Source organism: Lactuca virosa, chromosome 4, assembly GCF_052849685.1.
Source record: "Lactuca virosa cultivar CGN04683 chromosome 4, Lactuca_virosa_CGN04683_v6, whole genome shotgun sequence".
NCBI lineage: Eukaryota > Viridiplantae > Streptophyta > Magnoliopsida > Asterales > Asteraceae > Lactuca > Lactuca virosa.
The window spans coordinates 19,469,898-19,541,140 of record NC_136429.1 but is presented as its reverse complement, the minus strand read 5'-3'; the positions used below and the strand labels follow the sequence as shown (position 1 = coordinate 19,541,140).

Genomic DNA, 71,243 nt, shown 5'->3' with positions numbered 1-71,243 from the left:
GTTGGCTAGAACAAGTGCCACGATGTGGTGATTTGATCACCACGACGTGGTGATAGGCAGTCTTGCGACTGTTTTTTCGTGAGGCTACCCTGACGTGGCCTATGCTTGGCCATAATGTGGTGTCTGATGGGGTTGACTTTGATCGTTGACTTTGACCATTGAATTTTTGACCAATTTGACTTTTGGTGAACCTGAGGGTTTTTAGGCTATAGATTGAGGATGTGTCTCTAATTATTATATAGGTGGCTCGTAGCACCAATATTTGTTTTGTGTGAGCTGTGTTGATTGCCTACTGGCCTGAACGGTGAGTTTTCTCACTACACTTTGTACTGTAGTATGTATCCTTGTGTGTAGGATGTTGTTATGTTGTAATGATTTGTTAGTCTAATAGTTTTGTTATGATTACCTGTGTATGCTGGTTATTTTGTGTGTTTGCATATATCGACATATTGTGGAGTGGATTGAGGCGGTCATGCTCTGTGTTGTAGGCCAAGATACCCAGGCCGTCCAATTGATATTGTAGGCCCAAAGAGAGTGGTCCATCCCCGTGTTGTAGGCTCAAGAGAGCGGTCCAACTATATCTTGTAGCTTAAGAGAGCGTTCCAGGTGTATTGTAGGCCTTGCGAGGTAGTCTAGTCAGACTGAAGGCTCATGTGTGCATGCATTGTATGTGTATTGTTGTGTGAGATATTTTGGGGAACCCGCTAATCTTTAGCTTACAGTTGTGGATTTAAATGTTTCAGGTACTTCAGAGGATCGGAGGAAGGCAAAGGCCTGACTGTACACCCCATCTAGTGGTTGATATGTTTTTTTAGAGATAATATGTTTGATACTCTGATTTATAATATGGATGTGAAACAGTATTTTGATGGCTTATGTTTTATGGAAGAAGTGGTTTATTTTCTTTTATAAGTGAAAAATTTTTTAATATGGTTTTTGGGATGTTACAAATTTGGAAGAGTAGTTACCGGGAGAATATAAAGAACTGATCATTTGATTGATATTGCAACAAAATTAAAAATATAGTGACTTAATTGAGAGAAAAAAAATACGGTGTCAAAATTGAAATTTCCGGTTAACTTATAGACCTTATTGCAATTTTGAAATCACCCAATACCGTCCTTAAGTTTGCATTTCATTATGGATACGGTCGAGGCCAACCCAAACATATTGTAGGCTCTGTTAAAAAGAAGTTGGGATTGATTTATATATAAAAATAAAAAAAACTATATCAACTAGAATGAAATATTTTGTTTATAAATTGAATCAAATTCATATATGTACATTATATGAAATTATTTAAAAAACAAAAACTTTGAAATATGTGCAAATGGCTAATCGGTTAAAAGGCAAACAATTACCTATTTGTTTTTTTAAAAGTACAAAGAGGAATTCGAACCTTAGAGGTTTAGACAATACAACAAGCTCTTTAACTATTTATACTAAATCAGTTTTTACAATTGTGTGGAACAATTTCAATATATATATATATATATATATATATATATATATATATATATATATATATATATATATATAATCATTTTCAAGGTAAATATGCCAGGTATCACGCCCTTAGCTTTTACACGGTTGTGTGTCATCACACCCCTTTGGCCCAACATGGATATGGTCACTGTGTCTTACATGAAATTGTAAGCTTAGTCCAAATTTGAGATCGTTTGATATAAGATAGGTACCATATCCATATCAAATGCAAAAAAAAAAAAGACAACATTGAGATGATATGAAAGATATACAAAACTTAGAGTAAATTAAAGATTTGGTCCAAGTGGTATACACTTTTTGAAGGTTTGGTCCTAGTAGTTTGGAAATTTGATTATCCTCATGGTTGACAAATGTAACATCCATAAAATTCAAGTCAATTTAAAACTTTTCTAAAACATTTAAAACCATTAAATTATTACAATTTGTTTTCAAAATAGTTTAAACATCAGAGTATCCCCAGAACCAAATCATGAAAATATAAGGAGGTGCACGATCACGCATTTGCCTCCCCGCGATCATCAGAAATACCTGAAACATAATCAACAACTGTAAGTCCGAAGCTTAGTGAGTTCCCCCAAAATACCAACGTCATACAATCATAATCGTAACATATAAACAACAACATGCATAATGAGTCATCAGCCTGACTGGACCGCCTCACAGCCATCAGTCTATCTGGACCGCTCTCCAAGCCATGGACACGTCTGGATCGCCTCGCGGGCCTTCAGCCTATCCGGACCGCTCGTCGGGCCTTCGGTCTGACTAGTATGTCCTCTCGGGTCTGTAGTCTATCCGGTCCGCCCCGAGTATGTTGGCCTAAGCACAAAGCATGTCCGCCTCAACCCAACCCCCAATCAAACAAACATGTGCACATAAATATCATACGCTAGCTAGCATGTACATATAGTTATACAGATTTAACAGATCACTAACATGACAACCATCTTATAACCATGATACATATCTAACCGATCAATAACATAGCAACCATCCTATAACCAGGATACCGATCTAGCAGATCACTAACATAGCATACCATCTTATAACCAGGATACAAATCAATAAGCATATCATGCAATATACCTGGATACAAATCCGAAAAGGGCCGGCATTGGTGCCTTAGACCCTGTTGATATAGTGAGAAGAACTCACCTCACAAGTAGCTCGGAATGATAATGTCAAACTTCTCCCAATACAACTCCAACTCCAACACCTACATCCACCAATGATCCCCTTCCATAAATTCCCAAATTACTAAAATACCCCCAGAAGTCAAACTGGTCAACCCTTGGTCAAAGTCAAAGTCAACGGTCAAGGTCAACAGTCCATGTTGACCCAACTCGTCGAATATAGCTAGCAACTCGTCGAGTTCTTTAAGAACTCAGGAAATCATAAAACCCTAATTGACTCGCCGAGTTTCCAGACAACTCGCCGAGTCCATGCGGGATCCAAATGTCGAGAAAAACCCTAACTAACTCGTCGAGTCTTCTTACTGACTTGCCGAGTTCATGCTGGACCAAAACAGGCAATCTTCATCCGACTCGTCGAGTCGGCCAATCAACTCGTCGAGTCAGTAAGGACCAAAATTGATGGATTTGACAACCATTAGATTATCGGTATAAACATGAAGAATCAACCTTATATTTTGCTAAGTTAGGGCTTAGGGTCCCCAATTCTAAAAGGCCCCACATTCTCCAAACATTAACCAATATTAATATATCTCAAATCTCAATTAGTCCATTACTAATTGTCCAACATGCCACATCACAGTGAACGATCTTGATTCTTGAAGACAAACGCATGTGGCACATCAGTTAGATCTTGAAAATTGAAACACAACATTTATCTTTTGTTCTTCTATCACGATTATCAATTGTTCAAATCCTCGACGCCAAACGGTATGTGTTTTACTTATTTTCTAGTTTTCCATTATTTATTAGGGTTAATTATTTTCAATTATGCTTTGATTACAGAATATACATTTTCAATTGTCAAGTCTTGAATACTTATGTGTGGATTTTGCCTTTGGGACTTCCAAATTTAGGTTGGAACAAACTCAAGGAAGCAGTCAACGAGTCAAGGCTGTCAGGTAACAAGTATTTCCATTAATCCATTACTTCCAATATTGTGTTTGTTCATTTGTAGTTGTCTTGGTAATTCACAAAATACATATACATAATAAATAAATAAAAATTAACTCTGCCATTTACAAGTTTTTTAGTTTATTATTGCTGATCTCAAACCTCAATAAAAAAGAAGAGTTTATAAAGTTAAGTATAGTAAATGCCAAAAGGACTCATATTTTTGGTACGTTTAGAACCTCCAAACTGGTTAGTTACCCCTGGGTATAAAACTACGACCGTAGATTCATGTCAAAACCGAGAGGGACCAAAACTATAATTTACTGTTTTTGGTAAAACATAAGGACCATATTTGTAATCCGGTCTAAAATATTTTTAAAAGAAAATCTTATTTTATTGTTGTCATTTATGGGGTAAACTCAAGGTCACCCCTCATAAAAGTTCCAGCCGTTGAAGACAAAACAAATCCCTAACGTCTCGAAAATGCGTTAATGTAGGAACCTTTCAAAAATGAAAAAAAAATCATATCTTTATTTCTATCCATCCATATAAATTCTTTCACCATTTGCTACAAAACAACGCGGTTTTCAGCAAATTGGACATCAGTGTTAATTTGAGAGAGACAGAAAGATTCAGAAAGAAACAAACCCCGCAAATTCTTCATACGCTTCTCAATCTCTGCCATCCTCTCACATTTTCCTTCTTCATTCTCAGGTAATCAATCAATCAATCATTCCTATCTTCTGTGTATTCCCAATTCCATTTCTTGTTATTATTCGATGCAACCCTTGAATCCAGCTTCTAGGGTTTTTTAAACAACGATCGTGGTCAAAATCAGCATTTATTCCCATGGGTTTTGGGGTTTTATGTTCTGATTTTAGGGGAATTGCAATTTGCATTATGATTTTGATTGTATGTAAAAGGTTTTATTGCCAACACGATGAACAATAACGTATATGAAAATAGTTTTTGTTGTGTTATATAATGAGTTGAATCGATGATTGGTTCAGCCTGTGGGCGGAGAAAAGATAACATAAAAAAGGAGCGAGGAGATGGCAGGCCCCTCATCATGCACCGACGCCGGAGATGGTGGTCGTGCAGTGGATGAAAATGGGGCCGTTGATGATGAAGAAGCGCCTCTTTTAACAACAGCAGAGTGTCGTATTTGCCAAGAAGAAGATTCAGTTGATACCTTAGAGACACCATGTGCTTGCAATGGCAGTCTTAAGGTAATCCATCCTTAATCAATCAATCAATCAAAATCCATTTCTCTTCATCTATTTTTTTTTCTTCATATCGATTATGTTTGATGTTTAATTGTTTATGCAGTATGCTCACAGGAAATGCGTTCAACATTGGTGCAATGAAAAGGGTGACATCACATGTGAAATATGCAATCAAGTAAGTAGTCAAGATTAACAAGAAAAAAATCAGATTGCTTTTTAGGGTTTATGATGATGCTGCTGCTGATGATGTTGATGATGATGATGATTTGATATACAATTACAGGCTTACCAACCCGGGTATACAGCTCCGCCTCCCTGCCCTCGTTTGGAAGAGACTACTATAGATATCGGGTAGAATTTAATTAAAGTATTATTTATATAAAATTAATTTATATATAAAAAAAGATTGAGTTTAATCTTTAATGGTTTATTTAATTAATAATGAATAGAGGAGGATGGCAAATATCAGGGACACCTATGGACTTAAATGACCCACGTCTCCTTGCAATTGCTGAAGCTGAACGCCAATATCTTGAAGCTGAATATGAAGATTATAATGCATCAAATGCCAGTGGAGCTGCATTTTGTCGTTCAGCTGTTCTAATTGTAATTTTTTCTAATTTTATTTTCTTATTTAAAAATAAAAAACGAAATCAAAATTCAAAATCATTTTTTTTATTTTAATTTTTTGAAGTTGATGGCTCTTCTGCTACTAAGGCATGCATTCACAGTGCCGGAATCTGAAGGGGATGGAGATGAAGATGCAGCTACTTTCTTGACTGTAAGTAAACTAGTCATATTAATTAATTTTACTAAAAATAAAAATAAAATCATTTTTTTATTTTTAATTTGAAAAAATATGTGATTAATTGATTGGTTTATGGCAGCTTTTCACGCTTCGGGTTGCTGGATTTCTTCTGCCGTGCTACATCATGGCCTGGGCCATTAGCATCTTGCATCGTAGAAGGCAAAGACAGGTTAAATTAATAGTAACAATTAATTTCAGAATAGTTTGTGGCAAAATGGATAAAAAGAATAGTTGAGGGGCTAAAGTTGTTAAAATGCAGGAGGCTGCAGCATTGTCGGCATCACAGTTTGCTTTTGTATGGCAAGCAGGACAAAGGCGGGGCCTACACTTTGCAATTGCCTCAGCGCCACCACCAGCAGCCGCTGCCACTCCCGCTGTGGCTCCACAGGAGGACATTGTTTGATCATTAATTTAATTACTACCAAAAAGCCAATCGGGGGGAAGTAATATACTACTCCAAATAACACATTGTTGTAACAGTTTGTTTTACTACTCTTTTCTGTTTTTTTTTTTTTTTTTTTTGTCTTCTTTCTTGAGTCGTTTCTGTATTTCAAAGGCTATTGTTTCTGTATGTGTATAGAATTGTTTTGTCATCAACTTTTTAGACATCTAAATCTTTCACATCCTGAATGTGTCTTATAAATGACTGTTTTCTTATTATTTTTTCCCTTTGGGAATTGGTTGCTCAAAATAGTCATTTCATAGTGTTTTAATAGTTAGGTCATGTTTGTTTAACTCTTATTTCCTCTTTGCAAAACGTTTGTTTACCTCTTATTTTCACATCTTAAAATGAAAATTACATCTGACCGAATAAGTGTTGGGAGCAAGATAGGTATTTTTTTAGCAAGAACGAACCCAAGTATGGTATCAAATAGAGCAAGTGAGGATAGAACTCATAGAAGTGGTTCTTTCACAAGGACTGATTAGGTTTCAACATGCCATATTCATGGCAAAAGAGAACCTCATTGAAATCCATTAAAGAAGCAAAAAAGGAATACTTTTATGAATAAAATACGCATTAAACTAATTCGTTTCCTTGTGATTTGGCCGGTTTGTTTCAACACTGGTTATGGATTCAGGTGAGAAATTGGGTTTTATTTCACATTCATGAACAGAAGAAGTGTAGGAGGTGTAGATGAGAAGCCAACTACAAGAAGAATCATGTACTAGTTTGAGAGCAACAATGGAACGCATTTGTTAGATTTGATGTTGTTTTGCTTAATATTTGTGCTGTTTTTATGAGTTTTGATGCTATTTTGGTGAAATTGATGGTGTTGAAAAAAATAGTTAAAAGGTAAAATAGTCATTTTTTTATCATTATAGCATTGTACTTCCTATTTCTATCCAATTAGAATGCTAGAATTTGTTAAAGTTTTTAAAATATGACGTCATTAATAAGGAAAGGTTGGAAGTATAATGTTGTAATTGAAAGAAATGACAGAGAATGGTAAAATGTTCATTTTTATTATGCACACAAAAATTCAAAGGTTCCAACCAAACATGTTAAAATTCATATTTTAAAAATCCAAACCCTACCAAATAGCCCCCTTAGACTACTAAGCCAACCAGAATGCCACTTGCCACTTGGTAATACTAAATGTTTTAAAATCTTGTTTTTTTAGTTGACCGGTGATACAGACCCATCCGATACTAGGTCCAACTCACTCCCAAAAGCTAGCTTGTAGGATGAGGGGACACCTAGACTTATAAACCACCAACTTATAGTACTTTCAGCCGATGTGAGATCATAACAATACCCCGCGCTTTGAAGAGCCAATGTCCTCGTTGGTTACGGTTGACACCCCCTTTCGTTCCATGCCACCACTCTAAGTCACTATTGGTCACGGTTGACACTCATCTTTTCGGGTCTAAGCCACCACTTCGTAGGCTACCGCTCCAAGTGTTGGCACCTTGAAAGATAGGGACAACTCTGATACCAATTCATACGGACCCATCCCATACTAGGCCCGTATCATGCCATAAGCCCAAGTGTATAATTCACACCCAAAAGCTAGCTTGTAGGAGGAGGAGCCACCTAGACTTATAAGCCAACAACTTATAATACTTTCAGCCGATGTGGAATTTTCAAGAAAAAGCTAGAATTTGTTAAATCTTGTGAAGCCATGGAATTTTCGATAGAAAACTGGAACTTTCGAACCTCTGTCAAGATTCAAGCGGATGTAGATCGTAGGGACGAACCCATTCAATCTTGTGAAGTCATTCAATTTTCGAAGGATTGAAAGGAGGAGCTTGTGAGAATGTAGAACCTAGGATTCAATTTAAAAAAAGTAATTTCTTTATTTTAGATTTTAGGTTAACTGAGGTTTTTAACTGATCACGGGTCACCCGTTCAACAATTTTATTATTATTATTATTATTATTATTTTTTGATAAACATGGTTAGGTCAATCCAAGTCACAAATACGCAAACATTTGTTCCTAGTTGACTTGGTATCTTCGTCGCTTCCACTAGCAAAATCGGACTAAGTTTTAAAACATTAAAAATACTTATATAAAAGTAAACCAAGGTGTAATCATAAAATCCCCCTTTGATGTTCATTGATCAAGATTAATTCACATGCATCCGGTTTCAACATGTAAAATCTTCTAGAAATATTTATTTGCCAAGTCACTTTGAAAACATGTTTATAAAATGCATTAAAATTTTATAAAACCGTTTTAAGCATCATCCACTTTAATCGGTTGAGAATAAAAATTGATGAAAATACCAACGGATGTTATAAATTAAGAACCAACTCCAACAAACGCTCATATAATTTATCATCACTCACTCAAAATGTTCTACATTCTTTATGAGATATATCAAATGGCAATCTTTAACACAATTCTAATTTGATCAAATGAAGCATCATTTGTCTTGATCACATGATATATAAAGTATAAACTAATCATATAAGAGAAAAACAAAATATCTGCAAGATACAATTTTTCAAGAAGTCTTCTTATCAAGTCATATCTTAGTATAATCACCATTGTTCATTTGTTCACAAGATACACATTTTTAACAACTATACTAATAAACGAATATCCAAGATATTTATAAAATACAACATTTTATACAGATTTAATCAAATTATCTCAACATGTATATAGTCAATTTGGAAAGAAAATAATGAATTATGATTAATTTTATAGAAAAGGTTAATATTTAGCATAATTCAGAATTTGAGATATTATAATGAAAAGGAGGTTGGCCCAAATTGTTATGGGTTTCAGGCCCATTTATTTTAAAAAGCCTAAAGCCTAGGGCATCCTTCACAATTCATATACATCTTATCGTTCCCACACATCGCTTCTCCTCCAGCCTCCCCTCGAAAAGCAGAGAAGAGTAGAGCGCCGCCGGCCGGAAAATGGTTCAACGACTCACATACCGTAAACGGCACAGCTATGCCACCAAGTCGAATCAACATCGGGTTGTTAAAACCCCTGGTAATTTTCGTTATTCATCTCAATCTATTACCATTTTAGTTATTTCATCAATCGGGGTTTATGACTTGCGATGTTTGTAAATTGTTTGATTTGTTTGGGAATTTCTTCAAGCGATGTTACATTTGCGCGTTGTTTGTTCGTATGCGATTGAAATTTTATATGATTGTTTGGTGTTTTTGATAGGTGGTAAGCTAGTATATCAGACTACCAAGAAGAGGGCAAGTGGACCTAAGTGCCCTGTTACTGGGAAGAGAATCCAAGGGGTAAGCAAGTTTGCTCTTGTTTAATGTGGCTTAATAGGAGTTCTATCAGTTTTTTAGCTTAAACTTTTTGTAGCGTTTGTTCCATATTATGTCAAGGGTCATTAGATTTTCATAATTATCAAACTATTCTGTTTCCTACTCATTACATTCTGGTTATATTCTATCACTGTAATTTCTCCAAAATGCATACTTCTTCTAAGTTTAGATAAATCAGGGGGCTTAGCCATTTGATACATGTAGCTGTACTTAAGTACATTGATCTTAGTTGAAGAATATAGGCCTTAGATTATGAACAACTTGTGGTATAAATATGAGTGGTATAAATAGATATGAGAAGATGAAGAAATGATAATATAACGTATCCTTAAATTAAATACTATGGACAGATGGAAGATTTTATTTTGCTAGTTGATTTATTAGTCAGACATGAATCTTTACAAATTATGACTCAATAAAAACAATAGATGATGGCTTACTCTTAGAGTGTGTTAGAAATTGAAGTTTAGTTGTTGGATATTTTCATTTAAATCTGCACTTGTTTTACTTGGTTAATGCAATTCATGCAAAATATGCATTAAAAACTGATCAATCATTTTTGTAAAGTTTTGAAATCTATAATTTGATTTAGTGATTAAAGATATGTGATATTAATGCAGATTCCTCACTTGAGACCTACTGAGTACAAGAGATCAAGATTATCCAGGAACAGAAGAACTGTTAATCGTGCTTATGGTGGTGTGCTTTCTGCAGGTGCTGTAAGAGAAAGGTATGTCTTTTTTTTATTTTTTTATAAAAAAAATTAATTATTCAATGTTAAATGTTGGATAGTTGTTTTGTAGCTGTGCTCAAGTGTGTTATTGTTTTTGTGATTTTAGGATAATTAGGGCTTTTTTGGTTGAAGAACAAAAGATTGTGAAGAAGGTGTTGAAGATCCAAAAGGCAAAAGAAAAGACTGCTGGCAAGAGCTAGAGAGAGTAATTTAATTTTGTGTGAATCTGTAATCGGATCTATGCTTGCTTTGATTACTTTTTTAGTTTTTTCTTCTTCCTGTTTTAATTGTTTTTTGAACTCCATTCTGGTTTGGATATTCTGTTTTTGTTGTTTTTACTTTGAAATTACCTTATAAATTCCATGTTTCAGATATTACTTGCATCCATCATTAGTGCTTTCAAAGTAACAAAACCGTAATAGTCATGCTTTTCACCATTATGCTTGAAAAGCCAAAGAATCTATAATAAAATTCTATGATTCCTGTTAGTGATTGAATGAAACTAGTATTGATCATTAGTGTAATCCGAAAAGTCAAACATTAGCCATTATTAGTGATTGAATGAAACTAGTTTTGATCATTTTAGAAGATGAATTGATATGGATATTTGACTTGCTCTACCAATATATTTTTATGCCTCTATGATAGCATTGAGTTATTCAAGTGTGTGGTTAATAGTAGGGGTAAAATGGCCATTTTATTGCGGTTTTAATGGCAAGAATTAATGGATTTGGTAAGAGGGACAATCTCTGCAACAAAGTTCATATTTAGTGACCATGGTTAGGGAAAAATACTGTTGGACTGGATTTTCAATTTTGAACAACCAAAGAGCATTTCACACTACATGAAATTTGAAAGATTATGATGTCACTGAGTTATGTGTAATTAAGTATGTCACGAAATAAGATCTTGAATTATATAATCTTATAGGATTTGACTTCTAACACGATAATCATTTGAACTAGAGTAAACGTATTGATCTTCAAAACGTGAAAACCAAAAATTAAGAGAACTCAAAGAAGAAAAGTGGATAAAGTATCACTTCTACTTAATGTCAAACCTATGAAAGAATCAACAAACATTTAGTCATATATAAAGTTGTTAGGGTTAGTAAAATCCCATTGATCTTCAAAGTACACAACATCATCAGAACTTTTAAACATCATGTCAACTATATGTTCTTGATTATGATCACCATATTGATTCTTTTCTTGTATTTCTGTAGGTAGGTCAGTAAACAAGAAACAATCATCACTAAAACCTTGTTTGTTTCCATTCGTCTCGTAATCTAAATCTTGTTTATTAAAAGCTCCAAAAATAGACGGAGGCATGTTGAAAAGCAAAGAAGATGCATTAGTGGTGGTATTATAGTTAGGTTCAAGGATTGAAAAGGGATTTTTGGTGTCTTGATCACTTGGTATGAAAGTTGGAGGGGCATTGTTTTTGTTGGCAGTAAGTGTAGGGGGTATTGGGTCAATCTTAAAAGGTTTGTGGTCCAATTGTTGGAAGTGGGAAAACAAGGAAGGGTCTTCTGGTAATACTGGAGATGCCCATGAATGAGAGAAAGGTCTTTGTCCATTTGAACTTGCTTTCTTGAATATTCTACAAATTGCCCATAATTCCTGCAAATTAATACAAAGTTACAAACAATAAGTCGGAAGTCTTTGACTTTTGTTTTACTTTTTCTTTCAAAAAGGAAAATTATAATTTTTTTAAATAACTTGTAAATACCAATCACTTTCAAACATTTCTTTTTGATATACTTTCATTTTCAGTACAAAACAAACCATTTTCTTGAGATTTAAGATCGTAAATTCTAATATCACCCATTTTCAATTAAATGGCATATTTTAAACCATTGTTTTATATCTAGTTCTCATTTGCTATATTTCTTTAAATATTTGATAAATTTCAATAAAAAAAATGAAACATGTTCTTGAAATTCCGGAATTTTTATTGGATTTTGGACTTATTATTAAAGTTTAATAATATTTTTTTAAATCTGAAATAAGGAATATACTTTTTTATCAGAAAAAAATAGTCGGAGAAAAAGATCTTTTTCCAAAACTGATGATTTCAACTAAATGCTCATGTTTGTGAATATCCCTTCAATTTAATGGGTTGATATTGTCAATTTTAAAAAGAAGACATACATTGGGAGGAATGGGTTTTTCAAGAAACCGGTTGGTCGGAGTGGTGTGATCGGCGGCAGAAGGCAGCCGGAACTCGTGCATCATCCAATCGGTTTTGAATCCTTTAGCAGCTCTTCCTTTGTAAAACACAAGGGATTTCTTTAACCCGGCACACCTTGAACCATCGGAGGAGTAGATCGGCCGGTCAGTTCCGGTGGCTTTCCAGAATCCGCCGCCCGTCACACGGTTTGGCCGTGCACTGTTTCTGTATTTCCGGTCTCTCCGGCAATAGAAGTACCATTCTTTCTCTCCGGTCATTGCCAACTCTAGTTAAAACATTCCAACTTAATCGTTAAAAACAATGGTTAATTTCATGGATTAAAACGAAGCTAAAATAAGAATATGGATGAAAGCTCACTTGGAAGATCCCATGGATCATGTTTATAGATATCTAATGGTTTGATGAGTTGAAGGGGGATTGGCTTTTCTTGAATCTTCCTCTTTAAGTAAAACCCTACAAGTTCCTCGTCGGTTGGATGAAACCTAAACCCCGGCAACATCATCTCTTCCGTCTTCTGATCATCATCACGTTTCTCCTCCATTATCATTCCTATATATTCAATCTCTACTTAAACACTCTCTTTCTTCTAAAGAAAACTAAGAACACAATAAACAAGAGTAAGTTTTTTTGTTTTGAAAACCCTAAAAGAAGAAAATGATGATGAAGAAGACGACGACCAAATCCAAGAAAAGAGCGAATCTTGTTTTTCTTGATTTTCTTTTAACCCTAAAACAAAAAACAACGATGAAAAACAAGACCAGTTTAATGAAAAATAAACCTGCTAGTTCTTTTTGCTTTTTTTAAAGAAGAGCAGAAGTGATGATCACTAAATTTGAGGTTCCAGTAAATGCTTCTTGAATAGGATTTTTCCACCGAAGTATGAGCCGTTTTTTCAGGTTGTTAATAATATTAACGCTATTTAAAGATGCACATATCAAGAAAATAAGAGACTATTGGTCAAGAAAACAACTCTATTTATTTATTTATTTTGGAAGATTTAGACACGACTCGTATTTCTCTCCTGTCAATGCAACCTATTTTGGGGTTGTACTTCGAATTAGAAATACAAAAGAAGGAATCTCAAATGCTCACATGCAAATTAATATATATGTTTAATTGTAGTGTATATAAGTTATGTTTATTTTCTATAAAATGAATAAAAATAGACTAGATCACCTTTTTATCCTTACATCTTATGTAATATTTATAACAAAAAAGTTGGATTATAAAAATTATTTGCAATTGTTTTAAGTGTACGAGCAACCTTTTAATTATAATTTTTTAATCATGATAAAGACAAAGAAAAGTTCATACATCTATGCGTGAACGGTTAGGTGGAAGTATGGGTTTTAAATACTTTCATGATTGTCAATTCTCAAACATATAATATTACAACTAACTGATTTTATATTACTACTAAGTTCGTGTTTATATTATTATATATTTAAAAATATAAACTGCATGCTTGGTAAATTACGTACAAATAATACAAAACACTTAATAAGTATAAAGAATTGACTAAATCTCGCAATTAGAATCATATAAAAACTTATTATATTTTTTAAGTAATTATTGTAGTACGACAATTATTATCATTCTTACACGTTTATAATGTAATGTAAATTTAAAAAACAGGATCGGTAATAGTCGAATTAAAACCCAAATAACTGAACTTATAATGTAATATTTGATTTACGAAACAGTTGAGTTAAAACCCAAAATATATCAACTATGCATAGAAAAGTCAAATTTTGAAGATGATTAATGAATTAATGATTTAATTTATTTATACATGATATAATATTCGAATTAAACATATATTGTTTCTATTCCATTCCTTCAAAGTTTCTATTCCATTGACTTGTCAGAGTTTGAATACTTTGATGGTCGAATAGGCTTTTTAAGATTCCCTTATGTGTATTTTTATTGTAAGACTAGTTACAACCCGTGGGAACCACGGGTAAAAGATTTATAAAATATTTATGTTATTAATAAGATTTAAGTTTTTTAATAATTTTTGTATTGATTATTTAAAATTAACATATATATTTATTTGAACATCCGATATACATTATGTATGTGAGTGAAATTTAATATAATTTCAATTTTTAAACCAAAATATAAATTTGAATAGAAGGAAACAAAAATATTTTACATATGAAAATTAAAAAATTATATAATGATATAAATACGTAAAAAGATTTTATTAAAACACAATTCTTTTCCTTAGATGTTACATAAAAATATATTAATAATTATTTTGCACCACAAAAACATACTTTTAAATCTTCCACATCTACCCTCTCATTCTCTACCAAAAGGCCAAAAATACTTCCATAAAAGTTTCTTTTTAACAACTCACACCCCTAAATCAATAAATTTATTAATTTATACAAGTTGAATTAATCAGCAAAGCCATAGTTAAATAGTTTCATCTTCTTTTTCCTCCTGACATAGTTAATCAATTAAAGTGAAAATATGAAATTTCTATGATTATAAGAATTCGTGTATGTATTTATCAATTTCTTTTACTGAAATCTAAAATTGAAGGACATTAAGGGAAAAAGTGTATATCAACACCAAGTTTAGCAGCAAATGTCATCAAATGCCTCATTTTCCAAGACTTGACTAATGTACACCTACCTATATAAATGATTCCATTCTACTCGGCCTCTTCTTAATATCTTTTTTGTAGCGTTCTTAGCTGATAAAACAAACAACTTCAATTTCAAGATCCAAAAGGTAAAAGTAGTTACAATCGTTAGGTAAGGCAACATGGTAAAGTAAAAACAACTACATTGTTATAAACAACAAGTTACACAAAAGCAAACACACACCATATACTATTTTTTTCAGTACATAAATAAAAGTTTCAGAAAGTAGAACGCCATATAAGGATATGATATTTATTTATTGTCGAGTCCATGTTCGAAATCGTCAAAAAAACCATTTTCAAATGTAGAATGCTATAAATGACAGTTTTCAGAAAGTATAATGTTATAAAAGATTTTTTTATTTACCATGATCTGCATATGAGTTCTAATAAACGGCAAAAAATAAAAAACAATTAAACAACTTCTTTAGGTTGAGTCATTGAATGAACATGCACATCAACTCCAACAGTTATCACCAATATGACCAGGTGCTTTAACACTTTGGTTGTTTTAATCCAAATGAACAAAGAGAAAGAAAGACCAAGCCTCAATGCAGCTCCTTACAAGATACAACTACAAAAATTGTTTAATACTTGAAGAATACATCAGACAATGTACCAATTTTTAAAAAATTAAAACAAACATGGAAAGTACCCCTTTGTGCAAAGTAAATGGAGAACCCCAGATACTTCCATCTTTTGTGATTTACATCTTGTAACATGGTCGTACCCAACTAATGAAAGTGTCATACCATATAAATTGCATCATCTCATAGAGTATTATTTTTAGTTCAAAAAGCAAAATGTAAAAGTGGAAATGTGTTTATTCCCAGTTATGCTATTCACCTAAACTTTAATCAATCGATCTACCAGGAAGAAGCTCTAAAACATATTTAAAAAAAATAAGAAACAGAGTACATGATGAAACATCAGAACCTAAAAACCCAAAAAGATCTAGAAACCTCAAACACAAAATCTAGATTAATCGCAAAAAACTGATAAACAAAAAAATACCCTATAAAAATTAAAACCTTAGCCTAATGTTATTTCCAACAGGTCACAAGAATGTAAAACATTATAGTAATTCGAGTCCCTTCCGATTTGAAATAGCTTCATCCCTTAATAGTACATTACAAATTAATGTAAAACAAAAGAAACAAATAAATCAAGAATGGGTAAATCACATCTCAATCACGAATATGCTCGAACCCTTGTTTCGTCTTTTGTGGGTCTGTACACCCATCTTTTAAAAATCCAAAATAGACTTGACTACTAACTTTTTGGGTTAGCCTTCCCCGTCCCTTGTTTCTGGAATTTGGAGCAGATACCGGAGATGTGAGATGTTGACCTGAATATAGCCAATATAACAATTATATGATTCAAAAACAAAATAGAAACATAGTATTTGTCTATGTACTACATTTTAGATACCGGGTATATATAATCAAGTACAAATTTGTATGTATTTATTAGAGGCTAAAAAGCCAAAATCAACTATCACATTCATCTTGAACAGTGTAACATATTAATTTCAAAGCAACTCCATCTGAAAGCCTACACAAATACGGATCTATAAACTTAACATTATCTTCGATTGTCATGCATTTACCAAATTCAAGCAAATACAAAAAAAATGCAACACATGTGTTTGTTTTCATATTAAAAAAATGGGATAGAAAAGAACCTGAAAACACCTACAAATAACTTTCAATTACATCAGAGTCCCGGGGGGGGGGGGGGGGGGAGGGGGGGGGTTGTTGACGATCTAATTGAAGAAACGAACCACGTCCTTTACTTTCTTCCTCAAAAAGAGCAACATTTGAGAGAGGACAGGGACATTGGTGAGGGAAATATATGATTTCAAAACTGAAATTAAATTCTCCATTTTATTGTAATCTATCTTTAATTTCCGGAGAAAAGTAGATGAGAATAGAAAGTTTATTTTAAATTTGAACAGGTATACAGTTTCCAAAGTCAAGAAGGCGAAATCGAAGGAAATGGAAGCGTGATTTAGGGAGTAAACAGGTGAGCCGATAGAGCTTGGGGTTTAAAAGATGAAGGGCATATTAGGTAGTTTACTTTAAAATTTCTTTAGCGTAAGAAGATGACACGTAGGAAAAAATAGTTTCTTTTATTAAGATAGAGGATATTGTACATGTCAACAAAATTTTTAAGTTTTTGACTGTTATTTTCTCTTTCCATTATACCTTATAATTTTAACTTTTTAATTAGCTCTACCTCCTGTCCTCCTTTTCCTTTTAGACTAAGGGGTGTAGGCTACTCTATATTATTTAACTTGGACTTTATTTCTTCTTCAAAACTATAATTTCATATTGCAATAGTGCTTTCTTAAGGTATTTTGGTATTTCTTAATTTTTTATGTGTCTGAAAGAGAAAGAATTTATACCATTGAATAATATCATGTTCTTGGTTAAACCACTAAAAAAAAATCATATTTTAGCCTTCTTTGAGACAACGGATTTAATTGGACACACTAAAAAGCTTCATGCAAGATGTCCTTTTTCCTTGAAGAAAAACTACAATCACAACGAATATAATGGTTGTAATGGGATTGAAAATATTAGAACTCGATGACATTATGATAATGTCGAAGTGGAGATTGATTTCTTGGATGCATAGGAACTGATAGCCTTTTCTTTGGCGATACAGTTTTCTTGTAGTTGTTGTGTGTGGATTATATGGGTGAGTATGGTACGGTTCGATGCAGTTTCTAACCAAAACCAAACCGAAAACCGTAGTAATCGGTTTTTCAATTTTGAAAACCGAAACCGCACCAAACCGATCGGTTGCGGTTTTTCGGTTTTAACCAAATGCGGTTCAGTTTTTTTTAACCCAAACCGCAACTTATGCTGTAAAGCTCAGTTCAACTCAGACGATTTAGAGAAAAACAATTTGCTTAGCCATTAAACACAGTTAAAAAAGGGAAGTTAAAACTTTTAAACTCTAAATAAGTTATTTCAAGCCGAAACTTGTCACACCTCTTAAGCAAGTGAAACTCTTGTGCTTCTCAAAACTACTCCCACCCTTTCATTTTATATTATTCTAATGTCTTCTTTTTCTTTTTTTTTAGGCTGGTAGCACGTGGGACTAAGAAAACAAAGGAAATAACTTATATATTTTTAATTTTTAGAAATTGAAAAGATAATATAACAATGTGCTATCTTTTTTCAACAACCAATAATAGAAGTTGATAAATTAGTCCAACAAATAATGAGTATAACCTGACGTTGATTTATATCTTCAACTTATCATTAAGGAATCAACCCATCAATTATATATATATATATATATATATATATATATATATATATATATATATATATATATATATATTCTTTGCTCCCACATTGAGACAAACATTTTGTGTTTGTTCTCATTTGAGAAAAATATTAGCAAATCTTAGTGATAATAAAAATCTAAACATTTAATCTTTTCCTTTCCCATTTCCTAGTTCAATGTTGTTTTATGTTTCATGTTTTGCTACTAATACAAACATTGTCCAATATAAATAATCCCCAAACACTTGGAAGAACATGTATTCTTACAAACGGTGTGGTTCGGTTCGGTTATTTTGCGGTTTTTTATTTCTTAAAACCGAAACCGAACCGAATATTTCAGTTTTTGAAAAACTAGAAACCAAACCATCGGTTTTAAATTCGGTTTCGGTTTTTCGATCTCGGTTTTTCGGTTTATTTGCAGTTTTTCGGTTTGCGGTTCGGTTTTTACTCACCCCTAGTGGATTACAGCATAAATAAATATATAAAGGATGCAAATGGTGTTTTATTAAACATTAACATAACTTAAATCTGGATCGATACAACATAGTTTAAGATAACTCAACAAGCCCACATAGCCTTTTTATTTATGAAAATAGACTATTTTTATAAGAAAAATTAAATATACTCCTACATTTTGTTTCCACTCATCTTCCTAAACTCATATAAGATTATAACACGTGGAATCCATTAAGTATCTTTTAATATTCTTTCTTTGATTTTGACATTTGTATTAATCTAATAAGTAGGAGGATGAATGAGAACAAAATGTAAGAAAATATTTGATTTCTCTAGCAAATAGTTATCCCGTTACCTTATGATGGTGTTTTGTAAACATTTGAAAAAGGTTGATTACCTTTTATAATATTAGTACTAAACTAGGGCACATTGCGGTGACAGTAATGTATTCGAGAAGTAGTAGAAAGTAAGTTGCTATATTTTGAACAGAAACTTAGAAAGACTTAAGTTGACAAACCACAATAGTGAAGGGTCAAAGTCATGCCAAACAGAGATAATCGTATTATATGCAAAACATATATGAATATAAGTAAGTAAGATTCAAATAATTAAAAAACGTATTACATGTAACCAGACTTATGTGTAGGAAACGTACATAAAAATAAGCACTGGAACGTAAAAAAATTACAAAGAAACATAGACGAACTCGAATTTATACTGAAACATACATAAAAAAACAAATAATTTTTTTAGATTAACGAACTAAAGTTCTAAATTTACGTCGAAACGTTGACCACCTCTAATTTATACCGATGTATACGAAAGGTTAGAAAATTAGATGAGTGATAACCGTAGGTAAATATTACGATGGATAAAACAAAAGTTAAGAAAATAGAATGGGTGAAATTGATATTTTTTAAAGTTTAAGTAAAGGAGTGAATATAACATTTTAAAAAGTAAATGGTTGAAAATGTCATTTAATAAAGTATAAGGATGATAGCAAACTTAGTAGGAGTACTTAAATTGCAAAAAATTAAAAATCGTAAGCGTTGGTGATTAAAGAAAAGAGAAGGGACAATTATAAACAAAAAGTGAAAATGAAAGGGATGAAATGAAGTATAAGAAAAATGTAAGTAAGAAAAATTTAAAAAATGGCCAACGACATTGGTTATTGGTTTTTAGAAGATATATAATGTTATTTTGTTTTCTAGTTCAAGTTTAGAAAAATTGGTTTCAGTGCCATTTGATCCTATTTCTACTTTGGAAAAGCATTTACCTTGGACATTTTAACTACAACAGTACAACTTGTCTTTATTTGTCGTTTCAAAAATATTTATCTTCACCATAACTTAAATTTGGAGTCTTTGAGTTTATTGATGAATTTGAACGCATTCGTAAATTCGCAACTAAATTTTTGTAACTTTTTTTATACTAAATTATATTTTTTGTCGGAATAAATAATTCACAAGCTTTTGTTAGCCATTTAAATAATTATCAAGTAATAATAATAATAATAATAATAATAATAATAATAATAATAATAAAAGTAAGCATATTCGTATAATAACTCTATTATTATGATTATTGTTATTATTTATTATTAACTTTTATAAAACATAAATGTGATATTGAATTGAATATCTTTCTTAATTAATACAAAAGTTGTATAGGGTATTTATACACAGTAAAGAAGTGAATACATCCTACCTATACGCCACTACATAACGGTATATAGAAGACTAGGAATAATAATTGAACTTTTCAAACTTATGTGATTCACGTGGTTATTAGCCCCCGACAAGCTGAAGGTTGGGACAGACTTGAAGCTTGGAACGAAAAAAATGAACTCGATCTCGCGACAATGATTTGGTGAATATATCAGCCAACTGATCAACGGATGAGATATAGTTGATTTTGAGTACTCCGATTTAAACTTGTTCCCGAATAAAATGAAAATCTAAAGCAATATGCTTGGATCGAGTACTGATTATGGGATTTTGTTCATGAATATGGCACCTACGTTGTCGCAAAGAATAATTGGCTATTTGAGAATAGGAGCATCAAGTTATGTAATAAATTGTTTTAGCCATAATAACTTAGTTGTTGTGTATGTTAATGACATGTATTCTGTCTCGGTACTTGAGCGTGCTACAACTCATTGTTTTCTGGATGTCCTGTGAACCATGAAATATTGCATACCCATATTGAGATCGACTATACTCTTGGCTTGAAATCCAACCGGCATCCGAGTAGGCAAGAAGAGAGTCGGCTTTAGTTGGTGAAAAATGGAGACAGTGATGCAAGGTGCCTTTTAAGTACTGAAGAATGCGTTTTGTAGCTTGCTAATGTTGAATGGTATGAACTGACATATGCGATTAACATATGCAATGTCGGGACGTATTATGGTAGCATATTGAAGAGAACCCATAATTGTCGGAATAGCGTTGGATCATGAAATGGTTTGCCTTCTGAAGATAGACGAGAAATAGGATATGCTGGTGTTGACAGTAGTGAAGCATCAGTCATTTTGTTGCGGTGTAGTATATCAAGGATATATTGTTGTTATAAGATATTGAGACCAGTAGATGTGGAGGTGATTTGTAGACCCAAGAAATGATGTAATTGGCCAAGATCTTTGAGAGCAAACAGTTGTTGAAACATGAAGTGACCATCGGCAGCTAAGAAATGTATTGAGGTACCGAAGACATGTTTTGTTATTACGGTAAAAGGTTTTGTTGCGAAGACTTGGAAGATCACACTAGAGACTTGATTTGCTGGAGTGAAGAAGGATGACACGAAGAGTAGATTGTTTTTGTCTCTTGTATGCTGAAGTGTCAGAAAAGTAATGTTCACCTTTTCTGACATTATGTGTTAGATAAGCTATGTCAGTCCAAGCGTGGCAAGCATGGCCACCTTACTTTGGAATATTTTATTATTTATCATGTAACTCGTTCATATATATAGATGATCATGTTGATCAATCTAAGTATCACTTTCTCAGACTTTCACTGTATTACTCTTTATTGAATGCAAGTCTTCACTATCTTCACCATCTTTTACTTATGTTATTCATCATTTACTAACTTGTGCTTGAATGCAAACCTTGTTACGATTCAAATAAGTATTTCTACTTGCTTATATTTACTGATTAATCTTGTTGTTATATCCTTCCTTATTATCCCGCATATTTAATATTGTTGAAATTTCAAAAAGATCCATTGAGATTAACACATTTCCACAAATCTATCATAAAGTTTTCTCTCTCAACAATTGGTATCAGAGCCAAAGTGGTTGCTTTTTAATTTTCTTTAAAAAAACATAACTTGTTTTGAAAAGAAAAACTCCGATTTAAAGGCTTTCTATACAAATTAGCTCATTTTTAAAAATCTAAGGAAATATGAAACAAGCTTACTCTTCAAACATATCTAACAGTGTTGGCGACTCTAATCGAGCTCTAATATGTAACGCCCCGTTCCTGGTACGCATTTAATTCATTAATCAAGCATTTATTCTAGAGCTACTCGACGAGTTGGTGGCCCTAACTCGTCGAGTAGATGCCAGAAAGGAGGCGGGGTTTAAGGAGTCTACTCGACGAGTCCAAGCATGGACTCGACGAGTAGGTCTTCCAGGAGGAAACCCTATTTTCGGGGATTTGCACCCTATTTAAGCCACATAAACCCCTTTTGGGCCTCCCTTACCAGCCTCCCTGCCCTCCAGAAACCCTAATCCGATTGAGAGCTTCACCTTTGAGATTTTGAGTGTATTTTGTGTTATTGAAGATAGTTGGAAGAGCTTGGAGCTAGCAAGCTTGTGGAAGAGGAACAAGATCCGGGAGTACATTCATCTTTGGCAGCTTTCTGAAGTAAAAAGCTCCTAGCTTGTTAACCATAGCTTAGATCTCCTTTAATGTTGATTTGTGGGTCTTTTGACCCTTTTGAGTGGGATAAGTTGCTTCTCATGGGTTGTGTGCTAAGCAATCCTTCTTTCCTGTGATATTTGGCCTCTAGAGTCATAAAAGCGGTCTTGAACCCATTTTCATCCAAGTCATGGCCATGGTTGGGAAAGTAGGTTGCTATAACTTGAGTTTGGGTCCATTTGAGGTGTGCAAAGCCATCAAGTCTCCAACTTTATAGAAATGGACCATGGAAACAACCCAGATCTGTATTTTGGAGCGGTAGAAGTGTGAAACCAGTTATCTAGGTTAGATCTGTAAGGGAATCGATGAGTTCATAAGGGAACTCGACGAGTCCGATGAAGAAACCTCGATGATGTTCATAGGACTCGGCGAGTTGATTCAGGAACTCGGCGAGCAGGAGGATCTTGTCCCTTTTTTGATTATGCTAGGACTCGGCGAGTCTGAGGACGACTCGACGAGTTACTTCGACGAATCGCGATAACAAGTAGCTTGGGAACTCGACGAGTCAAGTCGCGATTCCAGGGTTCTGAGTTCTAGGACTCGACGAGTCACACAGCTGACTCGGCGAGTCTAGTCAACCTGGAAAGTTGACCTTGACCAGGATGTTGACCTTGATCAGGGGTAGAATGGTTATTTTACCCTAAGAATAGTTATCAGTTTCTGACTAAGTGTCATTATGAAATTTATAGCCGGAGAGTTACCGGAGCAGCAAAAAGGGGTTTCTCAATCAGATTTTCAGCAGTCCGTCTTGCGATGTGAGTTTCCCTTCAATAGGAACGGGTCTAAGGCACCAAGGCCGGCCCGTAGTATGATATATTAGTAGCCGAGTGTGGGCGGGGCCCGTACCTCGCAATTTAGATTGATTATGGATATATGTCTGACTGTTAGAATTAGTTATACTTGTTGTCTGTGTGATACTTGTATGTTTGTTTAGTGGCTGAGTGTGAGCGGGGACCGTATCTCGCAGTAGATGAGTGTGGACGGGGCCCGTATCTCATAGTAGTCGAGTGTGGGTGGGGCCTGTATCTCGAAGTGGCTGAGTGTGGGCGGAGCCCGTATCTCAGAGTCAGCGGAGTGTGGGCGGGGCCCATATCTCCAAGAGTGTGGGCGGGCCCGTATCTCTTAGTTGCATGTTATATGTGTATGGTATGTGGTAGTTTGAGGAACTCACTAAGCTTCGTGCTTACAACTTTCAGTTTTGGTTTCAGGTACTTCTACTGGCAAGGGGAAGGGCTCGAGATGATCGCATGACACACACCACAGTCTTCAGCCTGGGAGTTTTACTCTGATATTTTGATATGAGATTTTGACATGTGACAGATATTATGATATTATATTATACATGATACACGATTTTATTTATGAGTAGGGATGATTTATGGTTTTAATAATGATTTGAAAACGAAATTTTTGGACCATATTTTTGGAATGTTTCAAGTTGGTATCAGAGCCTTGGTTTGAGGGATTTTGGCACACTCTCGGGTGTGTCTGAACTCAACCTAAGGAAGGGGTATAAAATTTTCAAAGAAAATCATTTTCATAAAAGAAAAGAATTTTAAAAGAGAAAAGAATTTTGAAAAAAAAAGAAAAGGGTGTGGTGCATGCAATCAGCCGAGCTGAAGTACGTATTCCCAAATTACCCATACAAGTTTATGTTATGTTATGATTATCAGCTTTATGAGAACAACATGCTAGATTAGGACTAAGGATCTAGGAAGGATGCCTTATGTGCCTGCTATATGTATCTCAGCTTATGAACTGCATGCTAGTATAGATTAGTCAGGGATAGCCTGAAAGAGATATGCTTGATTATGTTTACTCGATGCTCGAATGCTGCTTGCTTTGTGCTTTTAGGAGTCTTAGTTATCTTCTACTAACTAGTAAATGAATATGTTACGTTACATATTGCGAGGATTAAATAATTTCAGAAGGTTAGGTCTAGCTCTATTGCGTAGCTCTTGTTTGAGTCCAACTGTTGTAGGGTAGGATCTCTCTTTCGAAGAATTATCTAGTTTTAGTAATATGTAATAATATTCACGAGCTAGTTAGGGGGAGGTATCAGGGACATATTATGCAGCTGATAGCAGAGAGTGAGTTGGTGATTACCATAGGGCAAGCCTAGGAAGAGTTTAGTATGAGATCAGCAGCAGTAGTAGTGGAAGGGACTTGGTGGAGGCGGGGTTTAAGGAGTCTACTCGGCGAGTCCAAGCATGGACTCGACGAGTAGGTCTTCCAGGAGGAAACCCTATTTTCGGGGATTTGCACCCTATTTAAGCCACATAAACCCCTTTTGGGCCTCCCTTACCAGCCTCCCTGCCCTCCAGAAACCCTAATCCGATTGAGAGCTTCACCTTTTAGATTTTGAGTGTATTTTGTGTTATTGAAGATAGTTGGAAGAGCTTGGAGCTAGCAAGCTTGTGGAAGAGGAACAAGATCCGGGAGTACATTCATCTTTGGCAGCTTTCTGAAGTAAAAAGCTCTTAGCTTGTTAGCCATAGCTTAGATCTCCTTTAATGTTGATTTGTGGGTCTTTTGACCCTTTTGAGTGGGATAAGTTGCTTCTCATGGGTTGTGTGCTAAGCAATCCTTCTTTCCTGTGATATTTGGCCTCTAGAGTCATAAAAGCGGTCTTGAACCCATTTTCATCCAAGCCATGGCCATGGTTGGGAAACTAGGTTGCTATAACTTGAGTTTGGGTCCATTTGAGGTGTGCAAAGCCATCAAGTCTCCAACTTTATAGAAATGGACCATGGAAACAACCCAAATCTGTATTTTGGAGCGGTAGAAGTGTGAAACCAGTTATCTAGGTTAGATCTGTAAGGGAATCGATGAGTTCATAAGGGAACTCGACGAGTCCGATGAAGAAACCTCGATGATGTTCATAAGACTCGGCGAGTTGATTCAGGAACTCGGCGAGCAGGAGGATCTTGTCCCTTTTTTGATTATGCTAGGACTTGGCGAGTCTGAGGACGACTCGACGAGTTACTTCGACGAATCGCGATAACAAGTAGCTTGGGAACTCGACGAGTCAAGTCGCGATTCCAGGGTTCTGAGTTCTAGGACTCGACGAGTCACACGGCTGACTCGGCGAGTCTAGTCAACCTGGAAAGTTGACCTTGACCAGGATGTTGACCTTGATCAGGGGTAGAATGGTTATTTTACCCTAAGAATAGTTATCAGTTTCTGACTAAGTGTCATTATGAAATTTATAGCCGGAGAGTTACCGGAGCAGCAAAAAGGGGTTTCTCAATCAGATTTTCAGCAGTCCGTCTTGCGATGTGAGTTTCCCTTCAATAGGAACGAGTCTAAGGCACCAAGGCCGGCCCGTAGTATGATATATTAGTAGCCGAGTGTGGGCGGGGCCCGTACCTCGCAATTTAGATTGATTATGGATATATGTCTGACTGTTAGAATTAGTTATACTTGTTGTCTGTGTGATACTTGTATGTTTGTTTAGTGGCTGAGTGTGAGCGGGGACCGTATCTCGCAGTAGATGAGTGTGGACGGGGCCCGTATCTCATAGTAGTCGAGTGTGGGTGGGGCCTGTATCTCGAAGTGGCTGAGTGTGGGCGGAGCCCGTATCTCAGAGTCAGCGGAGTGTGGGCGGGGCCCATATCTCCAAGAGTGTGGGCGGGCCCGTATCTCTTAGTTGCATGTTATATGTGTATGGTATGTGGTAGTTTGAGGAACTCACTAAGCTTCGTGCTTACAACTTTCAGTTTTGGTTTCAGGTACTTCTACTGGCAAGGGGAAGGGCTCGAGATGATCGCATGACACACACCACAGTCTTCAGCCTGGGAGTTTTACTCTGATATTTTGATATGAGATTTTGACATGTGACAGATATTATGATATTATATTATACATGATACACGATTTTATTTATGAGTAGGGATGATTTATGGTTTTAATAATGATTTGAAAAAGAAATTTTTGGACCATATTTTTGGAATGTTTCAAGTTGGTATCAGAGCCTTGGTTTGAGGGATTTGGGCACACTCTCGGGTGTGTCTGAACTCAACCTAAGGAAGGGGTATAAAATTTTCAAAGAAAATCATTTTCATAAAAGAAAAGAATTTTAAAAGAGAAAAGAATTTTGAAAAAAAAAAAGAAAAGGGTGTGGTGCATGCAATCAGCCGAGCTGAAGTAAGTATTCTCAAATTACCCATACAAGTTTATGTTATGTTATGATTATCAGCTTTATGAGAACATCATGCTAGATTAGGACTAAGGATCTAGGAAGGATGCCTTATGTGCCTGCTATATGTATCTCAGCTTATGAACTGCATGCTAGTATAGATTAGTCAGGGATAGCCTGAAAGAGATATGCTTGATTATGTTTACTCGATGCTCGAATGCTGCTTGCTTTGTACTTTTAGGAGTCTTAGTTATCTTCTACTAACTAGTAAATGAATATGTTACGTTACATATTGCGAGGATTAAATAATTTCAGAAGGTTAGGTCTAGCTCTATTGCGTAGCTCTTGTTTGAGTCCAACCGTTGTAGGGTAGGATCTCTCTTTCGAAGAATTATCTAGTTTTAGTAATATGTAATAATATTCACGAGCTAGTTAGGGGGGGTATCAGGGACTTCTTATGCAGCTGATAGCAGAGAGTGAGTTGGTGATTACCATAGGGCAAGCCTAGGAAGAGTTTAGTATGAGATCAGCAGCAGTAGTAGTGGAAGGGACTTGGTGGAGTCGAGGCAGTTCTTGAGGAAAGTACGGATAGATATGGAAGGTAGTATGGGCCCGTACTACTGAAAGCAGAGGATCTGTACTCGAATCGGGAAAGGCTGAGATGAATCCGAGGAACTTGTAGTATGATAGATCCTTCGAGATTAGATGAGTATACTGATGTTTGTTATGGTATATTTTCAGTATGGTGGTTCTACGTCCTAGGCCAGCGGGCACTTCAGGTGAGGGATCAGGCTCGGGCTCTGGATCCAAGCAGATGGATGAGCAGACGAGGGAGTTTCTTTCATATGAGGTTACACGTGGAATTCTAGAGCAGACTCCTGTGATTTTCGGATCGGTCAAGGAGGGTATTTTAGAGCTTCTGGATGAGAAGTTGAACGCCCTCCGCACTGAGATGGCGGCCATGATGGGGTCACACACACTGACGTTTAGGGAGTTAAGAGCATGTGGGGCTCCCGACTATCATGGGGCTTGGGACCCCATCACTAGCAGCAAGTGGTTGGCTGATGTTGCCAACGCGTTCCGTACCAGCAGGTGTCCCGAGGGGGACAAGGTTAGACTAGCGTCCTGTCTTCTGAAGGACAGGGCACGTGATTGGTGGGAGGAGGTTGGGAGAGCTATTGGTGATGATGTAGTGTTCGATGTGATGACCTGGAATGATTTCACGACCAGGTTCAGGGTCGAGTTCGCACCTGTTATTGAGGTGCAACAGCTTGCTAAGGAGTTCCGGGATCTCCGGTAGACGACTGAGACGGTGGCGGAGATTACCGCCAAGTTCAGGGAGAGGGCCCTTCTTGTTCCGCAGTATGTGGCGGACGAGGAAATGAAAAAGGCCCGATATCATGAGATGTTGTGGAGTGATATCCGCCAGTTTGTGAGCTGCTACAGCTGCAGGACGCTGGAGGACATGATTGCGAGGGCTCGTGAGAGGGAGATAGATTTAGAGATGGAGAGGAAGAGGAAGCCAGAGACGGTATCTAACATGGACGGCTCGGGCAAGAAGCCCAAGACAGATTCCCGAGGGAAGGGCCAGCAGGGCCAAGGCCGTTGCGGCAAGTGTGGCAGGTCGCACGAGGGGACGTGCAGGGCGGGGAGTTCGGGCTGCTTCAAGTGCGGCCGAACAGGGCATGTGAGCAGGGATTGTACTGCTGCTTCTACCACTACTACCACCACAGTATCTGATCTGATTTGCTTTCAGTGCAATCAGAGGGGCCACAAGAGATCCCAGTGTCCGAGTTTAGCAGCACCAAGGAAGGTGATGGCACCCGCCCCTGCTACATTGAGGATTACGGAGGGCCGTCAGGGCCGGGCTGAGGCGCCAGTGGCGAAGAGCAGAGCCTTCCAGTTGACAGCAGAGGAGGCACGTGCAGCTCCTGACGTGGTTATGGGTATGTATCTTCTCCATTATCTCTTATTTATTTCTGATTATTGCTTATGTTTATGTGTTTTGTTGTAGGATCGTTCTTAGTGAACGGTATATCAACTATAGTATTGTTTGACTCAGGAGCTACCCGATCGTTTGTATCGCTCGCACTTAGCAAGCGATTCAGTAGAGCTTCGGGGGAGCTGGATTGCCCACTTGAGGTAGAGATAACAGATGATAGGAATGTCAGAGATGCGAGGGTTCACAGGGGATGTACACTGCGGTTATTTGATGAGCAATTCTCAGTAGATTTGGTTCCTATTCCCCTGTGAGGGAATAAGGTTATAGTGGGTATGGATTGGTTGAGCCCCAATGGGGCAGTGATTGATTGTGAGCTTCAGCTAGTGAGGGTTCACACTCCTTGTGGGGGAGAGTTAGTGATCCAAGGCGAGAGGCCACAACGCGGACCGATTCTCTGTTCAGGGGCGAGGGCGAGGCGCTACTTTCAGCAGGGTTCCGCAGGATATGTCACCTATGTCACGGATACCCGGGATAAGGGTAAGGCGACAGTGGATGATGTGACAGTAGTGAGAGAGTACCCGAATGTATTCCCAGAGGATTTACTTGGGGTACCACCGGAGAGACAGGTTGAGTTTAGGATTGAGTTGGTTCCTGGTGCAGCTCTGATAGCCAAGGCACCATATCAGTTGGCTCCTCCCGAGATGCAGGAGTTGTCTACGCAGCTACAGGAGCTGTTAGACAAGGGTTTCATCAGGCCGAGTAGTTCACCACGGGGAGCCCCGATCCTGTTTGTGAAGAAGAAGGACGGGTCACATCGCATATGTATCGATTACCGGGAGCTGAACAAGGTAACGGTGAAGAATCGTTACCCACTTCCGAGGATAGATGATTTGTTTGATTGGCTTCAGGGTGCATCTTGGTTCTCCAAGATTGACCTTCGGTCAGGGTATCACCAGATGCGAGTCAGGGATGATGATGTGCAGAAGACAACTTTCAGGACTCGCTACGGTCATTATGAGTTTGTGGTGATGCCGTTTGGGCTCACCAATGCCCCAGCCGCGTTCATGGACCTCATGAACCATGTGTGCAGACCGATGCTGGATCGGTCTGTAATTGTCTTCATTAATGACATTTTGGTTTACTCCAAGACTCAGGAGCAGCATGAGGAGCACCTGAAGGATGTGTTAGAGACGCTGATGAGAAAGAGAATGTATGTGAAGTTCTCTAAGTGTGAGTTCTGGTTGCGCGAGGTGCAATTCCTTGGGAATCTTGTCAACCACAAGGGTATTTTGGTCGATCCGGCCAAGATAGAGGTCGTGATGCAGTGGGAGATTCCGAGGTCTTCAACTGAGATTCGGAGTTTCCTGGGTCTGGAAGGGTATTATAGGAGATTTATCCAGTACTTCTCCAAGATTGCAGTTCCATTGACCCGACTGACCAAGAAGTCAGTAGTTTTTCGTTGGGGACCTGAGCAGCAGGCAACGTTTGAGACGCTCAGGCAGCGATTGTGCGAGGCACCGATTCTCACTCTGCCAGAGGGTGTAGATGACTTCGTAGTCTACTGTGATGCTTCGATCACAGGCATGGGAGCAGTGTTGATGCAGCGGAGTCATGTGATAGCTTATGCCTCGAGACAATTGAAGCCTCATGAGGTTAACTATCCGACACACGATTTAGAGCTGGGGGTAGTGGTTTTTGCCCTCAAGATTTGGCGGCATTACCTCTATGGGGTCCGGTGTACCATATTCACGGATCACAAGAGTTTGAGGTACCTCATAGATCAGCCAAGTCTGAATATGAGTCAGCGTCGGTGGTTAGATGTGGTGAAGGACTATGATTGTGAGATCCTTTACCACGTGGGCAAGGCCAACGTAGTGGCCGATGCCCTGAGCCGCAAGGCGGTAGCGGCCCCGATCCGAGACATCTGTCTGAGGATGACAGTGGTTACTCCACTATTGGAGCAGATTAGAGAGGCGCAGGTCGAGGGCCTGAAGGAGGAGCGTCGTAAGTGCGAAAGGATTGTGGGCCGAGTGGCCTCATATGATTATGACAACCGAGGGTTGTTGACCATGCATGGAAGGGTCTGGGTTCCGTACTGGGTCGGAGTGAGGCAAGTGTTGATGGATGAGGCCCATAAGTCGAGGTTCTCCATCCATCCCGAGGCGACGAAGATGTATAGAGATCTTCGACCCGATTACTTGTTGCCCTGCATGAAGCAGGACGTAGCTTGGTACGTGAAGAGATGCCTGACCTGCAGGAAGATCAAGGCAGAGCACCAAAGACCGCATGGCAAGATGCAGCCATTAGACATTCTCGTGTGTAAATGGGAGGATATCACCATGGATTTCATTACTAAGTTTCCCAGGACCGCACGTGGGGTCGATTCGATATGGGTCATCGTGGATCGGTTGACCAAAAGCGCCCATTTCATACCGATCCAGGAGAGCATCTCGGCCGAGAAGTTAGCCGAGATTTATGTTCGAGAGGTAGTGGCACGTCATGGAGTGCCTGTTTCGGTGGTGTCAGACCGAGATGTCCGTTTTACTTCCAGATTTTGGAAGCGGTTTCACGAGGAGATGGGTACTCGTCTCCACTTCAGCATAGCTTTCCATCCCCAGACGGACCGACAGAGTGAGAGGACGATTCAGACTCTCGAGGACATGCTACACGCATGCGTGTTAGATTTCGGTGGCAGTTGGGATACGTATCTTCCGTTAGCGGAATTTTCGTATAACAACAGCTACCATGCCAGCATAAACAGACCTCCCTTTGAGATGCTCTATGGGAGGAAGTGTAGGACCCCAATCTGTTGTGGTGAGGTTAGTCATAGGGTTATGGGGAGTACGGAGGTAGTACTCAAGACCACTGAGCGGATCCAGCAGGTCCGGAGCAGGCTCCAGACTGCTCAGAGTCGGCAAAAGAGCTACGCCGACAAGCAGCGTTCAGACTTGGAGTTCCAGGTGGGCGATATGGTCTTCCTGAAGGTGTCACCCTGGAAGGGTGTTATCAGGTTCCGAAAGCGGGGCAAGCTGGGCCCCAGGTTCATAGGTCTGTTTAGGGTGTTGGCCCGGGTGGGTCGGGTTGCTTACCGATTAGATCTTCCTGCAGAACTTAGCCAGATCCACAACACATTTCATGTTTCTCAGTTGCGGAAGTGCTTAGTGGATGACTCAGCAGTGGTACCCCTTGAAGACATTCAGGTTGATAACAGCCTGAACTACATCGAGAGACCAGTGGCGATTTTAGATCGCAAGACGAAAGAACTGAGGAATAAGAGGGTGGAGTTAGTTAAGGTGCAGCAGCAACACCTCAAGGGATCAGAGTGGACATGGGAGCCCGAGGAGGAGATGAGGGAGCACTACCCGAAGTTGTTTTCAGACACATCAGACTTCGAGGACGAAGTATAAAACAAGTGGGGGAGACTTCTAATGCCCCGTTCCAGGTACGCATTCAATTCGTTAATCAAGCATTTATTCTAGAGCTACTCGACGAGTTGGTGGCCCTAACTCGTCGAGTAGATGCGAGAAAGGAGGCGGGGTTTAAAGAGTCTACTCGGCGAGTCCAAGCATGGACTCGACGAGTAGGTCTGCCAGGAGGAAACCCTATTTTCGGGGTTTTGCACCCTATTTAAGCCACTTAAACCCCCTTTTGGGCCTCCCTTACCAGCCTCCCTGCCCTCCAAAAACCCTAATCCGACTGAGAGCTTCACCTTTGAGATTTTGAGTGTATTTTGTGTTATTGAAGATAGTTGGAAGAGCTTGAAGCTAGCAAGCTTGTGGAAGAGGAACAAGATACGGAGTACATTCATCTTTGACAGCTTTCTGAGGTAAAAATCTCTTAGCTTGTTAACCCATAGCTTAGATCTCCTTTAATGTTGATTTGTGGGTCTTTTGACCCATTTGAGTGGGATAAGTTGCTTCTCATGGGTTGTGTGCTAAGCAATCCCTCTTTACTGTGATATTTTGCCTCTAGAGTCATAAAAGGAGTCTTGAACCCGTTTTCATCCAAGCCATGGCCATGGTTATGAAAGTAGGTGGCTATAACTTGAGTTTGGGTCCATTTGAGGTGTGCAAAGGCATCAAGTCTCCAACTTTATAGAAATGGACCATGGAAACAAACCATATCTGTATTTTGGAGCGGTAGAAGTGTGAAACCAGTTATCTAGGTTAGATCTGCAAAGGACTCGACGAGTTCATAAGGGGACTCGGCGAGTCCAATGAAGAAACCTCGATGATGTTCATAGGACTCGGTGTAACACCCGTAGATCAGGGCTAGTCAATTAAGAGACAATAAGTGTTGAAAACGACTTTTTGATAGAAGATTATTTAGAATGAATAGTCTTAATAAAATTCTTAGTATATGTTACAAGGATTCTGGAAATATATAAAGAATGCCGAAATCCGAGTTATAACGAAGGAGTTATGACCTGTCGAAGTTTCGCGACAGAACCGGCACGACACTGCGTGACGTAAATAGTGAATTTACGATAGAATGATTTTTAGCCTTAGTGATCTAACCGAAAGTCGTAGAGTTCGTTAAACCGAGAGCATGCATAAAAAGAACGCCCAAATCTGACTACGTATGAGGAAGTTATGATTTTTCTAAGTTTCGACTTAGCAGTATGCAGCCAAAAACTCGAAATTTAGATCAAGTGATTTTTAGCCGAAACAATCTAAACGAGAATCGAAAATCTTGTTGATAGTAGTTCAACGGTAAAAAGACAGACGAAAACGGACGTCGTATGAAGAAGTTATGAATTTTTAACGGACTTTTCCTGTCCCGGTTCGTTAAAAATATAATATTAAACATAAAGTCAAAATTAACCGATGGAGTCTAAACGAAAGTTGTAAAGCATAATTGCACCTACGCGTGGATATAAAGCCCGTCAAAAATGGAGTTCGTATGCGAAAGATATGAATTTTTGAAGTTCGGAGCACAAACTTCGAGACCTGACTGCGTTCAAGACGTGAACACAGTGTTCACGACGTGAACTCAGTGAACGACACCTTTCGAGCCTAGAAGATACACGGCAAGCCTAGGGGATGACCAGGATCAAAAGTCACGACGTGAATATACCTGGTTCACGACGTGAAAGTCGAATTTTCAGCCTATAAATAGAAATCGAGCCCTCCGGGTTTATGTTACCAATTCTCATTTCTCTTTCACTTTAAACACTCTTTTAGCCTACTTTTAACCCCCCAAAGTCCCGGTATCGTCCCTAACACCCGAAGCAAGTCCCGACGCCCTGAAGTTTCCGAGAAAAAGAGTTTTTCGAGCCGAAGCTCTGGCCGCGTGAAGCCCGGTTTTTGAGAAAACATCCCGGTTTCATCGAAGAATATTATTTTTAGATCCGAAGTATTGTCCTATCGTCTTCTTAACAAGTGAGTGTATAGTCACTTTCATCTTACACATAGATATGAATATATGTTGTTTGTTTATTTGAGATGGATGTTGAATGAATGTTTTATACATGTTTAGAATGATTTAAACTGTATATGTATTTATATCTACGAATATGTTGGGTAAAACATGGGTAGATAACGAATGAGGGATGAAAGACGGAATAGATGTACGTTGGTAGCTATGGATTTAGTATCGTATAGATGTACATTGGTAGCTATGGATTTAGTACCGTATAGATGAATATTGGTAGCTATGGAATTAGTACCTTGGCAGCTATGGACTTAGTGCTTGTTGTATAAATCTTGGGCAGCGATGGACTTCATGCCTATTCCTTTGGTTACCTTGGTAACTATGGACTTAGTGCTTGTTGTATAAATCTTGGGCAGCTATGGACTTCGTGCCAATTCTTTTGGTTACCTTGGCAGCTATGGACTTAGTACCTGTTGTATAAATCTCGGGCAGCGATGGACTTCGTGCCTATTCCTTAGGTCAATCCTTAGGAATGAAGGATAGATGATTCTTAGGGTAGATCCTTAAGATTAAAAAAGATAATGGGGATGGGTAATTGGGTTGATTGTCTGATGATTAAATATAATAATTATATTATTGTGGGTTGAAAACCCTATGTACTCACCAGGTTTCCCAACCTGACCCACTCAAGCTTATTTGTATCACATGTGTCGATATGAAGCTACTTTACACCGAGAGATTTAAAAGAGATGTAGATCACTAGTGTAAATGAATGTAAGGTTTGTTTATGCTTATGTTTCAATATTGATGATGACATCCCAAATGTTTTAAATGAATAAAATACAATTCTTCGAAAATGCTTTGATAAAGTATTTATCATGTATTTTCTGGGAACAAATTCCGCAACATTTTTATTAAAAGGGTACTCTGATTTTTATAAAGCATAAACAAAATCGGTCTTTTCTGGCCGTGAAATTGGGAATGTCACAGTTGGTATCAGAGCATTAGTTTAAGCGAACTAGGAATTTATAGGATTTCTAGACTTAAACTTAGAATGCTAAGTGATGATTGTGAGATGAGTGTCTACCATATTTTAGACAAGAGCACTAGTTTATTTTAGGAAAGATGCCTAAAATGCCTTTAGAAGGAAATAGGTATCAGAGCCTTTGTTAATATGGCATTACATTATAATAAAACACTTTACACTGAAATTTTCGATAGAATTCGTAATAAAGAGAATGAGATTTCTCAACATAAAGAAATACTTTTAAGTAATAAAAAAGATTTAGTGCATATAAATTTCAGAATTCTACAAGCACAAAATAAACATACTGACGAATATATACCAACCATGGTTAATATACGTAAGTACCTCCTTCATAGGCAAAAAAATGCATCAAGAACACCTTGATAAAGCTTTAAACTCAGTTTCAGAACTTAGAAAAAGGATTTTAACTTGTTAACATTTCTTAAACATGAATAAAGAAATTTTCAGCAATTCTGAAGAAAATGATTCAGAAGAAAAACAAATCCTAACTTATGTTGAGGATGAAGACGGCTTCCATGCAAACCTCTTAATAAAACAAGACCTTCTCTCTCGAGTTAAGAAAACAGATTTAAAACTAAAGAAAGAAAACATTTTCAAAAATGTTCCTTCTAAACTTAGTATTTTAAATCCACTTAAAAGGAAAAATGAAATTTTCTACTTTGTTAGTACTAAAGAAATGTCTGTAGACATAAAAGACACAATAGGAGCTGTCTTTCTACCCCTTTTGACTAAAGAACAAATAAACAATAACTTAAAAATTATTCCAGTTGAGATTAGATCAAAAATAAGAATGGTCCATATCGGAGTTGTAAAAATTTTGATAAAATCCCAATTCCAAGCAGGAATAAATTCTCCCATAAAAATGGCCTTAATTGACAACAGAATTACAGACAGACAGGCATAAATTCTCCCATAAAAATGGCCATAAAAATGGCCTTAATTAAAAATGGCCATAAAAATGGCCTTAATTGAGGAATGATGAATTTGCTTGCAAGACATAAAGATGCACCTGTGTCTACAAAACAATGTACTCTAAATTTCTTATATCCTTTAAAGTTAAGGAAGGCAGAAACATAAATAGAGTTTGGATTAGTGAGATTCATGATAAGGGAGTCATTAATTTTCTGGAGATTCAAGTTAAACTCCTCCTCCCTAAAAAGTGGAGACTGTATGAGACTAGTCTGAGTCATCCGTGGTTGATTTGTTTTCATCAGAATTTGATGAAGAATCAGTTTCAACATGAAATGTAAAGACATGTTGTATACCTTCATACTCTTCTTCAAGAGCTTCATATCCTCCATTATTAGCGGTTTGTAAAACCTTGACTTTGTCAGGGTATTTTTTTTCTATTTGGACATTCATTGGCATAGTGTCCTTCTTCATTGCAGATCCAACATCTACATTTTTTCTTTCCTTGTGGACAGGAAGTAGTCTTCTTAGGTGATTCTTTTGAAGGTTTTTTGAAGTATTTTCCTGGTGAAAATTTTCTTCTTTTCTTCTTCCAGAAAGATTTGTATTTCTTTTTGTTTTTATACTTTTTCTTAGTATAAGTTTTCCTTCCAATATCAAAGTTTTTGAAATCAGAAAGAATGCTACAACAATCTTTACTTATTGTTTTGAGCTTTTGTTGTTTATATCTGTCTTGACAGATTCTATCAATTTCTTCCTTTGCAATTTTTGTTGCATAAGAAAGACTGGTTTGCTGGATTTCTCCAGTTGCTTCTTTTTTCCATCTTTCAGTACAGTTTTCTCCAATAATTGGAATTTTCATGAGATAAGCAGATATCCATTGTGCATATTCACTTCTCTGGGGAATATCATATAGATATGATTCATACATACATGTGTATTTGTCGAGAAGACTAATATCATGTAATTGGAGTTTTGTCATTGAAACTCTTGCTACGTCAACTTTCTTATTAATGGTAAAGTCTTTATTAGAAATATAATCAAGACCTAAGAAAGTAGTGTATATGACATTTATGAGATTATCAAAAAGATCTGAACCATGCAAATCTTCATTCCAATTATTGTTTCTTAGGAACTTTTGTACAATTCCATCAGTTTTGTGTTCTAAAAGTAGAAGAACATTTTTTGCTTTCTCAAATTCATCTGGGTTTGTTTGTAAGATTAGTGAAATCTCAGTAACCCATTTTTCTACAACTCTTTCTCTGAGTTTTAGATCTTGGATACAATCAATATTGAGTACATTGATCGTATTGGGTCCTTTGCTACTATCTGGAATACCATTGTGGACATGCATTTTGAACTCATATTTCTTTTTATTGCTTCTTCTTGCGGCTGTATAAGAAGATTCTGCTTCATCATCTTCCATATCTGAATATTCGAACTTAACAGTCTTTGTATTAGTTTTAAAGTTTTCTTCTTGTTCTGATTCAGTATCAGGTTCATCTATTTTAGTCATTCTAAAATATTGATCAAAAAGTTTGGGTTCTTTTTGATACAATTCTTCGCATTCTTCAGTTTCTAAAGATAAAAGCTGAATAAGTTTTTGGTCAGCCTTATCATAATCTTCATATTGAAGGTTAAAGAAATATTTCTCAAGTTTCTCAGAGATTGTTTCTTTCATTTTTGCTCTTTTTTGAAAATATCAATTTTCTGGGAGTCTTTTGAGCTTCCTAAGTCAGGGTTTCCAATACTAGGATTGGGAGGTGAGTATTTCTTAAGACCTGAATATTTTCCAGGTTTGGTTTTTTGTTCTATGATGGAAATATTCTTGATGTGTTCAAGAATGTCTTTATTACAAGGGCAAGAGTCAATCTTTTCAGATAACTCTTTAGTAATGTCTGCAATAATTTTTGCAGATGCTACTTCTAACTGTGTAGTGGTTACGTATTTATTGGCCGTTAAGTCAAAGTTTATAATCAACCCATCTATTTTTTCATTAAGGAGGTTGATTGATCTATTGAGCTCGGGTATCGAGGTCATCCTATCAGTTGTTTTAACTGCTCTTGTATATTAGTGATCTTAAGGTTGTTTTCCTTAAGAGTGCCTTCAATATTTGCCTTTTTGGCGACTTCTTCAACAAAATGGTTGTTTTTTAAAGAGTTTTCTAAAAGAATAGAATGTTTGTCAATAGACTGGGTTAGCTTGATAGTTAATTTATTTTGTCTTTCAATAACTTCGAAGAATTTTTCAAAATTATTTTTATCAAGATTGTTTTTAACCAAAATGGCTAAATCGTTTTTAAATTGGTTAAAAGGTATTTTATTTTTTGAAATATCTTTAGAAATATCTTTTGAAATACCAAGGTAATGGCTTATTTTTGAAGTTTTTAAGAGACATCTTGCAATGATCTGGTTGAGATTATTGCAATGATTTACAATTGTTTGAATACCCGCTTTTCCAGAAGTAGAGAAAATGTATTCTTTCTTTTCAGTATTGTCGTCAAGAGTTTTAATTTTTACTGTTTTACCTTTTTTATAAAAATGAGGAAAATCTATTTTATTACTCATTTATTACTTCAGAGATTTGTTTGATATTCTGACGTAGACTATCAATTTTTAAAGACATGTTTCTTATTAAGTTACTATCTTTTCTTTCTGAGCTTTCTCCTATATGGAGTGAATCCATAGAAATTCTTGGTCTAAGAGTTTCTCCTAGAGCTTTTTTGTTTCTAGCTATATTTAAAACCCAAGAGTTTTCTTGAGGATTTATGTCGCAAAATTGTTTATCTTTGACATGGCCTATTTCTGAAAAGACATCATCAAGTTCGATGTACTCGTCTTTCTTGTAGTCTATGCTATGGTGACTATTGGTCAGGGCATATCCTATGAGATAGGTTATGGTGAATGGTTTATCACCTGGGTTCATAAGGTCACTTCTTTCAAAGTGATGTATAAAAGATAAAGTTTTATCTATATTTGCAGATTTTAAATCCAGAGCAAATTTTGGATAGACTGAAAACATAAATTTTTGGTAAGCAAGGTTTCCCCTAGCAGCACCTAAGATGCAGTCCTGTCTGTCTGTAATTCTGTTGTCAATTAAGGCCATTTTTATGAGAGAATTTATTCCTGCTTGGAATTGGGATTTTATCAAAATTTTTACAACTCCGATATGGACCATTCTTATTTTTGATCTAATCTCAACTGGAATACTTTTTAAGTTATTGTTTATTTGTTCTTTAGTCAAAAGGGGTAGAAAGACAGCTCCTATTGTGTCTTTTATGTCTACATACATTTCTTTAGTACTAACAAAGTAGAAAATTTCATTTTTTCCTTTTAAGTGGATTTAAAATACTAAGTTTAGAAGGAACATTTTTGAAAATGTTTTCTTTCTTTATTTTTAAATCTGTTTTCTTAACTCGAGAGAGAAGGTCTTGTTTTATTAAGAGGTTTGCATGGAAGCCGTCTTCATCCTCAACATAAGTTAGGATTTGTTTTTCTTCTGAATCATTTTCTTCAGAATTGTTGAAAATTTCTTTATTCATGTTTAAGAAATGTTAACAAGTTAAAATCCTTTTTCTGAGTTCTGAAACTGAGTTTAAAGCTTTATCAAGGTGTTCTTGATGCATTTTTTGCCTATGAAGGAGGTACTTACGTATATTAACCATGGTTGGTATATATTCGTGAGTATGTTTATTTTGTGCTTGTAGAATTCTGAAATTTATATGCACTAAATCTTTTTTATTACTTAAAAGTATTTCTTTATGTTGAGAAATCTCATTCTCTTTATTACGAATTCTATCGAAAATTTCAGTGTAAAGTGTTTTATTATAATGTAATGCCATATTAACAAAGGCTCTGATACCAATTTGGTATCATATATGGTATTATTTGTTTGGATCTATGGTCTGTTGCCGACCAGATCTGGAAACCTTACGTGTTTAGATTCTAAGCGTACGACTACGATATTAGAACTAGCATGTCAACGTTTCAGAGTGATAAAGAGATTTATACGTCTATCGTAAATAAAGCTTTCCTATCTTAAAATTTTTGCCTAAGTACACCGAGCGTCTGCTTGGGTGTACAAAACGTTATGGTGAAGACTCGTAGAGAATTGAGTAGATGGAGGAAATGAAAGACTTATGATAGTGAATGACACCTATCGGAAGATATCGTAAGAGTGGTATCTTGCCTTTAGAATGTGTCTGATAAAACAACAGAACGTTTAGAGGAGTACGGTACGTCTGAAGTACACCTTCGATTGGCAGGATGATGGAACGATTGGTGTAATTCTTGAAGTTGTCCCATCATTTAGAATTTCCATCACCAACCGAGTTGAAGTAGAATTGATGATTGAAGATACGCATGGAAGAAGTCCTAGTAGAGTCTAGGAAAATTTTTATGATTAATTGGACGCATTCGTATGTGTTAAATTATTTTGTGATTTTAGGACTTGGGGACTGCGATACAATACTTGGGATGAGTATGAGTAGGTGTGAATAGTAGTAGAGATCTATACTACTGGAAGCACAGGACTCACACTTGGATCAGGGAAAGTCACAAGGTTACCAAGAAGCTAGTAATTGATTTCGTTTTTGTTCATGTATGTCGTTACCATCGTTTCGGTAATGACTAATGAGATGATTGTTATTCCGACCCTAGTGGTCATATCAAATTGAGTCCGACTACGATGAGTTTGTTACGTGGTTCAGAGAACCAAGTTCGATGTAACATCTGACTTAAGTCAGAAGATTGAAATCAATGCGATCAATAGCATCGCACTCGTTGTTAAAGAAGCTTGTAGCTAGAAATGCTACATGCTAAAATGTGATTATATCACATTAGAATATGAAGGAAGGTATATTCCATTCTGGGATTTGACTCTAAGAGACTTGAGTCTAAGCGTTGCATCATACGATGAGAGATCGTTAGATCATGACCCATCGGTCTGTTACAATAGATAAAGGAAAGTACTTGTCCTAAGAAGAAGAAGGAGTCCTCAATAAGGATTTATTTTGTAACTCGAAGGTTACGATTGAGCGTCCAACATAGTACGAGGAGCAGATGCAGGATTGAGCACTACATGCGATCGAGAAGTCCAAAAGCTAGATACTCGTTTGAAGAAACATATATATTACGGTTATTACTTTGGATGAAAAGATGACGTATGGAATCATTATACCAAACCTATTTTGTTGATGATTCCGGGACGTAATCATCCTAAGGGGAGATAATTGTAACGCCCGTAGATCAGGGCTAGTCAATTAAGAGACAATAAGTGTCGAAAACGACTTTTTGATAGAAGATTGTTTAGAATGAATAGTCTTAATAAAATTCGTAGTATATGTTACAAGCATTCCGGATATATAAAGAATGCCGAAATCCGAGTTATAACGAAGGAGTTATGACCTGTCGAAGTTTCGCGACAGAACCGGCACGACACTACGTGACGTAAATAGTGAATTTACGATAGAACGATTTTTAGCCTTAGTGATCTAACCGAAAGTCGTAGAGTTCGTTAAACCGAGAGCATGCATAAAAAGAACGCCCAAATCTGACTTCGTATGAGGAAGTTATGATTTTTCTAAGTTTCGACTTAGCAGTATGCAGCCCAAAACTCGAAATTTAGATCGAGTGATTTTTAGCCGAAACAATCTAAACGAGAATCGAAGATCTTGCTGATAGTAGTTCAACGGTAAAAAGACAGACGAAAACGGACGTCGGATGAAGTAGTTATGAATTTTTAACGGACTTTTCTTGTCCTGGCCCGTTAAAAATATAATACTAAAAATAAATCAAAATTAGCCGATGGAGTCTAAACGAAAGTTGTAGAGCATAATTTCACGTAAGCGTGGATATAATGAACGTCAAAAACGGAGTTCGTATGCGAAAGATATGAGTTTTTGAAGTTCGGAGCACAAACTTCGAGACCTAACTGCGTTCACGACGTGAACACAGTGTTCACGACGTGAACTCAGTGAACGAAACCTTTCGAGCCTAGAAGATACACGGCAAGCCTAGGGGATGACCAGGATCAAAATTCACGACGTGAATATACCTGGTTCACGACGTGAAAGTCGAATTTTCAGCCTATAAATAGAAATCGAGCCCTCCGGGTTTATGTTACCAATTCTCATTTCTCTTTCATTTAAACACTCTTTTAGCCTACTTTTAACCCCCCGAAGTCCCGGTATCGTCCCTAACACCCGAAGCAAGTCCCGACGCCCTGAAGTTTCCGAGAAAAAGAGTTTTTCGAGCCGAAGCTCTGCCCGCGTGACGCCCGGTTTTTGAGAAAACATCCCGGTTTCATCGAAGAATATTATTTTTAGAGCCGAAGTACTGTCCAATCGTCTTCTTAACAAGTGAGTGTATAGTCACTTTCATCTTACACATAGATATGAAGTATTTTATATAAAATACGTGCTATGTGTATATATGTTGTTTGTTTATTTGAGATGGATATTGAATGAATGTTTTATACATGTTTAGAATGATTTAAACTGTATATGTATTTATATCTACGAATATGTTGGGTAAAACATGGGTAGATAACGAATGAGGGATGAAAGACAGAATAGATGTACGTTGGTAGCTATGGATTTAGTATCGTATAGATGTACGTTGGTAGCTATGGATTTAGTACCGTATAGATGAATATTGGTAGCTATGGAATTAGTACCTTGGCAGCTATGGACTTAGTGCTTGTTGTATAAATCTTGGGCAGCGATGGACTTCGTGCCTATTCCTTTGGTTACCTTGGCAGCTATGGACCTAGTGCTTGTTGTATAAATCTTGGGCAACGATGGACTTCGTGCCTATTCCTTTGGTTACCTTGGCAGCTATGGACTTAGTGTCTGTTGTATAAATGTCGGGCAGCGATGGACTTCGTGCCTATTCCTTAGGTCAATCCTTAGGAATGAAAGATAGATGATTCTTAGGGTAGATCCTTAAGATTAAAGAAGATAATGGGGATGGGTAATTGGGTTGATTGTCTGATGATTAAATATAATAATTATATTATTGTGGGTTGAAAACCCTATGTACTCACCAGGTTTCCCAACCTGACCCACTCAAGCTTATTTGTATCACAGGTGTCGATATGAAACTACTTTACACTGAGAGATTTAAAAGAGATCTAGATCACTAGTGTAAATGAATGTAAGGTTTGTTTATGCTTATGTTTCAGTATTGACGATGACATCCCAAATGTTTTAAATGAATAAAATACAATTCTTCGGAAATGCTTTGATAAAGTATTTATCATGTATTTTCTGGGAACAAATTCCGCAACATTTTTATTAAAAGGGTACTTTGATTTTTATAAAGCATAAACAAAATCAGTCTTTTCTGGCCGTGAAATTGGGGATGTCACACTCGGCGAGTTGATTCAGGAACTCGGCGAGCAGGAGGATCTTGTCCCTTTTCTGATTATGCTAGGACTCGGCGATTCTGAGGACGACTCGACGAGTTAGTTCGACGAATCGCGATAACAAGTACCTGGGGAACTCGGCGAGTCAAGTCGCGATTCCAGGGTTCTGAGTTCTAGGACTCGACGAGTCACAAGGCTGACTCGGCGAGTCTGGTCAACGTGGAAAGTTGACCTTGACCAGGATGTTGACCTTGATTATGGGTAGAATGGTCATTTTACCCTAAGCATAGTTATCAGTTTCTGAGTAAGTGTCATTATGAAATTTATAGCCGGAGAGTTACCGGAGCAGTAGAAAGGGGTTTCTCACTCAGATTTTCAGCAGTCCGTCTTGCGAGGTGAGTTTCCCTTCAGTAGGAACGGGTATAAGGCATCAAGGCCGGCCCGTAGTATGATATGTTAGTAGTCGAGTGTGGGTGGGTCCCGTACCTCGCAGTTTAGTTTGATTATGGATATATATATCTGACTGTTAGAATTAGTTATACTTGTTGTCTGTGTGATACTTGTATGTTTGTTTAGTGGCTGAGTGTGGGCGGGGACCGTATCTCGCAGTAGATGAGTGTGGGCGGGGCCCGTATCTCATAGTAGCCGAGTGTGGGCGGGGCCCGTATCTCGAAGTGGCTGAGTGTGGGCGGGGCCCGTATCTCAGAGTCAGCGGAGTGTGGGCGGGGTCCGTATCTCCATGAGTGTGGGCGGGGCCTGTAGCTCTTAGTTGCATGTTATATGTGTACGGTATGTGGTAGTTTGGGGAACTCACTAAGCTTCGTGCTTACAACTTTCAGTTTTGGTTTCAGGTACTTCCACTGGCAATGGGAAGGGCTCGGGATAATCGCATGGCACACACCACAGTCTTCAGCCTGGGAGTTTTACTCTGATATTTTGATATGAGATTTTGACATGTGACAGATATTATGATATTATATGATACATGATACACGGTTTTATTTGTGAGTATGGATGATTGATGGTTTTAATAATGATTTGAAAACGGAATTTTTGGACCGTATTTTTGGAATGTTTCACAATACTTGTTGCAAGTGAATATCATCACTGGTCTCAACATATGGAAATATATTTAAAAAGAATTGGTAAGGAAGTTTGGAGATCCGTGCAAAAAGGACCACATGTACCTGTCCTTACTCCCATTGTCACCGATGAAACTCAAACCAGACTTGGAGGCGGTCAAGCTGTCATGGCCAGACCTACCAACGATGATATTGAGAATATGGAGAAAGATGAAATTGCTTTCTATCAAATCTCTTGTGGAATTACTCCTGACAGTTTTGATCTTATTATTATTAACTGTAAATTAGCAAAATAAATTTAGGATGTTCTTAATGAAGGAACAGAGCAAGCACAAGATAATAAGCCGACCCACTGCACTGAATGAATTCAACAACTTTAAAGCTCTCCCTGGTGAAAGTCTTGATGATTCCTTCAAAAGATTCAAGCTCATCGTCACCAAACTCTCGAATACACGCATCACTCGAAGTGATCATGAAACAAATATGCAGTTCCTGAATGGTTTAGGAAAGCAGTGAACCATGGCAAAGATGATAGTTCAAGGTGACAGCAAAATCAAAACTCTATCATTGTACAAACTCCATGGTGAACTACAATCTCAAGATTCTACGGTGATGAAAGACTACATGGATCTAGGTGGACCACTCACATTGGTAGTCTATTTGGTTATTGTGTTGCCAACAGTCTATAGCCTCATGTCCTGGATGGCTTCACAGTTGGCACATGGGGTGTCTACGGCTAGAGTCAATGTTGCGAGTGGAGGTGGTAACACTAGAATTGTGGTTTGTTGTCGATGATTTGACAGTGGGATTGTAATGGGAGGAGGACCTGGTTGAGGAACGATTTGTGGTAAAAACTAAGGAGCCAGAAACAGGGGTTGCAGCTGAAGGAAGAACTTGGGCATGCCAATTTTGGTCATGTTTAATTTGAGCTTCTTCTTGTAAGAGGAACCCGACTAGATCATCAACTGATACGTTATCTGATTTCATCATGAAAACAGTGGAAAATGAAGCTTAAGATGAATCAAGACCTGCTAGAATATAACTGATTAAGTCTTCTTCCAGAATGTAATAATCACTCTCGGCAAGAGAGTCTATAATAGACCTCTGTCACACCTTACCCGGCCGCTGGCGGAAATGCCGAGTAGTGATGGTACATAGATTTCCCAAATCACAGAGCGCCAATCATAACTATCTATTTAAACGAAAACCTATATGTCTTCAAGCTAATGACCCTTATCTTAATCTTTACTCCATCTTAGGAGCACATGCGATTTTTGAAAACATCAACTTGATGTTAGTGAGTTCACAGGTTTTGAGGTAAAGGTATAATAAACTCTTTTGAAAACTTTTTAGAAATCTTTATATTTCTTAATTTTCTAGCTTCCTATGTTATTATCTTTATTAATCCTAATTTACTATCTTTGCAGGATATCCATGATTCTATCTTATTATCTTTTAGGATGTTTAACGATCATATCTTATTATCTATTAGGATATCCAACGATCCTATTTCATTATCTTTTAGGATATCTAACGGTCTTATCTTATTATCTTTTAGGATATCTAACGATCTTATCTTATTATCTTTTAGGATATTTATCTAATCCTAACGTATTTTATTTACTATTTCTAAGGCGTCCATAATGATAGTCGGATCTCTAAGGTGTTTGTAATGTATTACCATGAGCCACCATCATCGACGCTGTTTGACTAATAATTGGCCTGCCATAACGATCCATCAGATGTTGAATAGTGAATAATAAGAAAGTTATCATGTCGGAATTGTAGCTAGCAATCGCAGGTGAGGGATGTCAACCCTTGTATAGATCTATATATATTTTTCTATCTCTCGCAAGATTAACGATTATAGGTACCGGGGAAGCCGAATTTAATCAAGGCTATTGGATGAATATTAACAGCTCACTAACGCATTAACATTAGGTAATTATCTTTTATCTTTTATGTTTTATCTTTCCTATAACTATCACAATATAAACCATTTACCTTATATTTGATAATTAGAACCTTGTGATCTCATAATTATTTTGTGTGTGTGTATGTGTCTATATATATATATATATATATATATATATATATATATATATATATATATATATACACCCTAATTATGGTTATTTGAAAATAGGATATTTAGGCAGAATAACAATTAGGTACGGTGCATATCCTTATATTTGACCAACATAACTTCTACGTATTATGTTATCCTAGGGATTTGGCCATTATAACATCTATGTATTATCTCTTCCTAGACTATCGGGCATCATAACTCTTATGCATAATATTATAGCTTACAAGTAGGCATAGTATCTATAGCTATATTATCCTAAGACTTTAAGCTTTATAAAATGATTTGATATTTATAGATATAAATATATTTTGATAAAACCATTTGATAAGTATGTATTCCCCCTGGTAAAACATTTAAAATAGTGAAATTGGGTCCGTGAACTCACTCTAGTAGCATATTCTGAAGCATCCAAGCCATTGCATTTGAAGCTTCGCGCCATTGAGAGGACTTCCGAAATAGCTTGATAGATATAGTGAGTGTTTGGGATGAGAAAATTATAAAGTGAGCACCTCTATTTGTAGTGGTTGTGTGTGAGACGCACTTCATGCGCGACGTGCACTTGCTTCGTGGCTCCCTACTGAGTTTGTCACGTGTCACACTTCTGATGGTCCATGTCTCCCTAATCTCGACGAATTTGGGTGTCAGACGTGCGCAATGGTCATGACGCGCACTTGGCATGCACCTCTAAATCTTTTATAAAAATTCACATCTTCCTTATATGATTCTTGTTTCTTACGCTCTTTATATATTTGTGTAACTCTCTACTATTACTACAACTTTCCTTAAGGTCACGTTGCCAAATTTTGACTTTCATTTTTAACCCATATTTTATATTTTTCTAAAAATCGTATCTTCTTCATACGAACTTCGTTTTTGACTTTTTTCTTTTCAAAGTCCTTATCTCTCGGGTTACTACGATTTTTTTTCTTTTTGTGACATTAGCCGAAACTCAACTGATTTCTTTTATGTTATTTCGATGTTAATAGTGTTATTAACGCGGTTGATTTTTTTATCTTTTATAAAATCATAACTCCTCCAATCGGAGTCAGATATTTACAATGATTATATCATCGGGATCACCTTGTTGTGTACTTTCTAAATACACTGAACATTATTAAAGGTGATATAACTCTTTGGTCACTCATTTTGACCATATTATTATCATTTAACTGATCATATTTTCCTTCAATATGAAAAGTTATATCATTATCATCGGTTGATATTAATCTCTAATGACGATTAGTGACAGTTCCCAATTGTCACAACCTCTTACGATTAATGTAGTCGATCATCGAGAGGGATCCATTGGATATAGTTTGGAGTTTGGCGTTCATCACCATAAGCAGTAATTGTCTCGATCAAGCTTAATGTTGATCGGAGAAAGTTGAAAAGTGATGGCACCGGAAGTGGAAGTTGCGTGTGCCAAGAGAGAAGCGCCGGAAAAAGCCACTAGAGAGCAGCAAGAGGCAAGAATCCAAGAAAAAAAATTTATACGGCTCTTGATACCATATAAGATGTCTAATTGAACATCTTGCTTTGATTATTATTAATATTATTATTATTATAAGGCCCATGAAATCTATCCTGTTCTTCAATCGTTTCTTCATTCTTGTTGGTGCCGAGTTCATACAGATAAGTTTCTCAACATAAAGTCTCCATCTTTGATGATCGAATCTGTTTTAGGTGGTGACTCGTGATGGTGGAAGGTGGTGACTCCGGTGTTCAATATGACCAAGGTAAAATAAATTCTTGAAATATGAATTGAGATTTCAAATTTACAACCGTTACAAATGTAAATTTAGCCGTTTTGAAACAAAATTATGGAAATAAGTGAATGTCTCTTACCAATTTATAACTTTCCCTAATTATTACAAAAAAAAAATTTAAAAATTAGCCGTTATGAATCCAAAGGTTTTACTACAAAATCCCAAGATGAAAACCAAATCTGTGATTAAATTTGTTCAAAGATATCAATATATGAGTTCCAATCGATGTGCTGTTTGCAAATATTTTAGGCGAAGATGTCCTTCAAATTGCATTTTCTCACCATATTTCCCTCCAAATAACCCTCAAAGATTCACTTGTGTTCATAGAATCTATGGCGCCAGCAACATCGGGAAGATGCTCGAGGTGACAATCTTAAACATAATCTTGTTCATATCGTAAATTTTTAATGTCATTTGTCAAAAAGAAAATCTAACTTTTTGTACATGGTTTTAACTTTTAATTAGGAATTAGCTGTGGAAGATCGTGCAATCGCTGTGGAGACGGTGTATTATGAGGCTAAGTGTAGAGTACAGGATCCGGTGTATGGGTGTGCAGGATTAATACCATGGTTGCAACAAGAATTAAATATCGCACAAAGTGAATTAGCAAAAACTCGAGCCCAAATTGCACTTGTTTCTGCTAATTATGTTGCATTTCAACAAAATGATGTTGATGATGATCCTTGTAATTCTTGGTTTTCATAGAAATTGTTTATAGTTTTGAGCTTTTGAAATATCATTGTACTTTCACTAAAACATCCTACTTTCATTTCTTTTATTACATCTACATCATTGTTCTTTCATTTTTTTTTATCATCAAGATATCCTAGTTTGAAAAATCTACCTAGTTATAGCATTGTATATGGATGACATTGCTATAATTAAGTAGATTTTTCAAACTATAATGTTGTAATATGAAGAAATGAAAGTAAGATGCTATAGTAAAGAAACCAACAAAAATACATTTTTATTTCTTGCGTTTTAACACTTTTTTTATAAATCTTTTGTGAATTGTGAATGAATCTCTTGATAAGTAGGATGCAATTTCTTTTTGATGTATTATTTTCTTTGTTAGCTTCTTGCTAGTTTGTTTTTAATAAAATTTTGCCGTTCTTAAAAAAATTTAAAAAAAAAATTCTTACCAAATTTGTTATATCTTGTTAAACCAATAATAAAAAAATTGATTGTTAAATACCACAAAAACAATAATAATAATAATAACAATAACAATAATAATAATTTGATATTTTGTTAAATACCACAAATTTTAGTAATTTAATCACTTGATAAGTAAATGTCCCACCCCACCACGTTGAGATCCCTTCTGTTCAACGAATCATTCTCTTCTTCTTCTTAGACCATTTTCAACCCATCTCCATTTTTCCCCCATAAATTGAGTAAAAAATGGAGTAAACAGTGTTTCATCTCCAACCCTACTCCATTTTCTACCCCATTTTTTACCCAAAAAAGTATATTCTTAGAATATTCAATTTTTATAACTTGTATATATTATCAAATACACCCCTATACTAATTAAACTCTATATTTATGATTAATTAATATAAATTAGTATATAACATGATATTATAAATATTAAATATTGCATTTAAATTATAATTAGTAAATACAATAAACTAGAAATATATAAAATAAAAATTAGAGGGAGTAAAATTGACAACAAAACTTCACCTCCATTTTTGGAGATATGAATAGTATTCCCCCATATATGGGGGAATACTATTCATATCTCCAAAAATGGAGGTGAAAATGGGGTAGAGTTGGAGAAGAATGGGGGAAGAAATGGGGTGAAAAATGGAGTTTGGGGGTGGGTTGGAGATGCCCTTAGAGCTGCTGAAACCCTAAATTTGACTCTGAGAACATACGTCTCAATTCCCTGTTACTTTTCAATATCAATCTCATAATTTCACCTGATCTTTTTTGTTTTATTGTTCCATTTCCGATTCTACCACATCCGGTTGTTAGTATCTTCCATCGTATTTCCGTCTCTCTGTATTTGGATTTTGGCGCGAATTTTCGGTTGTCCCAAATAGCTATGGAATTTATAAATTTATCAAATGAATTGTGTGTGCCGGCTATATTTTGGATTTTACATGATGTTTGAAGCTCTAGTGGTTGCCTTCTTCATAGCAAGATGAAGATATTATGAATTTGGTTCTGAAGAGAAACATCAAAGAGTTCTTCTCCAACAAAGCTCTTCAAGCTGTCGTCATCATCATCCTTTTCACTGTATGCTTATTTATCGTCTTTTCATTTTTATGTAATACATTACTTGTGCACAGTATGCTATTTTTGCTTATATGATTTACTGAATTCTGAGGAGAATTATAATAGCTTCTTTGAACATATGTCTTTATGAAAGCGATTGTAGATGATAGATCATTACGTTATTGGTGACTTGTTAGATGATCTTTGATGTCAAGGAAGAAAAAAGTTCATTACCAAATTATGCTAGTAATAAGTTACTAGCATGTAATTTGGTATAAGTTCATTACTTATCTATGGTCATTACTTATCTTTCTTGAGTGATTGTTATAAGTTCATATCAAATTATGGAGGTCCTATCACCTATCTATAACAATTCTAACATGACATGTAAATTGTAATTACCACCATTGTTTTAAGTTGATATGAAGTTATTGGGCTTTGGGCTTGGATATTCATTACCAAAACCACTTTTGCTCTTTTTAGCCCTTTATTTATAAGGTTAAAGTTGAAATTGTCCAACTCTAACTATTTGCATTTTCCTAGAATGGTCACTATTCTTAAACAAAAGTTTTTTTTTTGTACAATTATTACCGGTTATATAGCAGGTTTAGCTATAGCCAATCATAATGGTATAGAGAGGACATTTTTTGTTGAGGGACTTTAGGTGTAAAAACAAGATAATGATCATATTCGGATAAATACAAATCCTTTTTTTTTTCATATATATAAAAAAGTTACCAGGCATATTTTAACTTTAGTTATTTGTTGTGGTATAAGAACACCTGTCTATTAACCCCATTCAACGAACCACTATTGTCAAAAATCAAAATGATGAGTTATTATTCTATCTTGTGGGGGCAAATGGGTCTTATCTTCTTTTTTATGTTATATTGTTACTAGAACAATAGGGTCAAATCATTATCCATGTTAGCATAGTAGTTAGTACAATAAACAACCATCAAATCAATTTCAATTATCACATAAATGTCTCGTGGTCCAATTTCCAAAACCCACAAATAGAAAGTTACAGGCTTTAAACTCTATGAGCTGTTCTGATTTAAGATCTGAATGACTGATAACTGTAGGAGGGAACCTGTTTCAGCCACGTGTCATTCGTTCATTGAATAAAAAGGCTGCGACATCTATCACCAGGGATCATCCACTCACTATCTTTCCATATTTTTCTATATGCCTAATGCAGTAATAATGCCTATGTATATATTTTAGCCATATAAATTTCTATTTTTTGTTAAAAAAAAGTAAATCTTGAAAATTTTAAGTTTGTCACTAAAAAAGTTTAAATCATGCATGAAATAGGAAATAATTGTATACACATGAAACTCCTGTTGAAGTGTTTGTGGGCCTGTCTTTTTTCACATGCAAGAATACATATATACATGATTCATAGCAAAAGACATTCTGTCCCATGATGAATAATTGTATACATGTATATATATATATATATATATATATATATATATATATATATATATATATATATATATATATATATATATATATATATATATATATATATTCGTATCTGAGTTGTCATAAATGTCTTGTAAATTCCTACCACCAAACAAAATACCCAGTTACAATTTTCACATGTTTAACTTTTTTCATCAAAAATATATATTTTAACAAATAAAAACATTATCTTTGTACCTTATTGCACTTCTATATCAATATCTAAAGTTTAGATAACTCTTTGACTTCATAAAAACATTATCTTTATTGTATCTTGTTGCAAAATTTATAGAAACAACCATCTTTCACTTTCCAAATGGCAAGAGTTTCCATCAGGGACCACTTTCTGTATCACTATTAATTCATCCATGACAGAAATTCCTTTTTTTTGGCCTTATAAACTCAAGAATTCCACAATTAGGGGTGGTAGCTAAATGTCCACTTCTTTATTTCAGATAAATACAATCTTTTTTTTTTTTTTTTAATTTCATTATTCCAATTCCTTTTGCAAATTTCCAACTTCTTGTTTCACGCTTTTATTGTTTTACTCAGTAAACATCAACCAATAACCACAAATAAAGATTTGGTTTTAGATTGTGTTTCATGTTCTAGATTATTCTTATCCCAATGCTAGGGCTACAATTATTCTGTCAGTATGGAGACTGTTTAACTTCATCTGGTTCACTTCACTAAATCATATCATATGCCAATCATTTCATTCTATATATATATTCAATTATCCTATGCATTTTGCTTACCCAACAACTAGACAACAATCATTGCCATTTTATTTTATTTCATTTTAGATCTGATAATTCCACTGTAAACTGAACCAGTTCGTGAATCTAACCTTACACATGGAGTCGGTGTTTCTTTATACAAACATGTCACAAATATAATTTTTTTTTTTAACTTTAGGATAACGCATAGTGGCACCCACAGTGCATAAATTTATATGGTTGATGAATTAATGTTTGATCAGGAAATTCAACCACCAGTGTTTATAGTGTCCAGTTATTATATATGCTATAAAAAAAACTTGGTACTTTAATGTACTAAGAGACAAGTAGGTAGTGTACTATTGTTTATGCATGAAGTACTAAAACGAAACTCATCTCCATTCATTAAAAAATAAATACTTTGGACAAGAAAATCTTTAAACACTGATATGTAACTTTTAAACAACACAAATGTAATGTACTACTCGATCCCTATTGCTGTTGAATGTACATGTGGTGTGAAGCACGCGTCGGCTTGCTCTCCGTTTGAAATTTCATAATCGTCCCGACAGAATCCAACCGGCCCTTTGTGCCGCCTGTAACCGCCGCCTTGTCACCGCCACTAACCACCACGCGTTCTCCGGCGACTCTAACGGATTTATGATTTGTACAACCGGAAAGAATCCCGGTTCCTTTAATCACTCGTTCCATATGAGTCTTTGAATTAGTCCGTGTGGTGTCCTCGTAATCGGATATAATCGAGAATCCTGTCACACTGGCGGTGACAACACTCCATGCAATGCTGGCCTCACTCGGGGCGTACCCGTTTGGAAGTGTTGCATTGCTTGACCTCCCATTTGAAACTTGTCGTGCAAGAAACGAGTTATTCCCATTAGTTGAAAAGCTTTCGATTTCAAATAAATCCGAGCTCGCGTCACTTCCCGCATCGTTGTTTTCCCCGATGTTTTCGGCTCTCGGTGTCACTCCATCCCAATTCAACATAGTTAACTTCCTCTCCAAGCTAAATGATTTCTTCCCCTTTTCCAAAACCGGTGAACCGAAGGCTTCCGATGAGTTTCTTCTTGTTTTCACATGAGTGATGTCACCTTCTTCGACTTCCGGTGGTGTGCTGGTTTTGGCGGGTGGGAAAGCGTTCAAGACAGGGAACACGAAGGAATCTTCTTTCTTCGTGTTCGCTTTGTCGTCAGTGAAACCGCCAGCGAATTTCGCTGACGGTTTCGGGAGTTCTTTAACAAGAACTTTCTTTTCAGTAATTTTAACTGACGCCTTGTCATTGCAGTTGCAACCAAGGGAGTTTAGTAAACTCTTTACACGGGTGGGTTTCTCCTTTTGAGACTTGGGAATCCTTCGGTTACCATTGTTAACCAAAAGACCGGTTCGGCTATTCCAACTGGATTCAGACCGAACACTTGGAGTTGCGGATCCGGTTTTTGGTTTAGTTGGTTCTTCGTCGTCTTTTACTATTTTTCCCTTTGGATGATGGTTTGGAGGGTTGATGGAGTGAGGAGTTCTTGGAAGTTGTTCATCCATGGCTCCTTTGAAGTATTTTTCGGCCCCGAAAATCCCGATTTCTCCATCTTCTACTTTCTTTTTTTGAGTACTTGGGAGAGTAAGCTTGAGCACCGTAGGGTTTTCGTTCATGTAAGATGAAAATGATGCATCTATGCGATCAACATTGTTTCCAAACAAAGAAACCCTTTTCTCCGATGCTATCATGTTCGTATAACACAACGAGAAACAATAGAACACCCACCAAAAAAAGAAAGTTTATTTGCAAGAATGATGGATCAAGACCCAAAGAGAGGGTTTAAGAACAAATGAACGAAAAAAGATAGTTTTTTTCTTGCAAGAAAAGAGGGTTATATGAGTTGGTGGTGGATGTTAAAGTATTGTGTTTATGAAGGGTTAGAAAAGTGGTTTTGGAAGTGGAAGGAAGTATGGGGGTGATGAAGAGGAGGGGGGCCATTTGTTGTATAAATAGGGAGAGTTGTGTTATGGAGATGGCTTGAGTGATTGAGTTGGTAAAGAAGCCAATTGCATGTGCATATGCTTCTTACACTTTTCACTCTTTTGACACTTTGTTCCCCTTAAAAATATTATTATTTTTTCTTTTAGAACCTTGCGAGTGTCATCATCTTTGTCCAGATTTCTAAAAAAGATCGAGTTGGATTAAGCTCGAAATTCCAAAATATGGCTTGATGTTGAAATAAACTAGAGATTTTCAGTTCAAATCATGTATAATGATTTACAAAGAACGTGAAATAATTAATATCCATAAAGTTTCATTCCTTTTTGTATGTTTAAAGCCTCTTTAGCTATTAATGACATGATGCTATCCTTTCATTTGGCTCATAGTGTATGTCTTACACGGCACAAATTGTATGATAATATATATAGAGGTTGCACTGATGCAATTAAGTTGAAACTCTAGAAGTAATTAACTTGAAAAAAATAGCAAAAATACCAATTAAGTTGAAACTCTATAAATAATTAAATAGAAAAAATAGCAACCGTAGTCAGAATTGTGGGTCTAAGATTATTTTATTATTATTTTTTTTTGGAAGTACAAATCTACTTTTACTCTTAAACTATTCGTAAATTCACCTATGTATTATGGGTCTCAGAATTTTTTTGGGGACCGCAAATCTACTTTACTTTTAAACTACTTCTAAATCCACTTATGTCTCTAACGAGACTTGAACATTCGACCTCAAGAAGGAAGGACAACATTGGATACCGATGGACTAGAAGCCATTTGGTAAGTTTATATAAAATCGTTTAATATTTAATATAGATAAACTAGAAATATATTGAATTCTATATTTTGGTGATATTTGGTATTGAGATAAATTATGAATAGTTTATTGTTGAAGTCGGTGATTTATGATGTTTTGAACTTGTTTTTTTAAATTCTTGCGGAGTCGAAAGTCCATAGAACTTCATATTACAACAATATAGTACGGTGTACCAAAATGTATTTTATAATAATATAAAAAATATGTACTCTATAACGATATAAAATAAAAATGGATTTTCAGGCCGAAAATATGTTAGACTAAACAAATTTATGTTATTATGTAGATAAAAAGAATACGGTCTCAATGATATATTATGATTTATACCGAGTAGACGAGTATTACTTAAGAAAACCTATGATAGAAAATCATAGCAACAAATTTGATTAATTAAAAAAAAAATTGTCTAAGATATTATTATTAAAGTATTACTCATGCATCGGAAATTGTTGATGTTAAATAGAAGTACACGACAATATGTCCATGTATGTAGTTGTTAAATGATCTTAACTTTCCATTTGCAAACAAAATTGAAGTACTAACCCAAAAGGTATAGAATGACTTAGGAGAGTTGGTTATTTTTGTGCACGCAAACAACCGTATATATGAATTATGATAGTTCGTACATCAACTCGATGTCACTTTAAACTTACAATAATAACAATATGGCCCATGCATAGAATTAACATCAATTTTGATGTCTTTTTTGCGTCCTTGCCGACGAAAAAACTTTAATTTCATGGTACTATCTTTATATGATTAATGATTGATTATTACACCAATCTTATCAGTATATTAGACAAATGTTACTGTTTGGTTGATGATGTTTAAACGACTCTATTTCCATTTGCCATTACATTTTGTGGTGTTTATTCCACATCTTTTTGGCACCGTGAATCATGAATGTTCACGATTAATCAAAAAAATCCAAGGATTTCGTAAGATATTCTCTTCTTTGTTTTTTTTTTTTTTTTTTTTTTTTTTTTTTTATAATCAATAAAAACTTTTGATTTTTATGATCACTAGTACATTTTCGTCAAATTATTTCTATTTTCATCCGATCCTATATATGTACATAGCTAGCTAGATCCGTCTTCCTTATCCACTAGTGAATAGTGATTGCTTTATACGAACACAACCCAATAAGTCATAGATAGATATCCCATTTGTATCAAACAGTTCCCCTTTTGTGTACATATGAATGTTATGTTATGTCACAACTCACAACCACTGTGTAAGAAAATGACTATTTTAACCTTTAGCTCTCTCACTTTTCAATGTTAATACACAACAAACAAAAAAAAAGGGGGTAAATTAAATTAAGTGAAGGAATTTTTTTAAAAAAAAAAATTATGTTGTCGTGTTGTTTTGATTGTCGACTGCCCAATATCTTTTAACGGCTATGAGTATTTTTTCCGGAACCAATGGCCCGTCTTCATGATCCGCTAATTTTGTGTCCCATCTTAGTGACGTGGCTATGTTCTTCACCTTCATAATTACATCCACTTCATCACGTATTATAACAGCCCCTTCTGGCCTTAAGATCCGATCCATTTCCAACAAAATGTCTTCAAAATCACATCTACATTTAATAAATATAAATACAATTAATGAAGGAAAGAAAAAAATAATAAATAATAGTAATAATAAAACTTTGGTATACCTGTCATTGTACAAATTGAATAAACCATTGGCATGAATGAGATCATATGTGCGTGGGTACGTCGAAAACGCTTCACACCTACAATATTATATTATATTATTAATTAGTTAATGCTTTTCTAATTTAATAATCTAATTTTAATTTTTAAATGATTTGTAGAGTATACCAGTCGTGATATATGCCAATAAGGCCACGTTCGTAAATAACTCCAAGAGTATTTGTCTCAGCGATATTCGGAACAACATTCATAACCCACAACTTAAAGGAATGAATCGCAGCTGCAAAACCTCCCAAACCAGCATTCATATCCATTACATTCCGATACCTTCCGGAATCAATCATTCCATTCATCCGTTTATAACCATTCACATGTTTCTTCCATTTTTTACCATCCTCCATATATTTCTCAACCGACACACCCGGAATCGACCCGCTAACAATCCTCGGTGGGACCGCATCATAAAGTCGTTCAGGAAACGCCACGTAATCACCTCCACTTCCAGCACTCACACATGTTTCCATTTTCTTGTACCTATAATATAAAAAAAATTATAATTTTTTTTGTTGAATTTGTTGGGATGCAAAGTTTTCCATTTGATGATGACTTGAAGGTTTCACCCTTTTATGACATGTGTGGAATTCAAGCCATGTGACTTATGGATTGAGCTTCCTTATATATACTAGTTTAGTATTCTTTGTAGGTTGAGAGAGTTCACATTTTGTATAAATGAGTAGATTAGTTTTAGAGAAAGTTTTGTAGGAGCAAGAACATGTTACTACAAATTTTGTTCTAGTCCATTTTATCTATACAATTGTGCTTAAACGTTAATTCGTTTCTTTCGATTATGCACTTCTACATTCCGCAATGTCAAATCAAAACTTCATGTTCTAACAGAATTGAAGAATTAATAAATAAAATAAAATGTTTTTTTACCAAACGTCATCGGGATCGTTGGAGCAGAATTGGATCCCGGGGGTGTTTTCGGTGGGCCGACATGATTCAGTGTTTGATTTTTTTTGCCAAATGGCCATTTCGCCCTTTTCGGATATTTTCTCCCAACAAAGAAGCTTAGCAATGGATTCAATCTTGAGTTGCTCTTCTTCTAGATCTTCTAAAGTACGTTGCCATGATTTGTAGTTGTTTTTCCAATTAATTGGAGGACCCGAAAGTACCCAGTACCCACCCGGTCTAAGAACCCGGTCAACTTCCATCATGTACTTTCCATCTGCATCAACAAATACCAATGTACATTAGTACTTTGAAAAATCTACGTAATTAATTAAAACAGTAAAAAATTAAAAATTGTCTTCACCATTTGAACCCCATGGAATCAAACAGCGGGAGCAATGAGCCATGTCAAAAGCCTTAGAAGGATAAGGCATTTTAATGGAACCAAGAACGCCAATGACAGCTGGCACCCCTCTTTCAAGAGCAAATTGAACTTGTGCTTCATGGTTATCTCTAGGTGCAAATGACATAGCTATCACATTTCTCTTCCATAGATATGCACCAAAACTTGCAACCTAAAATCAACAACAAATATATATATATATATATATATATATATATATATATATAATATAAATTTAAAAACCCCAACATTTAGAAAGATTTGAATATTAAACACACATACCCCACAACCGGTGTCAAGTGCAGTTCTCACAGTCCCATTATCAATGGGTATCACAGAAGCAAGTTGATCAATGTAAGCATCAGCTCCTTGAGGAAACTGTGTGCCTCCACCTGGGAATCTAAACACGTTGCCTTCATACTGAATCCAATTTTGAATAGCTTTTTCAACTGTTAATGCCTTGTATGGTGCATTTGCATAAGGAACATAATCACGACTTTTAGGCCATGAAAATGGTGTCACGTATCCTTGTGGTGCAGGAACAAGACACTTCAACTTTTCTTCTTGTGGAGGACAGTGTCTTTCTCGATAGATCATGTCGTTTCGTGGGAACTTCATTGCTCGTTTTTGATCTTGACATGGTGTGTAATCTGTGAAGTTAGCATCGCATGCTGGGAAATCTAGGGTTTGTGATGTTGAATCGTTGTCAATGGTCCCAGCGTGGTGAGTCTCGAAGTTTAGATTTGGGATCGAGTTGCAGTTTGTATTACTGGTTTTTGTTATATCCATGACTAGCAAGTCTCCTTTCCCGAATCCATTCCTCTGCCATCGCCCAAATAGATAGAAGAAACCACACAAACTGGCGATGATGAATATATAAACGAAGCTCCGGCTTCTGTTGTCTCCTGAATTCAGCTTTGTTGCCATGGCGCCTGATCAAAAGGTTCACCGGAAAATTCGTTCAGGATAAACAATGAATACGTCAAATGAAAAAAAAAAAAAAAAAAAAAAAAAAAAAAAAAAAAAAAGATAGGTGGTTGACTTATAGATCATGAAATACAACGATTCCATCTGAGTTAGGGTTCCTTAATCGTAATGGAAATACTTACAAATTCCTAAAGCAAACAAAAACACTGGAACAGAGTGCAGCAGATAGAAGATCGTAAGTGTATAACTAATAACTAATAAGCACGTAATTCACCAAACTATACACACATAGAGCTTGATTCGAATAGTAAAACACACGAAAATTTTCAAAAACTTCAACATCTTCAACGTTAGTGACTCCGATTTCAAAAATTGGCGCAATAATACTGGATAACAATCAATTCGAAGAGTTGAAATGAAGAAGAATACATGTATCTACGTACCAGTTTGATGAGAGGACTGAAATTAACCGATGTTATGAGGGATTAAGCTGAAGCAGCCGCATGAACTTCTGCAAATTACCTCTAAATTGCAGATTTGAATAAAAACAAATGGATTATGGATTTGAGGGGTGCCGGCCTTATGTAGATCACTCTCTCGCTCGCTTGTAAATATTTAATAACAAAAAAGTTGAGGACTGCAACGTAGTCGCACGACGGTGTTGAATGTATATAAAAAAATTCAAAAAATATAATATATATAGTTGTGAGGGTGAGAATGATGAAGGAAGTGCGTTGCTCATGGCTATCGTAACGAATATGGTAATATTCCATGCTGTGTTTCGAGCGTCGAAAGGAAAACCAAAAGTCGTCGTGTCAGTGGGACCCGAGCCTGCATTTGGGTCCGGATATTTGGATCCAAATACTATATTCTCAACTAATTTTATGTCTCATATTGTAGTGTACTCATACGATGCACTGACAAAGATTTGTTTCGTTTCAGCAATTAGTTTTCAGCTGGCAATTAGTTTCGTTTTGCAAACGTCAAATTGTTTCTTTTCGGTGTGTAGTTTCCTTCCGGTTAAGCATATAAACTGCAACGATCCGGACCGAAACCGGAAAAATCGAAAACTGAATAAGCTATAAACTAAGAACCGAATACCAATAACCAGTTTCGGTTCCACTTTGGTAGGATTTGGTTCTATTAAGAAACTTTTAACTATTTTTTAAAATGACTTATCTTAAACTTTAGAAAAAGTTGAAGATCTTTTTTTTTTTTTGGATTTGTCCTTTTCTTTTATAAAAGTTAGTTGACGTTACATTTTTTATTTTTTATAATTCAAATAAATAATACATTTAAAAAATAATGAAATAGTATGTATAAATATATGAATATACCTTATGTTAATTTATATTTTTATATAGTAGTTATTATAAATAGTATTCATAAGAAATTTTAAATCATATAAATATATTGATGTATCTAAGGGTCTGTTTGGTTGGCAGGATTGGAATGGAATTCGAGGGAAAATGATTCCAATTCTCTCGAATTCCTGCGTTTGGTTCAACTTTTAGAGAAGGAAATGGATTCCTAAATGAGAAAACATTCTTTCAATGGAGGGAAAATACTTTCCTCACCAACAGGATGTAATCAATTCTTTGTTAACATGGAAAGTTAAAATTTACCATTATACCCACCAAACCATTCTAATCTTCTTCTCCAAACCACATCGTCTTCTGCAATCTTCCACTAGGTCGTCGTCTTCTCCAATCTTCCGCCAGGTTAGTGAATCGATGCCGTTATCTTTCACTCTCGCTATCTCTCACTGTGGTCATGTACCAGGTTTTGAACGTTTCGTACCCAAACGGGGTACAGAGTTGATCCCAACGCCATGCGAAACGCTCTCTGGCACGACTCCTTGTCGATCCGAGCAATCAACCGGTACGATGAAGGGAACGCGTTTCTGTAGAATTGGATTGCAGCAATTCGTCGATTGGGTCGGCGATTGCAAAAAAAAATTGGCGATTGGATCACCAATTGGGCGATTGGGCGGGAATGGTGATGTCGATTCCAAAAAGTAACGATTCAGAAAAAAAAACGCTTCGACAATTGGTTTGATTCCTCGATACCAGGTACGATTTGCTTATTAAATCAGGCCCCTATCACCACAAACTTGATCTTCTTCAATTAGATGATTCTTGAATTCCACTGTAACATCGACTTCCATTAATACACTTGCCGATTTCTGCTTTTCTTCTCTTCTTCTCTTCTACTGTTATTCTATTAGTTATAAAGAATGGTTTTTGGCAATGGCAAGGCTAGTATTCATGTATCAAATAGTGAAACAGAACCACAGGAAAAGTGTTCTTCCTGTTCTTGCTGGAAAAGTGGAAATCAATGTTTTTTTTTTTTTTTGCTTGCTTGTTTAGAAACAGCAATATCTTTAAAAATTGATTGTGTAGTTTTAGTCTTTTAGATATACTTGCTGGAAATTACATTACACCTTCAATACGATATGATTTTGTATGAACATGATAAATTCATGTGATTAAGCAAAATAGACAAAAGGGCAGTTCAGTCATTTTTCATGAATTCTAATTCCATTTCCTGCAAACCAAACAGGATCTGGAATTAATTCCAATTCCATTTCCTACCAACCAAACAGCACATGGAATTAGATTCCAATTCCTGACAGATTCATTTTCTAATTCCAATTCCAATTCCTTCATCAACATTCCGCGAACCAAACAGCACCTAAGATTTCAATTAATAACATAAAATGATAAAATGTTGGTGCTACATAGAGATGCTTCTGGTGTGCCTTTTTTTGCTAGCGAAATAAGTTTGTGTTTCATTTTTGTTCTTTAAATTTTGTAAAAATATTGTGTTGGTAAAGAAAAAAGTGCAAATAAATTCAGAACTTTAAAGAGAACAAAGGTAATAAAAAAAGGAAAAGTGGTGTCACACCATTAATAGCATCCAACTTTGGAAATTACGGAAATGGTGCCGTTGGCAAAATTTTGCAATCTCAATTTAAAAAAAAAAAAGTTACACTTCCGTCCTTAAGTTTGGACTTAGTTAAGGAAATGGTCTCTAATGACATTTTTACCCTTTGTTCCCAAAACAACACCCCAACTAAGGATGTCAAAAAGTCTTGTGGGACCGCGTCCCCGTGTGTCCCCGGTCCTGTATGGAAGTATTTATTTAAAAAAATCCAGGGGCAGAGGTGGGGGCAAGGTTAACCTCCGTTTTAATTTCGGGGGAGATCACGGGGATGGGTAGTCTCGTCCAGAAACCTCCATGTGAGTCCCGTTAATAAATTATATATATTTACATATATTAATTATATAAATATAATAAACAATAACGTTCTTAGTCACGGGATTCACCAAAGTAGTCACAATCCACGTTTCGAACGACCCAATCCCAAACGTAGTATGATTGCGTACCAATCGCCGAGAGAAACGCCATGTGGTGCGTCTTGCTTGCGATCCCACCAATTTTCTAAATTGATATCTGAAACGTGAAATTGGCGAATCAGATTGCACAGAAACGCGATTGGGATCAACAATTTTGGTTTTGGAACGCCAATCTGTGAAATTGGCGGGAAATTGATTTCATCTGGGACAAGTTGTCGACGCTTGATTTCTTCATTCCATTCCTCGATTCCATGTTAGATGTTTGGACTTCCACATATGATTCTTCTAATTAATTTTGATAATTATATAATAGACATGCCCGTTATCCAATATCATCGGTTCACCATTCTACATTCTTATGTTATTTTGAGCCCTCATACGCTCTCTTCTATTTTGTTTCTTTATTGCTTTTCATCTTTGAAAATGGTTGTTAGTAAGTCTTTTAAGTGTTAACTTAAAAGTTCTATTTTTAAATATAAAATTGTTTATAAGTAAACATGCATTTTTGTTTTTAAGTTAACAATTGCTGGAATTATGTTTTGAACATGTGTACACCGTATCAGAATATATGGTACATTGTACCAAGACGCATCGATTACCGAAATGAACCTACCCCAACCGTATCCGATACATCCTAACAGGCGAACCGCGTTCCCGATCCTCGTTCCTGCACCGGAGTGTACCGCGAACTATGTGACTATGATAACATGATTTTAACCTACCAAAATTCAACAAAAAACATGTTCTTAAGTTTTTTTGTAACATGTAAAATTCTGCTATAAGTAACTAATTGTTACCCGAAAAATAGTTTCTTTTAGACCAAAGAAGGTAGCCCAAAATCAATCAGGGGCATGGGCGGGGGTAATAAGGGGAATTCAAGGGCGGGGGCGGGGATGTAACCCTCGTCCCATTTTTCCCCTGTTGACATCCGTAACCCCAACCCACCCCTCTCTTCCACACTTCCACTTCTTTCCATATACCAACTGTTCTCATCCTTCTTTCCCTACAATTATACCTCCCAACATCAATGCCTATGAAAGGAAGTATAGAAAAGAATAGTAAGTGTAACACTCGGGTTTCAGATTTACTTCATTATTCGGGGCTGCGGCCTAATCTTCAGTGGGCATGAGGCCTAGGGCCTTGGGAAAGGAAGGAATTGGCCTTTTTGGGTGTGGGTGGTATGGTTTAAGTGATCCAGGTGTTCAATTGTGTCTTCGGAGGTCAAGGGTATAATCATAATTTTGTATTTCGGGTCTTATGGAATTTGGGTTTTCTTTGGGAGGTTTTAAGGCTTGGGTGTGTTGTTAGAAGCGTAGGGCTTCTCGCCACCTTTCCGTGGATATAAGGTTCGTTGGAAACGGACCTAAGATGAGGAAGTTATGACATTTTTAAGATTGCGGCAGAAATGGTCCTTATTGGAAAAGGTTTGCAATTAAATCCTATACGCGCATCGCGAGGTAGGCACGTGCCTGGGCGAGTGCGCCCAACGTAAGCTAGGGGTACACCCAACGTAATGGTCAGAGTGCCAAACCCTAGTTTTTAGGGTTTATGCACTATATAAACATCTTTATGAGCTCAAGGCTCTTTCCTTTCTTAGCCCCCATTGCATTCTAGTCTCATTTCGGAAACCCTAATCCCATTTTGAGTGTTTGAGTGATCTAAGTGTGCTTTTTGGTATGTTCTTGCTCATTTCCATGAAGAGGGTGTTGGTGCTAGCTTGTGGATTCAATGGAGGACGCTTCAATCATAATTATCATATAAAGGTAAAAAAAATCATATTCAATTATCACCGTCATGCTTTTGTTATATTGTGTATTATAACATCGTATTATTGTTCTTTGGAATATCTACCCAATTATAATACTGTACTTTCAACTTATCTTATTAGGACACAATACTTTGAAACTACCTTACAACCATTACTTTTATAGCAACATGCTATTTAATTTTCATATATATGGAAATTTACTTTTTTTACGATTCTGTTTAAATTTTTTTGAAAATACAATGCTATTTTTTTGCTTTTTACAAAAACACTGATGAAAATGAAAGTATAGCTACCTTCTTCTACCATTTCCATTTACTAGCTCTTTTTTTGGTCCTGGTGCACGAGGTTCTTTTTGAATTTGCATTTAAACTTTTATAGTCTATAGTTTGTTGAAGCAGTGTTATGTATTTTGTATGCATATGTGTTTTTTCTTTTTTTTTTTTTTTTTTTTTTTTTTTTGTTGTTAAAGTTTACAAAAATGAATGCCATATCATTTCTTTTAAGTTTTGCTTCGTTGTGCTAAGGAAATCTATTTTAGCTTTTTGATTACAAACTATTTGCCATTATGATGAATGTAATAGTTTTAGCATCGATGTTTTTTGGCAATGTACCAACGTTAAAAAAACCTATTCTAGCAATTTGATTACAAATTATTTGTCATTACAAATCACACACCATTCAAACCCAAAGTGAAGCACATGATTTTTTTACTAGTTTCATATTAAACTCGTATATATTTTTATCACTTGTTACATTTATAATGAGCAAATAGTTAGCCATATTACTTATAAGGTGTTTTAAAGTTTGAATTATAAATTTAAATAACTTCCAAACCACATAAAACTCACAATCCGTTCACACCAAACCATACCGCATAACATGGTTTAGAACATTCACGGTACGATTTGCGATTTATAAAAATCTAAAATCACCGGTTTGCAGTTTTGACTTTAAATCGGCACCTGCAATTTATACATTGAAAATATATAGGAGAATAGTCTATGATAGTATCACAATCATATCTGTTACAGTAAATCATAAATTTTTAACCAAAACTAATTTACATAAGTTACTCGTGATTAGAAACTATCAAAGAAAAATAGAAATTACATTTTCTTGTTGTAGAAGAGCCCAGCATTAGTAGATCCGATGGGCCTTAGGCCCATTCGCACAGACCTATCTATTCTAAACCCTAATGATATTTGTTCGCTTCACCTCACTGCTTTTGCAGGTTTATTTTTCGCATCGTCTCCATTGAGCAGGTTTGAAGCTTTTCTTCCCTCTTTCGCTCAGTTAATATCTCAGCTTTGTTTCTTTATGTAATTTACATGTATATATTGTTCCGTCTTTGGATTTTGGCCTCATTTAGATTGATCTATTGGTTATTTTGATCGTTATAGCTGTTAATTCTTAGAATTTGTTCTTTCTGCGTCGATGCTTTATCTTTTTTTTTTACTCCACAGATATCGTTAATTCGGTATATATGTCATTCTCTTAAGAAAATTGATGTGTTATCTCTTCGATGCCTAAAATCACTTTTTTTAAGCTCTCCATGGTCGTGTGTTTGTTCTGAATAATTTTATATGCATGTTATTTGTTTACAAACTAGACTTTCGATTTTATAATGTTAAACGGTTCTTTTGAGGTGTATCTTCTTTTAGCTATCAATCTAGTTTCAGAAGATCTACAATTCATTAGAATTTCATTGTTGCAATCTAACAGTATTATGATGATAATTTTGTACTCGAAGAGCATGCGCATGAATTTTAAAGTTTGGCAAATACATTTCTGAAAGGTTTCCGCCCAATGTTGATTACGAGTTTTTTTATGTAATATATTACCTTTTAAATGAGCAATAACTCAACAAGTGTGTTTCAGATCACATATCAAGTATAAATCACTCCCAACGAACACACATATGTATACACATGCATATATCATCAATCCAAGTTTATAATCCCAAACTGATTGATTTTTTTTTGTTGTAACATTCACAATATGATGAACTCTTGGAGGAAACTAATGTGATTTCCCTTCATAAGTTTACTTTGCTTCCTGAAATTGTTTTCTACAGAATAATAAGTGTTTCTGTAGCTCCATTGAACCATAACATTTTTGTTTTCAACATCAACTTATTCAGCAGCTGAGAAGGAGAGAGAGAGAGCAACAAGCAATTGACATAGACAACAATGGTGCACGTCTCGTTTTACCGCAACTGTAACTCATCTTTTACCCTTCTTTTCACTCCCTTTTATACAAATTCAAGCATAATTGACATATAAGAATATGATAATAACAAGATCCAAAAATGTTTTTTAGATGGGAAAACTTTCAAGAAACCCCGTCGTCCATACGAGAAGGAAAGATTAGATGCTGAACTGAAGCTTGTTGGAGAATATGGGCTTAGATGCAAAAGAGAGCTTTGGAGGGTTCAATATGCACTCAGCAGAATCCGTAATGCTGCAAGAATGCTTCTGACCCTTGAAGAAAAGGACCCACGTAGGATCTTTGAAGGTGAAGCCCTTATGAGAAGGATGAACAGATATGGGCTGTTGGATGAGAGCCAAAACAAGCTAGATTACGTTCTTGCCCTTACTGTTGAAAACTTTCTTGAACGTCGATTACAGACACTTGTCTTCAAAACTGGAATGGCCAAATCCATCCACCATGCTAGAGTTCTCATCAAGCAAAGGCACATCAGGTATGTAATTAAATAAAATTCTTGATGTATATATTGGTCATTTCAGTTAGAGTTTACTGAAATTTTTAGGTAGTGTTTGGTAATGATGGGATTAGGGAAGGACTGGAATTGTCAATGACATTAATTCTTAATAATCGTCAATGACACTAATTTTTTTATAAGTTTTTGGGTTTTATGCAGAAAAGTCACATTATTTTGGGAAAGTTTTTGATGAAGTACTAAATCTTTTTTTTTTGAACAGAAAAGTCTCATTATTTTGGGAAAATCATGTAATCTGTCATTTCTGTTAAATTAAAAAAAAAAAGACTTTTTCGTTAGTTTGGGCAAAATATTAAATAATCAGGATTTTTCTGTTAAAAAAAAGATTTAGGACTTTATCAAAAAAATTTCCAAAATAATGGGACTTTTCTGCATAAAACCCTAAATTTTTAGGGTTGATCTTATAAAAAAAACCTTATATTTTATGTTTTTTGTGGATTAAACCTCAACTTCAGTTTTTTCGTGAAAAGACCTTGCTTTTTTTCATTTTTTCCGATCTGGCCCTTTTAGTCATTTTTGATTTTTCCTAAAGAAGTTGTAAAATGTGAGGGATAAACTAAAGAAGTTGAGGATTTATTTTAAAACATTTAGAAGGGTGGTGTTTTTTTTCGGTTAAAGAAGACAAAGTTGAGGGGTTTTTTTTCGGAAGAATGAAAAAATTTGAGGTTTTTTTGTAAAAAAGATAAAGATGAGGTTTACTCTGGAAAAAAACTCAAAATATAAGGTCTTTTAAGAGATTAACCAAGTTTTTTTTATACTTCAACTAATTAATTTATTTTTATTTTTCAAAAACAATTAAATTTATTTATTTTATTACAATCATAAGATTCTCATGGTATTTAATTTATTATTTCTGTAGATAGTTTTTTTATAAAATGATAAAGACCTTTATTTGACAATTTGAAATGTTATACATTTTAAACAAAATGAAAAATGTTGATATGCAATTTATTTAGAGATATATTTCATTTAACTAAAGTTCATTTCATTTAACTAAAGTTCATTTTTCAACACTGTTAAAAATTCTAATCATACATATCAAAACAACATGTTTGAATGACTCAATTCATCAATTCTGTTACCACTCATTCAATTCCATTCCATTTGTTTGTGATTCCATTCCACCATAATACAGGGTGGGAAGGCAAGTGGTGAATGTTCCATCATTCATGGTGCGTGTTGACTCCCAGAAGCATATTGACTTTTCTCTCACCAGTCCCTTTGGAGGCGGGCGACCTGGCAGAGTCAAGCGAAAGAACCAAAAGGCGGCTGCCAAGAAGGCGTCAGGTGGGGACGCTGACGAGGATGATGAAGAGTGATGACATGTCATCATGTTTCATCTTTTTACTATCTTGTCAACATGGTTTATTTTGATATTTTTCAGAACCTCTAAACATAGCAAGTTTTTTATTTGATAATATGGATATTATGCAATCAAGTAAGTGTCTCAAGGGTGACGAAACATTAAAACTTTATGCTTATTTTTGTGACATTGTTTTTATTAATCAAGTAAACCTAAAGCCAAGTGTCCCTTTAATCTTAAAAGACAGAATGACTTAATTGGTTAAGTAAAAAGTCTACTTAATGTAAAAGATACTAACCCCTTATCTGTTTGTCATCCTTGTTTTCTTTCTACTTCTTTGATTTAATGTAAAAATGTTGGCTTAATGTCAGATTTGTTTTTTGGAACGCAAGTGTAAAATGGTTATTTAGTTAACAAGGAAAAGAAACAACCACTAACTAAGTTGGACAACAGAAAAGTAGTTAAGTTACTTGTCGAGTTTAAAAAATTAAAATCTTTTTTTTACTTGATGGCTGAATGGCTTTAAAGTGATTATGAGAATAAGTTTTCTACGAGCTGTTGTATAGTCAAACACAACTTTTGATTATTAGTTTGAATCATTATGTTTTGTCCACATCAGCTTATTACTAAATACAATTTTGTTTTAGAATAAAAATACCTATTCTTTGAAGGTGTATCAAAGAGTTTCACAAAATTGACCATTGACCATATTAGGAGCTTTCATATTGTTAAACAATCATAATTTTTTGAACTTCGAAAACAACCCATACGTCTGAAAACAAGGAAAAACCATAATAATAAATTAAGAAGCACCTCAAGAAAACAAGGAAAAACCATAATAATAAATTAATAATAATAATGTTGCAAAGAATGCCCATTAGCCAACAAAAAGGCCACAAGAATCTGCTAAAAAACAATTGGCATATAGTTGGTCCATGGTTCGTTAAGCAATTAACAAATTGACATTTCATTTTCTATACACACGTTTATTTACGAAGTGGTTTTATATCAATCCACATATTGTTCCAAGACATTAATTTAATCTTAAAGTGTAACAGTGTAACATTCTTTGTAATGAATGAATCCTTGGATCAAACTTAATCCCTAATAATTGACCATATATCTTGGGAACAAAAGTCGTCTCAATACAAGTTTTGAAACAAAAGCCACCAGAAGCTTTCGGAGTTTTGAAACAAAACCTTGCTTGCCTAAGTTCACAAAAAAATGGAGGAGAAGAACCGAGGAAGCGATTTATGCAAATTAATCTCTTGGTATTGAGCCTATATATTCTTGTGTTTGGTTTGCAAATATTCTTTCATATTCCCTTTACCATTATATTTGTGTCTAGTGTTCGTGGTGACTATTTCAAACTTACAAACTTGGTTGTATAATTCATGGTGGTTATTTTATTTAAAAATCCACTAAAATTTTCAGAAGCACCCTTCACTTTATGTCGAATATCAAAGATAATTTAATTTATTCGATTACAAAATTTATGTGTCTTGTCCAACTTGATATTCATTACTTTGATAAGTAACTTCACTTTAAGAAAATGCCTTACTATTGTTTGTTAGAGGATAATGTGCAAATATTCATTTCTTGCCATATATTTTCTGCAACCTGTTTTGTTAAACTACTTGGAATAAAGTCATGATATGATAGCTTGCTACATATTATTGACTTTTTGATCAAAATTGAAAGAAATGTGCGATTGGGGAGTTGTGTGCTTTAGGTGAAGAGTTTCAACATTTGAATAAGTCTTGTATTGACTAATATTTTCAAATGTTGGTTACTAAAATTTGTGTTTATTTGCTAACATACTTCTTCACCTACTTTTTTTTTCGCTGTTTTTGTGTTTGAGATAAGATTCTTTACGATTAGTGATTACTTGTGTTTAGTGTGAGCAACTTGTTGATTAATTGATATATTTTCCTACTTGAGCATTCATGTTAAAACACATTTTCTGGTTAAAAAACGATGTGATTTGTTTGGCTAAACAAATTGGTTTGCTGTTTGATTGGTTTCTTGATTATTTGGAAAACTATTTTATCAATCATCCATATTAATTCTATGACTCAATTGAGAAAAGCAATTATGTGTTCAGATTCTTTCGATTGACATCCACATGTTGATTTATATTTTACAAAACTACGATTGTATGGTTAAGACTTAAGGCACCTAACCTCAAGTGGTATTTCTTGTCTATGAGGTTGTGCAAACATTCATCTCAACTTACAATTGGTATCTCACACTCTCCTACAAATTAATTGATATTTAAATCATGTTTGTTATTTTTCTAACAAACATATATATATATATATATATATATATATATATATATATATATATATATATATATATATATATATATATATATATATATATATATATATATATATATATATATATAAAGATTAAGAACCCTAAGAACCCTTATTTTATAGGTAAATATATATTGTGAATATTAGTAAATATGTTAAAATCCTAATTTTTGTCTTTTTGGTAAGGAAAGAGCAAAATCGTAATTTTTTTACTCTAATATTCTCATTCATACATTCAATTATATTT

The 71,243-nt window shown here is 35.5% G+C and overlaps 6 protein-coding genes across 10 annotated transcripts; 3 read left to right on the top strand and 3 right to left on the bottom strand.

Annotated features, from left to right (window-relative positions):
• Window positions 1-4,167: 4,167 nt before the first annotated feature.
• Window positions 4,168-6,264, top strand: LOC145169474 (uncharacterized). The gene is made up of 8 exons (XM_079088026.1): window positions 4,168-4,301; window positions 4,598-4,816; window positions 4,917-4,988; window positions 5,097-5,164; window positions 5,263-5,419; window positions 5,508-5,594; window positions 5,701-5,790; window positions 5,881-6,264. The coding sequence occupies exons 2-8, from the start codon at window positions 4,640-4,642 to the stop codon at window positions 6,022-6,024; spliced, it is 795 nt and encodes a 264-aa protein (XP_078944152.1). The 5' UTR covers window positions 4,168-4,301; window positions 4,598-4,639; the 3' UTR covers window positions 6,025-6,264.
• Window positions 6,265-8,902: 2,638 nt separating this feature from the next.
• LOC145169473 (large ribosomal subunit protein eL34) lies at window positions 8,903-10,477 on the top strand. Its single transcript, XM_079088025.1, has 4 exons — window positions 8,903-9,071; window positions 9,255-9,334; window positions 9,991-10,100; window positions 10,210-10,477. The coding sequence occupies exons 1-4, from the start codon at window positions 8,993-8,995 to the stop codon at window positions 10,301-10,303; spliced, it is 363 nt and encodes a 120-aa protein (XP_078944151.1). The 5' UTR covers window positions 8,903-8,992; the 3' UTR covers window positions 10,304-10,477.
• Window positions 10,478-11,171: 694 nt separating this feature from the next.
• On the bottom strand, window positions 11,172-13,184 carry LOC145109630 (protein FEZ-like). Of its 3 annotated transcripts, none has more exons than XM_079046831.1 (4): window positions 13,075-13,184; window positions 12,654-12,892; window positions 12,257-12,561; window positions 11,172-11,725 (listed from the first exon to the last, which is right to left on the bottom strand). In XM_079046831.1, exons 2-4 carry the CDS (start codon window positions 12,841-12,843, stop codon window positions 11,186-11,188), a joined length of 1,035 nt encoding a protein of 344 aa, XP_078902957.1. In that variant the 5' UTR covers window positions 12,844-12,892; window positions 13,075-13,184; the 3' UTR covers window positions 11,172-11,185. The 3 variants fall into 3 exon arrangements, with proteins under 3 accessions (XP_078902957.1, XP_078902958.1, XP_078902959.1); XM_079046832.1 differs by having other exon boundaries at window positions 12,654-12,845; XM_079046833.1 differs by lacking the exon at window positions 13,075-13,184 and having other exon boundaries at window positions 12,257-12,579; window positions 12,654-12,716.
• Window positions 13,185-53,128: 39,944 nt separating this feature from the next.
• LOC145169472 (protein PHYTOCHROME KINASE SUBSTRATE 1-like) lies at window positions 53,129-54,739 on the bottom strand. Its single transcript, XM_079088024.1, has one exon. The coding sequence runs from the start codon at window positions 54,482-54,484 to the stop codon at window positions 53,240-53,242; it is 1,245 nt and encodes a 414-aa protein (XP_078944150.1). The 5' UTR covers window positions 54,485-54,739; the 3' UTR covers window positions 53,129-53,239.
• Window positions 54,740-56,686: 1,947 nt separating this feature from the next.
• Window positions 56,687-60,139, bottom strand: LOC145169470 (putative methyltransferase PMT2). Its single transcript, XM_079088023.1, has 7 exons — window positions 59,949-60,139; window positions 58,861-59,510; window positions 58,540-58,750; window positions 58,161-58,452; window positions 57,393-57,758; window positions 57,227-57,304; window positions 56,687-57,145 (listed from the first exon to the last, which is right to left on the bottom strand). The coding sequence occupies exons 2-7, from the start codon at window positions 59,503-59,505 to the stop codon at window positions 56,914-56,916; spliced, it is 1,824 nt and encodes a 607-aa protein (XP_078944149.1). The 5' UTR covers window positions 59,506-59,510; window positions 59,949-60,139; the 3' UTR covers window positions 56,687-56,913.
• Window positions 60,140-65,807: 5,668 nt separating this feature from the next.
• Window positions 65,808-68,897, top strand: LOC145169469 (small ribosomal subunit protein uS4y). Of its 3 annotated transcripts, none has more exons than XM_079088020.1 (4): window positions 65,808-65,894; window positions 66,773-66,849; window positions 66,952-67,333; window positions 68,508-68,897. In XM_079088020.1, exons 2-4 carry the CDS (start codon window positions 66,822-66,824, stop codon window positions 68,689-68,691), a joined length of 594 nt encoding a protein of 197 aa, XP_078944146.1. In that variant the 5' UTR covers window positions 65,808-65,894; window positions 66,773-66,821; the 3' UTR covers window positions 68,692-68,897. The 3 variants fall into 3 exon arrangements, with proteins under 3 accessions (XP_078944146.1, XP_078944147.1, XP_078944148.1); XM_079088021.1 differs by having other exon boundaries at window positions 65,837-65,894; window positions 66,776-66,849; XM_079088022.1 differs by lacking the exon at window positions 65,808-65,894 and adding an exon at window positions 65,898-65,924.
• The last annotated feature ends 2,346 nt before the right edge of the window (window positions 68,898-71,243 follow it).

Excerpts from the sequence above, each read along its gene's own strand:
- LOC145169474 (XM_079088026.1), top strand. The coding sequence starts at position 4,640 with ATGGCAGGCCCCTCATCATGCACCGACGCCGGAGATGGTGGTCGTGCA. Across the intron at positions 4,989-5,096 it reads CATGTGAAATATGCAATCAA|GCTTACCAACCCGGGTATAC; the intron begins GTAAGTAGTCAA and ends ATACAATTACAG. Across the intron at positions 5,595-5,700 it reads ATGCAGCTACTTTCTTGACT|CTTTTCACGCTTCGGGTTGC; the intron begins GTAAGTAAACTA and ends GGTTTATGGCAG.
- LOC145169473 (XM_079088025.1), top strand. The coding sequence starts at position 8,993 with ATGGTTCAACGACTCACATACCGTAAACGGCACAGCTATGCCACCAAG. Across the intron at positions 9,072-9,254 it reads TCGGGTTGTTAAAACCCCTG|GTGGTAAGCTAGTATATCAG; the intron begins GTAATTTTCGTT and ends TGTTTTTGATAG. Across the intron at positions 10,101-10,209 it reads GCAGGTGCTGTAAGAGAAAG|GATAATTAGGGCTTTTTTGG; the intron begins GTATGTCTTTTT and ends TTGTGATTTTAG.
- LOC145109630 (XM_079046831.1), bottom strand. The coding sequence starts at position 12,843 with ATGATAATGGAGGAGAAACGTGATGATGATCAGAAGACGGAAGAGATG. Across the intron at positions 12,562-12,653 it reads TGATCCATGGGATCTTCCAA|AGTTGGCAATGACCGGAGAG; the intron begins GTGAGCTTTCAT and ends TGTTTTAACTAG. Across the intron at positions 11,726-12,256 it reads AAAAACCCATTCCTCCCAAT|GAATTATGGGCAATTTGTAG; the intron begins GTATGTCTTCTT and ends ATTAATTTGCAG.
- LOC145169472 (XM_079088024.1), bottom strand. The coding sequence starts at position 54,484 with ATGATAGCATCGGAGAAAAGGGTTTCTTTGTTTGGAAACAATGTTGAT.
- LOC145169470 (XM_079088023.1), bottom strand. The coding sequence starts at position 59,505 with ATGGCAACAAAGCTGAATTCAGGAGACAACAGAAGCCGGAGCTTCGTT. Across the intron at positions 58,751-58,860 it reads CACTTGACACCGGTTGTGGG|GTTGCAAGTTTTGGTGCATA; the intron begins GTATGTGTGTTT and ends TGTTGATTTTAG. Across the intron at positions 57,146-57,226 it reads TTCAATTTGTACAATGACAG|ATGTGATTTTGAAGACATTT; the intron begins GTATACCAAAGT and ends TATTAAATGTAG.
- LOC145169469 (XM_079088020.1), top strand. The coding sequence starts at position 66,822 with ATGGTGCACGTCTCGTTTTACCGCAACT. Across the intron at positions 66,850-66,951 it reads CGTCTCGTTTTACCGCAACT|ATGGGAAAACTTTCAAGAAA; the intron begins GTAACTCATCTT and ends AATGTTTTTTAG. Across the intron at positions 67,334-68,507 it reads ATCAAGCAAAGGCACATCAG|GGTGGGAAGGCAAGTGGTGA; the intron begins GTATGTAATTAA and ends ACCATAATACAG.